Genomic DNA, 70638 nt, shown 5'->3' with positions numbered 1-70638 from the left:
CCACTGACTGCACACAAGGGTCTGGATGTGTCCAAGAGAAAGGGACTGCATGAAAATGGCAGCAGGACACTGGGGTACAGGCTCTGTGGCCCTCTCCTCTGCAAAGATCCCCACAGAGACTACAGTGACACAAGTCACCGTGACAAGGACCACATGGCCATAAACTGGGATATCTCACTCTTCCCATCCCCAGACTAAGAGGTCTGATTCTCCCAGTGAGCAGGTGCTCAGGAGAGGGGGAGATAGGGAAGTGAGTGGGGACTGTCATCCATTTGAATAGTTTATCTGTCAGGTAGCAAGTGGTAGAATGGAGATGAAGCGGTAAACGTAACTAGTCTGGAGAATCAGCCCTGGGTGTCAGCATGAGCGCTGCACCAGTGTCTACTAAGTTCTGGTAATGAGACCAGCTTTGCCTGGTATTTGGATGAGGGGGAGGAGGAGTTGCAAGAGTAAAGATCAATGAGGAGAAAGTTTAAGATATGTTACACAAAGCCCTTCCAGACAAGGAAGGCAAGTTCACATGTCGGGAGATCTGCAGGGCCTCCTTGGGAGATAGGGGCTGTTAAAGTTGATGGGGTCCCTGCGTGGATCCAAAACTCCCCATGAAGCCTGGGGACCCACATACACATCCTGAGGATCTCTTTTTATCTCAAACATTAAACACTCATGCTAATTGCATACATGTACAGTGGTCTTTGAGGGACTTCTTTAAGATCCTAACAGTTTCAGGGCTGGGGTGTGTTTCTTTCACTGGATCTGGTCTTAGGGTAAAAGTGTGTTTCCTTGGCTTTGGTTCAGGGTCAGACTGTGTTTCTGAGGTTCTGTTTTCAGGGCCAAATTATTTCTTAAACTGAACTGGTCTTTGGGCTAGGGTGGGTTTTTGTTTTGTTTTGTTTTGCTTTGCTTTGCTTTGTTGGGTGACTCTGGCTTCAGGGCCAGGGTGGATTTCTTCGGATGGCCCTATTACCCTACACTAGGTCTCCTTTTATTGTTTCTTCATCTGTCTAATTTCGTGACAGCTCTTGGAATTTTACCACCTCACTTCTTTCTCTGAGAGTTCATAATTAGGTCAGCAAAAAAAGGCAGGCACACTCCTCAGGGACTAGGGACACTGCATGTCTCCTATGGTTCCCATCCCTCCTCTATTCACCCCTGCAGCCTTCTCACTAAAGACCTGTCTTATAGAGAACCATTGGTCTAAGACAATCAACCATCACAGGGAAGCCAGACTCCTTTGAACTGGCTCTAGCCACTTTAAAATGGTTGAGATTCCATCACTTCCAGGGGACACTTCACTGCCTACTGCAGGTGAGAGGGGCCCAGATTCCACACCTCTTTAAAGGCCTACAGAACTCCAATAGACTCAAACACCTTCTCTCCCAGAAGCATGCTACATCACACACAACTGGATTTCCAGGAAGCCTGAAATGGCCCTGACCCTCCACAGTGACTGTCTCGGCTTCACTTCACTGAGTTGCTGAGCTACACAGAAGCAAGTATTTTCCTTGCGCAACATGTATAAAGAGCTAAGTTCTGCTCTAAGGAGGAGCTCAGTGCTAAAACATACGTAATTTTCTTTCCTGGTTATCTATGTTACCTATCAAGAAATAGTACTCTAATTGTAAATAGAGATAAGCAGTTATGAAATAGAAAAGGAGTCAGGCCATTAGCAGACACTTTCTGGGAAGCTCTTTTGCCTATACTTCCCAGCTGAGTGCTTCCTGTCACACCCAGGCTTCTAGGGTTACTGAGGGTATAAATTGCTTTGTGCATTCAGCCCAGCCAGAGCCAACATGAAGACACCCACAGTCTTGGTTTTGGTGGTTTTGATTGCCACTGTGATGGACACGGCCTATCCTCTGTCTTCTTCAGGAAGTAAGTGTGCCAAGGGGATACAATCTAAGAGCAGGAGAGGACTCAAAGGTCACTACAGGATGAGACTCAGCTGCCACAGGGCAAAGTCTTCTGCCATCTGCTTAGAGCAAACTCCTTATGGCCTATAGGAGTGACCACTCTTTATTTCTTATCTTTCTGTCAGAGAGAGAGAGAGAGAGTTACCTCTGACAGAAGCTGGGTTAGAGATCAGAAAACCTTACCTAGTTTGGAGATGTGCCTTGGATGTGGGGGTCACAGCAGCCATTGCTCAGAGATGAAGCTGGGGTATGGTGAGATGGGAGAGGTCTGGCTGTCATTAGATGTACAGAAGGGGCTGGGGTGGTGGAAGGTTCTTTCTGCTGAGACCGTATAGGCTTTGGGGAGGGAGCATACTCACCCACAGCCAGGAAACACTGAGGCCTCAGAGAGAGACTGGAGCTGGTGAAACTGAGGGAAGAGCCCTGGGGTGCAAAGGAGAATACAGAATTAGCTGCTTTCCTGCAGGTGACCAGGCTTTAGACCTCTAGCATCAATTCTCAACCTTGTCTTTCTGACTGCTTCAGGCTCCATAAACATCACTGTGTATTTCAGGATTGCAGAAACCTGGAGCTTGTCCCAAGGTGCCCCCAAACACTGTTGGAGTGTGTGTTGAGAGGTGCTCTGGAGATGATTCCTGCCCTGGGAAAATGAAGTGCTGCAGCAATGGGTGTGGTCATGTCTGCAAAGCTCCTGTTTCCTAAGTAAGTACAGTCCAGGGTCTCGCTTTCCTATTGTTGGGACACCGTGACCAAGACAACTTAGAGAAGAAACTTTCAAACTCCTTCTCCTGTCTCCAGTGACACATCTCCTCCAACAAGGACACACCTCCTATTTTTCCACATAAGCTCTAACAACTAAGCACCAAAAATTCAAATATATACGCTTTTGTGGGCCTTAAACATTCAAACCACGGAATCCTTTCAAGATATATCCAAGGGAGTAGTGAGTTTCCAGGGGACTTTGGTGGGGCAGTCTCATGCTGCTTTTTTCACTGACTGCACACAAACATCTGGATGTGAACAAGAGAAAGAAACTGGAAGTAAATGGCAGCAGGACCCTGGGGTACAGGCTCTGTGGCCCTCTCCTCTGCAAAGATCCCCACAGAGACTACAGTGACACAAGTCACCGTGACAAGGACCACATGGCCATAAACTGGGATATCTCACTCTTACCCTCCCCAGCCCAGGAGTACTGACTCTCCCACAGGCAGGCTTTCCTGGGAGGTACAGAGATAATGAAGTAAATGGAAATATTCGTCCATTTGAATGCCTTATGCAATAGGTAGGCCTGTGAGGGACGAGAGTAAGATGTAAATATAACTAGAGAATCAGCCCTGGGTGTCAGCATGAGCGCTGCACCAGACTCCACTAAGTCCTGATAATGGTGACCAGCTTTGCCTGGCGTCAGGATTGGGGGAGGAAGATTGCAAGAGTGAGATCAACAAGGAGAGAGCTTAAGTCAGTTGACACGGAGCCCACCAGACAAGGAAGGCAAGTTGAGAAGGTGGAAGATGAGCAGACCTTCCTTGGGAGATGGGGAAATATTGCCCTGGAGAGCTGGGGTGTCTGGGGGTGAAGGCGGGGACAGGACAAGAAGACCACATCCAAACAGTAATGAGCTGCCCAGCATAGCGTGAGAGCTAAACAGCTGGACAGATGAAAATCATGATCAAATTTGTATCGTAGACGGCTGGCAGCCCTGAGGAGGATGGATTCGATGCTTATAAGCCTGACTGAAGATCAGCCCCGAAAGATTCTGAATCCAGGGAGCCCGCCTGCTACTCCCTCATCCTAGAACTGCATCCTTAGAAGATAGAAGCCTACAATGTGGTCACTGATTCCTAGTGGTTGTGTTCAAAATAAACACTCCTTAGCATTCTCCTGCTGACGAGTTTTTTCCCATTGACTATTCCAATGAGCAGAGCCATCCCAGTAGCCTCCAGAGAGTCCCATGAACCCCTAGGTCCCAGGATAGAGGACAAGTAGTTCCTAAATAACCCCTCTTCCCCTGCTGTGTCTGTACCTACAAACATGACAGAGGACATAAGGATATTTTCTGGGTGCATTCTGTGACCTTAAGTCTGCTCAAGCAAACAAAATAAGTGAGTATGTACCACCGAGCAGGCCTGCTGGGGCTGCATTTACTGGGTCATCATTCAGGAGGAGCAGGAAGGGCTCAGGGAATTCCTCATTGTAAGGCAGTACAACCTCCTGCTGGACTGGATCGTCTACTCCAGGAACACAGCCATGGCCTCTGGATTGTGGGTTCTGCTTAGCATGAGTTCATAGGCTCAGGGAGTAGGTTCAGGGATTAATAGCAAATGCTGCTCTTTCAGAGGACCTGAGGTCAGTTCCCAACATCCATTACATTATAAGTGGCTGATAACTCCCTATAACTCCTGTTTCAGGTATACTGACAACTCTAATGTCCTCAGACACCCACCTTCATGTGCCCATGCACCCCACTCTCACCCCAATGACAGAGTTACACCTCCAGAGGGAAAGGTATCCTGACTTGTCAGGAAGTTAGTCTATACCTGCAAGCATTATAGTTCTGAAGGGGAAAGGTATCCTGACTTACTTGAAAGTCAGGATTGGCCTGCAGCTCTGAAGGAAGTTTTCCTGGATACCTACAGCTCTAGAGGAAAAGGTATCCTGTGAAGGGAAGGCATGCTGGGTACCTGCACTGTGAGGAGAAAGGTATCCTGACTTGTCAGGAAGTCAGGCTATACCTGAAGCTGGGATCCAGTGGGGGATGGTCTCCCTGCAGGATGTGGCAAGCCTGCTCATGTCTCCAGTGACACATCTCTTCCAGCAAAGACACACCTATTCTTGCACATACGCTCCAACAACTATGCAACAAAAATACAAATATATACACTTTTGTGGGCCTTTCAAACCACCAAATCCTTTCAAGATATATCCAAGGGAGTAGTGAATTTCCAGGTGACTTTGGTGGGACAGTCTCATGCTGCTTTGTCCACTGACTGCAACAAGAATCCGGATGTGACCAAGAGAAAGAAACTGGAATTAAATGGCAGTTTAATTCTTCTCTGAGAGAGAAAGAGAGAGAGAGAGAGAGAGAGAGAGAGAGAGAGAGAGAGAGAGAGAGAGAGAGGGAGAGACACACAGAGAGAGAGAGCCATCACAGAGCAGCTCTGCTCTGCACCCATAATGCAGCTTCCCAGCAGAGGTATCCATTTCTTCTCAGCTCAGGCCCAAGATGGTACTTCTTCTGCTTCACTCTGCTAATGGAAAACCTCTGCAGAAACGTACAATCTGCCCTGGCTCTGGTGAAAAGTTGTTACTTCTGCCCTGATCCCCTAAGGGAGCTTCCCGGAAAAATGTCAGTTGCTTCTTCTGCTCTGCTCCGCTAAGGGAGCTTCCCAGCAGAGATTCTGCTCCACACTGGAGAAAGATCTTCACCCAAAACTCTTTCAGTAGATTTATCTGGGAAGGAGGAATCCAGGAGAGTGACTGCCTCTGCAAAATAGAGGACAGCTGCCAACTGCACAGGCAGAGGGGGTATATAGACCTTCTTAGGGCCAGAGATTTTCGGGGGGGGGGGGGATTGGTCAGATTTTGGTTCCCTTGAGCTTGGACAAGTTTAGATTGTCTAGATTTTCTACTCAGGGCTTGGTAGGTTTTCTGCTCAGAGACTGGTAGGTTTCATGTTCAGTTAATCAAGTGCAGATTTGGCTCTGGTTTCAGGGTAAAAGTGTCTTTCTTTCATTGGCCTGTTTTAGCCTTTTGGCTCTACTTTTGAGAGGGCCAGGATATCATACCATACCAAGATCCTAATAACTCACTTAAATATTAGGCCTCAGTTCCTGCCCCTTGAAACTGAACAGGCAGTTTCTGAGGAAGCCATGGACTATGGACAGTCAATCACCAATGCCCCTGATGGTGAGGTCACCAGGAAAACTGCACTTACCAGATCTAAGCCAGCCTCTCAGTATCTCGAGGCAATGACCAAATAAGGATAGATCCTGGGATTTGTCCAAGCCTGCCCAAAATTGCAAAGACTATAACTTTAGTTTCACCCTGCTAACCCTAGCCAATCAGAAATGTACCAGTCTGATTGGCACTCATGTAAGCCAATCCTAGATAGAATGACCTCACTACTTTAGCATTCCTTTAGCTGTGTATAAAAGGAGCCTGGAGCTTCTCTTGAGATCATTGCCATTTTACCTTTGTGTCGGGTGTGTGGCCCCTGCATGCTGGATCTCTCTTTTTTATGGTTTATTTAACTTTATTTTATGTGCATTGGTGTGAAGGTGTCAGATCTTCTGGGACTGGATCATCAGACAGTTGTAAGCTGCCATGTGGGTGCTGGGAATTGACCCCGGGTCCTCTGGAAGAGTAGTCAGTGCTCTTAACCGCTGAGCCATCTCTCCAGCCCTCACCAGATCTCTTTTTATCTCGAACATTAAACACTCTTGCTAATTGCATACAAGTCCTGTGGTCTTTGAGGGCCTTCTTTAAGACCCTAACAGTTTCAGGGTGTGGATGTGTTTCTTTCCCTTGCTCTCTCTGGACTGTGTTTCTTTGGCTCTGGATCAGGGTCAGACTGTGTTTCTGTGGTTCTGGTTTTAGGGCCAAATTGTTTCTTTCAGTGGCTCTGGTATCAGGGCCAGGGTGAGTTTTTTGCTTTGTTTTGTTTTGCTGGCTGACCCTGGTTTCAGGGCCAGGGTAGATTTCTTCGGATGGCCCTATTACCCTACACTAGGTCTCCTTTTATAGCTCCTTCATCTGTCTAATATTTGTTCACCACCTGGATCTGCCATCCTTCTGATCTCCAGTCCCTTCAGCCAGGCTAATCCTGCTCTTTACTTCTGCAGCCAAACAAGAAAAGAAAAGAAATAGAAAATAGAAAACAACTGCTGGATCTTATGAATTTATGGTTAACCCATAAATTATAACATTATAAACAAACACACATGATCTGCCTTTGTTTCTAACATAGGATGCACACAGCAGAACGGGAAAAGTTACAGGCACCAAGACTGTTTTCCTCAATCCGAAGGAAGGATGGAAACTCATGGAGCAAAGCTTGTAGCCAAACAAAGCCCCCCCGGTTCCTGAGAAGTAACCTGCAAAGACAACTCCAAAGCCAGCCACCTGATGGCTATGGCACCTGCACAGCTGGCGGCATTTTTCCACTCCAGCTCTTTCTTGGGAGTCTATAATTGGGGCAACACACGAGACCGGCACTCTCTTCAGCAGCTAGGGATGCGGCCTGTTCTCCTGTGGCTCCCATCCCTCCTCTGCTCACCAGTGCAGCTTTCTTTCTGAAGTCCTGTCTTACAGAAAAGCATGGGTCTTAGAAGACCGACCATCACAGCCTGTCTGCTATGTACTAGCTAATCTTTGCATATTCATCTCTTCCAGGGGAAACCTCATTGCCTACTTCGGCAGGATAGAGGGGAATCAATTCCACAATTGTTTAGGGATCTCATCTGTAGAGCTCCAAACGGCACAAGCTCCGTCTCTCCCAGAAGCAGGCTACATACAGTCTTACAGAACTGGGTGTCTGGGAACCCCCCCCCCCTCCATGGCCCTGACATTTCATGGTGGCCTCTCCGCTTCAGCTCTCACTCTGAGCTGTCCTTTGCTCACCGATTTATAAAGGGCTAATCTGTGCTGTAAGGAGGAACTCGGTATTCAAACAGACTTAGATTCCCCCCTGGCTATCTAGCCTACCTATCAGGAAACAATAATCTAGTTGTATTTGAAGAGAAGCCAGTTACAAAATAGAAGGAGCCAGGATATCCGCAGGCACTTTCTGGAGAGTTCTTTTTTTTTCTGTACTTGTTGATTGCTTGCCTCCTGTCACATGAGTGCTTCTCAAGTTGCTGAGACTATAAATTGGTGTGTGTGTGTTCAACACAGTCAGAGCCAACATGAAGACATCCGCAGTCTTGGTTCTGCTGGCTTTGATTGCCTGTACTCTGGCTTCTACCGCAAGTAAGGTGCTAAGGAATGACAGGCTGAGAGTAGAGAGGGCTCAAAGGTCACCAGGGCCTGAGACTCCGGCTGCCACAAGGGAAAGCCATGTGCTTACTGTGTGGATCAAAACTCACTTCTTTTGACCTATATGAGTGATCATACCACATAACTTATATGAGAGATAGGGAAAGAAGGAGAGAGAGAGAGTGAAGGAGAGAGAGTTAGAGTTGATCTGACAGAAACTGGGTTAAAGATCAGAAAACCTTACCTAGTTTGGAGATGTGCCTTGAATGTGGGGGTCACAGCAGCCATTGCTCAGAGATGAAGCTGGGGTGTGGTGGGATGGGAGAGGTCTGGCTGTCATTAGAGGGTTTACCGCATCTTCTCAGATGTACAGAAGGGGCTGGGATGGTAGAAGGTTCTTTCTGCTGAGACTGTATGGGCTTTGGGGAGGGAGCACACTCTCCCATAGCCAGGAAACACTGAGGCCTCAGAGAGAGACTGGAGCTGGTGAAGCTGAGGGAAGAGCCCTGGGGTGCAAAGGAGAATACAGAATTAGCTGCTTTCCTGCAGGTGACCAGGCTTTAGACCTCTAGCATCAATTCTCAACCTTGTCTTTCCGACTGCTTCAGATTCCATAAACATGACTGTGTATTTCAGGATTAGAAAAACCTGGAGCGTGTCCCACGTTGCCCCCATTTAGTGGTGGAATTTGTGTTGAGAACTGCTCTGGAGATGATTCCTGCCCTAGGGATCAGAAGTGCTGCAGCAATTCGTGTGGTCATGTCTGCAAAGCTCCTGTTTACTAGGTGAGTACAGTCCAGGGTCTCGCTTTCCTATTGCTGTGACACCATGACCAAGAGAACGTAGAGAAGAAAGAGTTTATTGGGACGACAGTTTCAGACAGGGAGTCCATGACCTTCACGGTGGGGAGCATGGCAGCTGGCAGACAGGCATGGTGCTGGAGCAGTAGTGGAAAGCTGACATCTTGACACACAGTCATGAAGCTGAGAGCAAGATAACTGCAACAGTGTGGGCCTTTGACACCCCCAATCCTCTCTCCAGGCCACACCTCCTATACCTTCCACAAATGTATAATTGTGGACCAACTGTTCAAATATATATAAGCCCATGGAAGCCATTACCATTCAAACTACCATATCCAGTCAAGGTATGTCCAAAGGAGTGACTGAGTGTCCAGGGGACTTTGGTGGGATAGTTTTATGTTGCTTTGTCCATTGACTGCACACAAGAGTCTGGATGTGTCCAAGAGAAAGAAACTGGAAGTCAACAGCAGCAGGACCCTGGGGTACAGGCTCTGTGGCCCTTTCCTCTGCAAAGATCCCCACAGAGACTACAGTGACACAAGTCACCGTGACAAGGACCACATGGCCATAAACTGGGATATCTCACTCTTCCCATCCCCAGACTAAGAGGTCTGATTCTCCCAGAGAGCAGGTGCTCAGGGGAGGGGGAGATAGGGAAGTGAGTGGGAACCGTCATCCATTTGAATACTTTATCTGTCAGGTAGCAAGTGGTAGAATGGAGATGAAGCGGTAAATGTAACTAGTCTGGAGAATCAGCCCTGGGTGTCAGCATGAGCGCTGCACCAGTGTCTACTAAGTTCTGATAATGGAGACCCGCTTTAACTGAGGAGAGGCAGGAGAGATGCAAGAGTGGAGATCCAGCATGAGAAAGCTTAAGGGAGGATACACAGAGCCCACTAGACACGGATGGCAAGTTCAGATGGTGGGAGACAAGCCGGCCCTCTTGGAAGATGGAAAAATGATAGCCACGGAGAGCTGTGTTGTCTGGGGGTGGAGGTGAAGGCGAGGACAGGACAACAAGGCCACATCCAAACAGTAATGAGCTGCCCAGCATAGCGTGAGGACTGAGCGGCTGGGATCTTCCTAAACAGATGAAAATCATGATCAAATTTGTATTGTAGATGGATGGCAGACGGTGGAAAGAGGAATTCGATTCTGTACTCATAAGCACCTCTGGAAGATTTTTTTCTGAATCCACAGAACCCATGCCTGCTACTTTCTTGCCCTAGAATTGCACCCTTAAAAGATGAAAACTTATAATGTTGTGACTGCTTCCTATTCTGTGTGTCCAAAATAAATGATCCTTAGCATTGTCTTGTTGGAGATTTCTTTCCATTTGTGCATCCTACTGACTCTTCTGATTAGCAGAGCCATCCCTGTCGCCTCCAGAGTCCCATGCTCACTGAGCCCACAGGATCCCAGCAGATCAGTACAAATTAATCCTAAAAATCCCTCTTCCCATGCTGTGTCTGTGCCTGCAAACATGGCAGAGGACAGAAGAGTATTTCCTGGGTGCAATCTATGACCTTAAGTCTGGTCAAGCAAACAAAATGAAGTGAGCATGCCCCACCAAGCAGGCCTGCTGGGGCTGCATTTACTGAGTCATGATTCAGGAGGAGCAGGAAGGACTCAGGAATTCCCTATTCTAAGGCAGTACAACCTCCTGCTGGACTGGATCTCCTACTACAGGAGCATGACCATTACCTCTGGAGTGTGGGTTCTGCTGTTCATGAGTAAAGAGGTAGGGGACATCAATAACATCCTGACATCAATAACAGGGACAACTTCCTAAAACTCCAGCTCAAGGAGGATCTGACACCTCTGACCCCCTCAGACAGCTGTACTCATGTACATACATATTCATGCAGCCTCGTCCCACATAATACACATAATTTAAATTAGCTTTTAAATCATTAAGAAGCAGGGGCTGGAGAGATGGCTCAGTGGTTAAGAGCATTGCCTGCTCTTCCAAAGGTCCTGAGTTCAATTCCCAGCAACCACATGGTGGCTCACAACCATCTGTAATGAGGTCTGGTGCCCTCTTCTGGCCTGCAGGCATACATGCAGACAGAATACTGTATACATAATAAGTAAATAAATATTTTTTAAAAATCATTAAGAAGCATGGATTAGAAGAACCCATTCCTGTCCTGTCTACATTAGGTGTTAGAACTTAAGTGAAATACCTCCAGGAGTCTTGGCCCTTCCCTATGTTTCTAACCCAGTACTGGTGCAGGGAAGGGCTTCTGCCCCTCCCCTGGCCTTAGCTGGATGCCTGCAAGCCATGTTCAGGTTTGATTGCCTGCTTCCATGAGCATTGCTGGGGTTTGTGGAGGATGGGTACAATGGACTAGCGATGAAAAAGTAGACCTTTCTTTTTCAGGGGAGAATCTCACCAGGAAACATTTAGCCTCTGTTATCTTGTCTAGGTCCCCTGATATTGTCCCCCAAAGTTTGGTGTCCCGTGTCTGTCTCTATCACAACACTGCTCCTGCACCTCACAGGGCTTCTCTTATAACTCGAAGCCCTGTGCCTCCTTCTGTGTAGTTCCCTCTAGAATGCTTGCGTTGTCTTCTCTCTGGTCACTGGCTCTGTTTCCTCTAAAAGCCTCTCTCTTTCATGTCAGTTCTGATTCTCAAGTGTCTTGTTTTTCACCCTCACAGAGTTCCCTTGTGGCTAGTCATATGCTGATCCCCAGCTCCTTACTCGTGCCTTCCTAGTGACATCATCTGGGGTTGGGGGGACTGCCCACCCTACAGAGTAGGACGTCTTGTCAAAGAGAAGGATATTATCATCTGGGCTCATCTAGTCCCAATTTGTCAAGCACATTTTGTCCAGTAAATGACTCTGTCTCAGGAAACTTCTCTTAACCTCTTCCAGTTGGGGTTCAATCCGATAAACAAATAGGTTAAACATTAATAAGAATGGCATCGTTGTGTGTGCTTGGGGGTTGCCTTGCCAGCTGCAAACCTAGGCAGACTGCCAACGTGATAGCTCAGAATCCCTTGGCAAGAATGCCCTCACCAGGGGAGCCTTGGCTCTGCCCTTCAAGCATCTCCAACTCGGTCTCCCCATCCCAGCTTGTCTAAGCTGATTTCTCTTAAGCTTATTGCTTTTGGATTAAAAGACTGTTGCGCGATACGGCCCCAGTCACATCTAGATAAACATTCAAATGCTCGGCTGTAACATAACTGAGTTGGCGCACAAAATTAATCACCACGGTGCCCCTGACTGACTGCATCTCTTCTTTAATAACTGTCTCCCCTGGGTGCTCTATCAGCTAAATCTCAGCGTTAGGGAATAGGGAGATGGGAAATGGAAAGAGACACACTCTCCTTAGACACGGTAGATCAGCCTCCATCCATCATAAGTCTCTCCTGTGTGACTATGTTTTGTCATTCTGACCCATACAGGACTGGTTTTGTTGGACTCTTCCCTCCAACAATAATCTTCCTGTGACAAGGTAGAGTAGGAGAGTGCAGAATATGACCCTCCAGTGTGGCGTCTCTCTATGGTCCCATCCCTTTCTGTACCAAGCGGAACACCTACCCCTCGCCAACACAATATACCAGAGTTTCTCTTCAAGGGTCTTGTAGTCTTTCTGTTCACTGCAAAAAGCTTCCAGAGATACCCGAAGAAGCTAAATGTCGCCTTGTGGGGTGGGGCTGGGGGGGGGCAGTGTTTCCTTGCTAACTAGTGACTTTCTAAACGATTGTTTATTTGTGTGTATGCGTGTTTGTATAAGCACATGCCACAATGTACGTGCGGACGTCAGAAGGCAACTTACGGAAGCTGGTTCTCTCCTTCCAGCATGTGGGTCCCAGGGATGGAACTGAGGTCATCAGCCTTGGCCTTTGCCTGCTGGGTCATCTCACTAGCCCTGACTGCTGACTTTCTAAAGCCCAGGAGGGCCTAACAACACGGTCTCTATTATTACTATTACCTAGTAGCTGAAGCAGTAATAGTAGTAGTACACATTTACCCGGAGTTTGTTTGTTACTTTGAGCGTCTTTTATGGCTATGAGAGATTATAAACAAGAAAGCTTTTGTTTTATAATCCAGAAATTCCTTACTTTTCTATATTGCAAGTTTTGCTTGAAAATAGACCAAATCTTTCTTCTGTCCTCTCTTTCTGCCTTAGTCCATTCGGGCTTCTGAGGCAGACTGCTACAGACCGAGCAGCTTACAAGGGGTTTTCATCTGCATGCCACAAACGTCTTAGACTGTCCTGGGCTAGTGCATTACTTCCTGCTTAGGTTTGAGTGTGCTTTGACCGTGTCAAACCACCAAACCCTTGAGGAATTAAAAGCAAAACAGAGCAACAAAATAACCAACCATTTATCTAGCTCAAAATTCTGTAGGTTGGTTGGGCGGCCTAGTTTGGCCCATCTCAGTGGCATCTGCAGGCACATGGCTTTTCTGAAGGGAAATGGAAGATCAAAGTGGACCTCATTTGCATGACTTGGGACTGATGGGTTGGACTGACCGTCAGAATGCCTGGGTCACAAGTGCTTTGTCACCTAGTAGTCCACATCAAGCTCCTTGGATGTCGGTGGCAGGATTCCAGGATCCTAAAAAAGAAAGTACAGACCTCCCCATGCCTCACTTGCTCTGAACATCTCACTGCTTATTAGACAAAAATAAATCGTCTTCAAATCATACTTAAAAGAACAGCTAAGCAAATAATTCAGATGCTATGAAAGGCGGAGTAAGAGTCCGGTAAAGAAGTGAGTTCATAGAGACACAAGGGCTCTCTGTGGGGTCTTGTTTTCCCCATCTAGCACAGGAGGACCCTTTTCTACATTTGTTTAACAGAGAGTCACAGTGTGGAAACGGGGTGGGCCTGCGACTACTGGTGTTTTGGAAATGACCGCATTTCATCTACTGCCTATTCACATTTCTTCAAATCTAAACATCTTTAAAAAGCAGGATAAATGGAGCCAAGCAGTGGTGGCACACACACCTTTAATCCCAGCACACGGGGGGGGGGGGGGCGGGGGGCAGAGTCTAGCAGATCTCTGTGAGTTCGAGGCCAACCTGGTTTACAGAGCGAGTTCCAGGACAGGCTCCAAAGCTACAGAGAAACCCTGTCTGAGAAAACAAAACAAAACAAAAAATTTAGGATAAATCTTGGGGTAGATGTCAGGTCACAGTTTAGTTAGCAAGGTTTCATTCTTCTTAATTGCATAGGAAATGGTGGTGCTTCCAAAAATGGATTGTTTCTTAGATTCAGTGAAATCCAGTAAACCTGACTGGCTAGTTGACTGTAGGGCAGGTCATTCCAGATTGTTCTCACCTGGCATCAGTCCAACTTTTGGGTGAGCTCTCCTTTGGTTCACAGGGAAGGGACCTGGCATCCAAAGTCTCTCAAAAAGCTTAGAACTTTCTTTCTTTCTTTCTTTCTTTCTTTCTGTCTGTCTGTCTTCCTTCTTTCCTTCCTTCCTTTCTTTTTTCTTCCTTTTCTTTTTTTTTTTTGAGACAGGGTCTTACTGCATAGTCCTAGCTGTTCTAGAACTCACTATATAGACCAGGCTGGGATTAAAGGCCTGTGCCACCATGCCTGGCTCCTAGAACCTTTTATAAGAGGTGTTTGGCATTTGTCTAAGGTTGTGAAGGCTGTAGAGAAAAACAACACGGTCCTCACTAGGGCTTTCAAGCTGACTACCAGCCTTGAGGAGGGAAAGAGCGGTTCCCTGGCAGCCTGAGAGTTAGCCTCCTTTATGGAACCCCTCCTATGGGGGATGAATTCACTGTTGACGTGTTTTTAACAGGCTTGCCTCAGTCGTCGATTGAACATTAAGTGTTGAGTTGAGAGATGGGGCTTGCTGGGCCCTGCAATCCCAGCATTTGGGAGGCTGAAAGATCACAAGTCTGGTTATGTAGTAAAATTTTATCTCAAAAAAATAAAACGTAGTAAACAAGTCATTAGTGTGTAAGTGAACCAAACAAGAGTACTGCTTGTTTTACTGCCTTTTCTTTCCTTGCTATTTCCTTTTCCATTTCTAGCTCTCGTGTCTGTATGTATAGTTGTTGGGAATTTAACTGAACACTCGTATGCAGGTCTGTGTAACCCCAATGTCCTTTTGCCCCAGCGGACTTGGGAAAGAACAGTAGCGTTCTCTTTGTTCATACTTCCTCTTGCTGTTAGTATTTATCACCTTCCACTGGAGTCCATTCCTGTCCTTATACTTACATGCATGCTTTGAACATCTCTAACGATGTACCAAGGATTAGGTAACCAGACAAGGTCAGCTCATGTCATGCCAACGTAGCTCCCCATGGGCAATCTGCTCACTGAAGCCATTAGTGTCTTGAGCCTATCCCTTTCTTTCCAGATACTCTCAAACATGCAAGACTCTTCAAGGACCACATTGCACTCATTCTTATCAAGCCTCACTCTATAGAAAAGGCATAAGAGAAACCATATTACTGTCTCCAAGAGAGTTCAGAAGGGAGTGATGTAGGTGGGCTTTCTGTCTATGTGTTACTTTCATTGGTTAATAAAGAGACTGCCTTGGCCTTTTGATGGGGCCAAAAATTAGGTGGGCGGAGTAGACAGAGTATAGAATGCTGGGAAGAAGGGAACTGAGGCAGACGCCATGATTCTCCGACTCAAGAGGGACGTAGGCTAGAATCTTTCCCAGTAAGCCACCACCTCATGGTACTACACAGATTATTAGAAATGGGTTAAGCAAGATGTGAGAATTAGCCAATAAGAGGCTGAAACTAATGGACCAGGTAGTGTTTAAATGAATACAATTTGTGTGTTGTTATTTCGGGTGTAAAGCTAGCCATGTAGGAGCCAGGCAGAACACAGCCCTCCACTTCTCACTACAAGGGAGGCATTGGGCTAGAAAACATAATGGATTACTTCCTCAACCTCTCTTTTGTCTGTCTCTAATCCAGCAGTCAGGCAGCTCTGCCACATACTCTCTGAATGAGTCCAGAGCAACAGAGAATACACTCCTCTGGAAGGAAGAAGGAAGTCCCAAAAACCAGAAACGGACCAACTGCCACTTCGCTGTGGCTGCTCTCAACTGCTTCCTTGAGTCATTTAGACAACACTGCATTGACCCCGGGAGGACACTGTCAGTACAAAAACAATCTTAAACTAATTCATTCAGAGTTTGAGCAACTATAAACTAAACAAATCAACGGAAAAAAGAAAAACAACAAATGTCCTCAACCAAAGCAGGCTCCTAGAACACCAGCCAATAATACCATACAGCAGTATTTAGAAGACAGGGAAGGGCCAGATAGAAACAAGGCGACTAAACTACAATTGAAATGGTTAATCGGTTACAGAGTCTCCGGCAAGTGCTGAAGTTAAACCACACACCAGTAAACTGCAGCTTCCAATAGGCTTAGTATAGGCGCTTGGTCCTAATTAAGGGCTTCATCAAATTGTACCTAGTGGCCCAGGTCTCCCAACTTACCCTGAAGATTAGTGTAATGGCCCCTTCTGAGGAAACAGAACCTGAGTTCTTGAGTCGTTTGGCTCAAGGGCAAAGGTAGGAATGGTGGTGCGGTCCATTGCGCCATCTGCTGGCTGTTCCTGTGCAGAACGCGGGACTACCTGTAAAACTCACCTTTCCTAAATACATACCACCCTTATTTCAAACGCAGAGAAATTGGGCTCAGAGACATAGCACATGTGTCCTAAATCAAAAAGTTTATGAATGGCCTAGCCGATGTCCTTGCTTCCCAAACCAAAACTCTTTCCTGCAAACCATGCTATCTCCCCAAACACAGCAGCCATGAGAAGTCAGTGTCTTCCTCTTTCTACACTTTCCTCTAAGCTGTACAGAACAAAGCAAAAGACCCAGCTTCTCCCAGCAGTGACCACAAATGGGAGGGGCCGTGGCTGCCCCTACGGACTCGTTCACAGCAAAGCTCCGCACTTGGGCCCGTTTCTTCCGCTCACATTAACCTTTTCCAGCTCTGAGCAAAGACAGAGAAATTCTTCTCAGTGTGTCCTCTTCCTGGACGGTTGGACGTTCTCCCTCCACTTCCCTAGCCAGGGCCCCAAAGCTACTATACCCATGAGCCTCCTGACATGGGCAGTGGGGACAGCTATTCCTGGGCTGTCGTCATTCTTCTAGTGTGCGGGCAAACATGGCCTCTGGCCCCACACACTTGGCAGGTGAGGAGGTTTCCTTTTAAATCTCGCTTTGGAATTTTGGCTGGAAAGTTCTGCCCATTCTTTCTTAGCTCTTTGCTTTCATGTAAGTGGTTTATGCCCTCGGGGGTCTAGTTCTATACTTTTTGGGTCAATAATACCTATTTGCGGGCTGGAGCAAGGAGCCCTCTCCCCAGAGCAGAAACTGAACATTTGGGGAACCCGGAATTCAGTTCCCAGCACCCACCTAGAGCAGTTCACAATCATGTGTTAACTCCAGGTCCAGGGGATCTGCTGCCCCCCCCCCCCACTGGTCTCCGGGAGAGCCTGTATTCACAAGCACAGACCTAGACACAGACACATGCGCAATTAAAAGTTTTGAAAAACAATAAATCTCTTTTTATAGGCTACTCATTTCATAGGGAATCTCATAACAAATGGGTGAACCTCCATGTGAACCATTTATCGTGAAATTGGCACGATACTGTTTTGGAAAATGGTAGGGAAACCACACGGGAAAATGAAAGTGAGCGTTGCCTCTATCAGCAGACACCCTTCATCAAGAGGGAGCATAACTCATACTGGAGAGAACCCACCATGTTTAGTGTGCTGTGGAGCTCAAATGAAATCCCAGCAAGCCAGCAGTCTTCTCTTTTTGCTACAGGGTTCCATAGCATCTGGTCCAAAGATTCCCGTGCCTCTATCTTGGTCCCCAGTGTGGACTTTAGCTAGGCCAATGGAGTACCACCCTCATAATATATGTCTCATGGGCGGGTTGAATCTTGCAGGGGTGGGTTAGAATTATCTAGAATGGGTTCTTATAAATGTGGATGCCTAAACTCGCCCTTCCTGGATTATACCATGTGATCACTCCCTCCTACACAGCACCAGAATGCCATCTACTGTTCGATGTGGTGAGAAGGTGCTCACCAGTAGCTGATTAGACCACACCTAATCTTAGAACATTTGCTTCAGAAATAATAAGCCAACTAAACCTTAAAAAAAAACCGAGATCCATTCAGATTGAGGTATTTTGCGATAGCAATAGAAAACAGACTAAGACAAGGCTCACTGACAGTCCTCCATGCAAACCCACAGCACCAGCCCGGAACACAATGATGAGTTTTAATACCTCTTAAAACTGCCTCATAGAACCTTTTATAATGTAAGAACTGTTGGGAAACCCACACAGTACACTATCCCAATGACCCCAGGTGATTTTACTGTCTACAGAGGTTTGAGAAAACAGTGTGAAGCTGCCTGTCCTATTCAGTGTTTATAAGGGATACACGGCCTCATGTAATAAACTACTTTCCCTGAAAGACAGGAGTCGTCATAGGAAGACTCAGCAAGATTGTTTGTTTGAGACAGGCTCTTACTCTGTAGCCCAGGCTGGCCCAGAACTCACTAAGCAGCCCAAGCTAGTCTCAAAATTGAAACAATCCTTCTTCCTCCACTTCCCTGGTGCTGGGACGACTGGCATGAGTCACCACACTTGCCCACCATCGCGTTCTAAGATTATACTCCTACTAGGCATTTTCTGATGTTTTTTTTCTTTTGGGAGGTAGGGGAGGGTGAGGCAAGATTTCATGCAGCCCAAGCTAGCCTCAAACTTATTAACTTTACTATGTAGCTGAGGATGACCTTGAACTTTTGATCCTCCAGCTTCCACCTCCCTTGTGACCTGTCATACGCCACACCTACCCATATGAGCTATTTAAAACAATACATCTAAATTCAGGCGTTAGGGAAGGATTCCGATTACTGTAACCCACCGACAACTGCCTCCTTCTTATACCTTTTATTTTTCCCACAAGAATAAGTTAATCATAATATAGTAACTGTATACTATAATATATAATTATATTGTGACATATGTAAAAGTTTTATCTAGGACAAAGACATTATAATGTCGAGTACAATTCTGCAAAGTTACAGACGGTGAAGCAAACTATGTCCCATGCAAACATTATAGAACTTCTAGTTGTCAGTTGGCCAACATTGTGGTTCCCCTTTCATGTGGTTACTAAAAATGCAACAGAAATCTAGCTGAATCTGGGTGAATCCCCTTGCCCTTCCCAAAGGAAAGAGCTAACTCAGAGTCACCATTCTCAAATATGAGACTCTCTAGGGGTGGCTAACATTTTAATTTCTCAATGAATACGTATTTATCCATACTCACCAGAGGTAAGTCAGAATCTACAGAAAAACAAGATCTTAAACCAACTCTAATGCCACCAGCAGCGAGAGGCATCCTTAACTTGCTGGGCCATGTGATTCTTATGTTCTTTCCGGTTGAACAGAATAATCATATGTGGTTGCAAGTTATGATTTTCTTAGTTTTTTTTACTAGTATGTATTGAACCATTTTCTCATAGCTGCAGCATGCATTGGCATTATTTACAAACAATTTATTTTTAAACGTAGGTGCATGCACATGCACACATCCGCAGACACACACACACAAACACACACAAACTTACTTATATTAGTGTGTTTTATTTTTCCACCACAGATGAATTTTTCTGACATTTTCTCTTTATTTACACTGGGAACTCAGTGAATGTTTCCATGAAGAGTCAGAGAGCTAAGATGTTAAGTTGTGTAAGCCATAGATTTCATTTGCTACCCTGGAGGATTTATAAATGAACCACATTGCTCCAGTAGCTCCACCTTCTTCCTTGCTAGCCAGAAGCACTTCCTCTTTCCCTGGTACAAAAGCTTGTTCACATCCTGCATCTTCTTTCGCTTTGACTCTTGGTCAAACTTTTGTGCTTCCCAAGTTTTAAAAACCCTTTCTTTCTCAATAAGGCCTACCGAAGTCTAATTCAACCAAGGCTAATCTGAAATTTTCTGTTGAGCCCTGGCCCTTTATTCCAGACTATGGTATCCCCCCCACACACACACAGTTAGCAGCTGCCACTGACCAGGGGAACCACAGGACAGCTAGAAGTATGGAAGAATAAGAACAAAAAACCCAGGGCTGGAGAGATGGCTCAGTGGTTAAGAGTGGTTAAAACCTCTTCTAGAGGTCATGAGTTCAATTCCCAACAATCACATGGTGGCTCACAACCATCTGTAATGAGATCTGGTGCCCTCTTCTGGTGTATAGGCATACATGCAGGCAGAACACAATATGTAATAAATAAATAAATAGAAGGAGGAGGAGGAGGAGGAGGAGGAGGAGGAGGAGGAGGAGGAGGAGGAGGAGGAGGAGGAGGAGGAGGAGGAGGAGGAAAGAAAAAAGCAAAAGTCTCTCCCTGGACATGCACTGTGAATGTTACCAAACTAGGCTCACTTTGTCCCCACTACACAAACCACTGAAATGAAGGGATCTACAAAAGAGAAATGATGAGCTGGCCAAGGATGGCGACAGGTGAGAGATCTCATGTCCTTGAAGATAAGAGTTTTGAAATGGTTGAGGAGAGATGGGAGAGGGATGCTGAGTGCTTAGGATGTAATCGGAGCTTCCAGCGGGTGTCATTAACCTCCACCATGACCCCACATCAGGTGACTCTGTCCCTTTAAAATAGCAGCTGGCCCCATAGGAGCTGGGATGCAAGGAAAGCCATGGTCCACCACTACCCCACCTCCTCCTTAGTCATATTCCTGTCACCCAGAAGGAGGAGATGAACCTGAAGTTGAAAGGCAGGGATGATGCATGTTTGACATGCTCTGGCTTCTACTTCCATGTCTCTTTAACTATGTAAAGGACTCCCCATGTCCAACAAGGAAACGGGAAAATCACAGACACAGTAGAAGCGCAGTATCTGAGCACTGCGGAGCCGCAGCAGACAGCTCGTCTCTTCTGCCTCAAACTTTCTCTCTTCTCCGTGTTCTGGAAAGCTCCAGAATAGTAGATGACAAGTTTTCTTTCTTTCTTTCTTTCTTTCTTTCTTTCTTTCTTTTTTTTTTTTTTTTGGTTTTTTGAGACACAGTTTCTCTGGGTAGCCTTGCCTGTCCTTGAACTCACTCTGTAGACCAGACTGGCCTTGAAATCAAAGATCCTCCAGTCTGCCCACCTCCCCCCAAGTGCTGGGATTAAAGGCGTGTGCCACCACCCTGACTTTTTCTGGGTGGGGGCCTCCACTGACTATCTAGGGGGATAATGAAAGGCTCAGTCCTGACATTTGACCCTCTGAGTATAAGGAACAGGATCAGGCAAATACTAAAGCAAGGGAAGCCGTTTCTTCAAGAGGACACATGTGTGGCCCAAGGGCCACTCCTTGGCCCCCTGGCCCTGTTTCTCACGTGCAGCCCTTGGCACCCACTGTCAGGAAGAGAATCAGGCACTTCTACTGTTGAGATGGCACAGGGACAGTGGCCTCACCTCCCTCAGTTTACAGCTGTAGTGACACAGAGCAGCTTTAGCCTTTGTAAAGAATTGACAGGGACAAGAAAAAGCAATGTTCAATGCCAACAGTCATCAAAGAAATGCAAACCAAAACCGAGAGACATCACCTCATCTACCCCAGTTAGAATGACTAGCATACAAAACCTCAAACAGCAAAGACTAGTAAGACTGTGGAGACAGGGGAACTCCCAGGGGGGAAATCTTGGCAGGAATGTAAATTAGTACAGCTGTTACAGAAAACAGCACGCGGGTTCCTCAAAAACATGAAACGAGACAGCCATCTGATTCAGCGATCCCCACTGCTGGGTATACACGTGAAGGAGATGAATTCATCATATTAAAGACATGCCTACATTCCCTGTTACAGCATTTCCACAATGGCCAAGATGTGGAATCCACCAAGGTGTCCACGGATGGATGGACAGATAAATGAAGTGGCGTATATATTGGTGGGTGGTAGAATAGAATTTAATCATGAAAAGAATGAGGTACTATCATTTGCAACAACATGGAGAAAGCCAAAAGACACTGTGTTAAGTGAAGTAAGCCAAGCTTAGAAAGACAAACACTGTGTGTCCTCACTCATTTATAGCAAGGAAAATGTAAACGGAAGCAGAGGGGTTTTTGTTGTTTTGTTTGGGCAGCTCAGTCCCAAATAAACACACAAAATCTTATATTAATTACAAAACGTTGGACCTATTGCTCAGGTTTATTATTAACTAGCTCTTTTAACGTACGTTAGCCCATTTCTATTACTCTACCTTTTGCCACGTGGCCCGTGGCTTTGCCTGTCCTCTAGCACATCTTGTTCCTCTGGTGCTGGCTCGCACTGTCTCAGCTCTACCTTCTTTCTCCCTGGATCTCCATTGGCTTTCCTGCCCAGCCTCATTCTGTCTGGCTATAGGCCAAATCGGCTCTTTTATCAACCAAGGAGAAGAATGCATATTCATAGCAGACAGAAGAACAGTCTCATAGCAGGAAAACGTTGATACCATGGACATGGAGATTAGAACAATGATTATCAGAGGCCACATAGGAAACATTACACAAGAGAAGGAGTTTTGAAAATGGTTACCAGAAGACAGAGGAGGAAATGAGCCCTTGGTTCCCTAGCACACTAGCTCATTCTGCAGTCTACATTAATTTCTTATCTAACTCAGGTAACTATAAAAGATCGAAGGCCCTCCAAACAGAGAGTGATCAATTTTTGAGGTGTCATGAATGGCGGTTACCCTGATTTGCTCACTACATGTTGTATATGTAAACTGAACTCTCACACAATACTCATAGGTATTAATACACGATACATGTTAACCTATAACTTTAATTTTGATGCAAAAGTTAGAGAACTATAAGTCAAAATACTAGATCTGTCTATGATTTCATATCTTTGAAATAATCCTCATTCATAGTTTGGCAGACATTATACACATTTCTTCTACAGTACACCAGCAATTATGTGCCTTTATATACATCCCATTTCATATTCTATTCTAATATATGATACATACTGTCTATGAGGAGGCTCTTAGCCTAATTGCCACCATGCTTCCAGAGACATGTCTCTGAGGTTTATCTATGTTCATGGAAGCTTTTCTGTCTTGAGGAATCTATGCAGGCCGCTGCCAAGGGACCTGGGACTAGAATCATATATCAAGAAGGAGCACAGTCCTGTCTGCTGTCCAGCCTGAGAATCAGGTAGAAGCATTAATCCCTGCTCTTGTTATACAAGACAGATATGTTCACTGTGGAAAATTCAGAAAAGGTATTATCCACAGTCTTTTCACGTAGAAAGCCACATTGCATCCTAAAGGAAAGCTTACACACACACACACACACACACACACACACACACACACACACACCCTATCCTGTGTATCCATGGCTGGACACACCTACCTGCAACAACCAACATCATAGCAGTAAGGCCTTTCTAGACACTAGAGAAAGAAGGCAGCTACGGCCTCTGAGAATTTGGAAACATACCATTTCTCTATGATCCGAAGACCCATGAAGATACAGATGGATAGTACCTTGCTTAGAAGTCTTTATACATTTAAAAGACTGGGAATGTTCTTAGTAGAAAAAAAGTTTAAATAGCATTAGTTATCAGCTTATTCTCAACAACAGCGGGGGGGGGGGGGGTGTCGTAGGAAAGTTAGCCCAAACCTTGCTCCCTGACTGATGTGAAACGCTATGGCCTTTCATTCATTCCCCTACCATCCCACCATTCATACTGCCACCTGGTGGATACACTGTATCTCTGCACCCCTCGCTTTTTCTTGAAAGCCTAGGATTGATTGCTGCCCCTGTAAATCTTGAAGGTGCGTCAGAATTGCCTGGGAATTGAGACTGAATGTGCAATCCAAGAACAACTTGCAAACACTGTTATCTCAGGCTTACAGGTCAAGCATAGATCCGTGGAGGGCGGGGACAGAAGGCAAGGGAATCCTACTGATGAAGGGGCATCAACTTGATCCACCCAAAGTAGTCAGAGTATAATACCCAGCTTGCATCTTCCACGGTGCTATCCTGATAGAGTATGAGGGCCTTGAAGGGGTCACTGTGCAGAAAGGGCATGCATAAGGTTCTCAACTGAGGGGAGTCTCATTAAACCCTAGACCAGTTCACCCCAAGCTCAGGGTTCCTGCTTCAGTAGATCTGATGTGGAATCCAAGAATCTTCATTTCTTCCAATGGATCTGTGCAACAGACAGATACTGGTGGCCCATGAGTCTGCTCTTACTGCCAGCTAACTGCAAAGCATTTGTCAGCCCTGCCCTGCCCTCTGAACTTCGCTGCCTCATTCTTTGCTGAAATCCTAGAGGGTCACAGATATTCCCTCTCTTGTGTGGCAAAACAGTTATAATGACATAACCCCCATCCCCACCCTCCCATCCACCCCTGCCTCCCTAGCCTGAAAGCGCTATGGTTTTTGACAAATGGCCATCCAAAGTCCCACGTGATAAAGGCATGGCCCTTAGCCTCTAGCATATTCAGAGATGGGGGAGCCTTTTGGAGGAAGTTAGGGCACTGAAGGCATGAGCTTGAAGCAGATATAGGGACCACTCAGGGCTGCTCCCTTTCTTTCCACCTGCTGCCTGCCCTGAGGTAGACAGTGTCCTCTCCACATGGTCCAATCGTGATGCACGGTTTTGCTCCAGGTGCCATAAGCAATGGAGCTGTCTGACTATGCACGGACACTTGCAAAACCACGAGCCAGAATAAACCTTGTCTCTTTGTAAGTTTACCTTACATACGTGCCATCACAATCACAGAAAATGATCTAACAGGCAGGCACAAAGTTACAACAGAACTACAGCACAGGATGGGGCTATTTAAACACAGTAAGAATGTGGTGTTCCTCAATGGCTGCCCTGCCATGGTTACTCAGAAATGAGATCTCTAAACCACCTGTGCCCCTAGGAGTGCAGTGTGGGGCACTGTTAGCATCTCATGTAGTTCAACCAAGTGAGCAATTCTAGGAATATTGGACATTGAAACAAAGAGGACTCCAGTTTCTATTCCTAGGTAGAGCCCTGTGCTCTACTGTACTGAGATTTGGATCTAATGCCAGGTGAATGGATGGGGAGCTATTCAAGTTCCACAGAGGTAAAGTGTGGATATGCAGGTTCACAGAGGGGAGGTGTGGAGGGGAGAGCTTACAGACAGAAAGACAGGTAATTAAGAAGCTGCATCGGGGCTAGGGAAACGACTCAGTGGGAAAGTTCCTGCTGCACAAATGTGATGGCGTGAGTTCAAATCCCTCATCTGCACTGAAAGGCAGGTGTGACCATCCTTGTGCCTATAAATATGGAGCACTCTATGAGGTGGAGACAGGAGGATCATGGGGTTCGTTGGCTGCCAGCATAGCTCTACTTCAGTGAGAGACCCTGTCTCAAGGGCGTAGGGCAGAGCGTGACAGAGTGGGACATTTGATGTCCTCTTTGGCCTGTTTACACAAGCACACAGGTGCGTGTACCTGCACACACACGCACATACCGATGTACATATAGCCCGCAAACATGGCGATGAGGAGGAGGAGGGAGAGGAGGGGGCAACCGCTGTGTAAAACCAGACTAGGTAAGGCCATGTGTGAAAAGGAACTAGCCCTTGAGAATTTTAATAACAGGGGTGATAATAACATATTTAACATTAATAGCATAATAACATTAACAAATAGGGATAGAGCTGGGAGATACACACACGCACAGTGTGTGTGTGTAAAATACAGCACGTACAAGTGCCCAGTGTGTGCCAATTCCCTTCCTCCCCACCCCATTTCTCTCCGTCACTCAGAGTGGTTTCCATTCTTTGGTGGTTTTAATTATGAGACAGCGGCTATTTTCCTCCACTTGGCATGCTGGTATGAAAGTAAGGCATTACTCAATGTGAAGAAAGATCTTTCTTCAGAAACATCAGATACTTATCAGGGTTAGGCCTCACATGCCTGTCTTGACCTAGGTAGCAGATGCCAGCCTGGTTCAGTGGGAGGGAATGTGTCATCCTCTCTCTGTCTCGGACCATCCGTGCCGTATCAAAGGAGACTTCACACAGCAACACGATGCTGGAGTTAAAGACCGTGTTCTCAGTTGCACAGGTGTCTGCTAGGCTGGAGCTGGGGTCAAGTGCAGACAGTCTGGTCTGGTCCGGCCCAGCAGACCCTTATACTGTCTAGATCTGGTTCAGATGAGAAGGTGTAGGCGGGAGAAAACATGTCTCTCATTCTCCCAGGGTGCGGACCTTACACTGTGGTCCCTGCCAGGTCTCACGCTCTAGTTTCAAAGTCTAAGGGGGCAGGAGAGCTGGTATTTGGAACAGTTCGGTTCTCACTAATCATTACTTGGCAACAATCCCTTTGTCTTGCAAGCATTCTCATCAAGAACGAAGGAACTTTGGGTGGTGGGTGGTGACAGTCCCCTCTAGTCAATGTTGTGTTTTTTATTGCCTGTGACATTTTTTAAATCTTGTCCCAGGGAATGACTCTTTATCAGAAACTGATCACATGCTATACTTCTTGACCTTCATATAGGAAGCATGAACCCATGTGTGATCACAGAGTTAATAGCAATGTTAGATTAAGCCCTGGAGTCTCTTCACGGCTTAATTATAATGTCCAGTGGAATAAGACACGAACAGGTTCTGGCTCATTTTTATTCATTCACTTTGTAGTCTTTCCTCAGTCCTTCACACAGCATTGCACAGGTTGCCCAAAGCGGCCTGCTGCAGAGACAAGGAAGACAAAACAACAATTCCTCCTGTAGATGTTCATAGTACTGACAGCCGACAATTCAAAGGATGTGGTGCCAAGAGTACGAATACATACATACTACACAAACACATGTGTGTGTGTGCGTGTGTGTTTCTCATATGCCCAATAAAAAATGGCCTCTGACTGTGGCAGCAGGGAAAGCAGCCCAGAAACGCCATCAGCAACCTGAGGAGTTCCCTGCCCATTCAGAGACTTTCACCCAAACAGAGCCAGACCTCTGGCTCTACAGGAAAGAACTTGAGGATGAGGCAGAAGAGGGCAAGGTTAGTGAGCTTAAGTACTTAGACAGGGAAAGGATGGTACAGGACAAAGACGTGAGCGTGGGCGTCTCAAGGCAAGAGTCACACTCAGCTGTCTTGGCAATACCTATTTATATGCTTTGTGATGTCTAGACTACATTAGTCAAAGAATGTCATTTATAAAAAGGTTGAAAGATTAAGTAATCTTTTTAATCAAGTAAATTTTTAAAAGGTATTTCATGTGTGTGCCTGGTAGTCACAGAGGCCAGAAGGGGACATTAGATTCCTTGGGAACTGGGATTACAGACAGTTGTGATCCACTATGTGGGTGCTGGGGAACCAAGGTCCTCTTAACCATCTCTCCAGCTCCCAACATTGAAATAAATCTATGTGCAAATGAAATTATAAGATGGCCTGTGGGGTGTGTTGTTTAGATTCAGAGATGAAAAGGAAGGGCCACAAGCACTCTAGCCCTAAATAAGCAGGATTTGTTCTTTTAAACTTTCTTGACAACAGGAGATGCAAACTCGCTCCCAGGGTGAGCAGCTCCTTTCCCTTCCTATGACCCTTCCGTCTTTCTCCATTTTCTTGCCTACTTCATCCCACTTCACAGACGAGACCGCCAAGGCTGGAAAGATGACTGACTGGAGCCACACTGATCAAATTCTCACCTTCAGTGTCCTGGGGATGACTCTCCCTCACCGGGTTCGGGGCAGAAGAAGGGGGTTAGAGGAGAGTGAAGACAGTTGAAGTGACGACGAAGCAGACCTGGCTCCGACACATCCTCACTCAAATTCTCCCACTGGGCAATCAACACTGACTGACAAACCACCTTACCACCTGTTGGAACATTAAGTACAGGAATGTCAGCAAGAACGTTGGTGTAAAGCTGGGTGACGGTGGCCACACCTTTAATCCCAGCACTTAGGAGGCAGAATCAGACAGAGTTCTGTGAGTTCGAGGCCAGCCTGGTCTACAGAGTGAGTTCCAAGACAGCCAGGGCTATACAGAGAAATCTTGTCTCAAAAAAAATTTTTTTTTTGAAAAAAAAAAGAATGGCAGTGGTGGGGCTTAGCCTGGACTAACTCAAAGGTTCAGCAAAGGCAGATGAATAGTCACACCCTTGGCTCACGTCTGGAGTGTGTCTCCACTCAATCACCAGTCTTGTTGGCTTCTTGGTCTCCACAAGAGAAAATTAAATTCCCGAGGCACTATAGATTTACAAAGTTTAAGTATCTATTTAGTTGGCAGCCTAAAACGAGTCAGCACAAGTTAAATATAGCAAGGGCATTTGTGCACCAAGAGCCGAGATGGTGGGGAACCCAGCCTCTTTTTGCAGGTGGAGAACCCAGTCACTCATGCAAAATGCAAATGGAGTCACCCCTGGTAGTCCTGGGCAAGCAAGGTGACTTTTGGTTTCTACTTAATATTTCTATAAATAAAATACTCTCTGTCTCAGCTGGGTTTTCTGTTGCTGTGACGAAACACCATGACCATAAAAATCTCTCAGAGGAAAGGGTTTATTTCAGCTTACAGCTCTCAGGTTATACCCCATTGGTGAAGCAAACCAGGGCAGGGACCTGGAGGCAGGAGCTGATGCAGAGGCCGTGGAGGGGTGCTTACTGGCTTCTTCCTCATGGCTTGCTCACCCTGCTTTCTTAAAGTGCCAGGACCACCAGCCCAGGGATGCCATCCCCCACAATGGGTTGGGCCCTCCTCTGTGACTCACTAATTCTAAAAATGTCCCACAGACCTGTCTACAGGCCAATCTTGTGGGAGTGGCTTCTCAGTTGAGGCCCCCTCTTCCAAAATGACTCAAGCCTGTGTCAAGTTGACACTATCTATCTTTGTTCTCAGTCAGCAGGGTTTCTAGAAACCTTTCCTCACAGCTTTCCTCACAGGCTGTTTGCTGGTTTCTAGCTCCCTCCCTTAAAGAGGAAGCTGCCTTCAGAGTAAGTCCTAGCCAGCCCTGGTGGCACACGCTTTTAATCCCAGCACTCGGGAGGCAGAGACAGGCGGATCTCTGTGAGTTCAAGGGTCGAGGCCAGCCCAGTCTACAGAGCGAGTTCTAGGACAGCCAGAACTGTTACACAGAGAAACCCTGTCTCGAAAAAACAAAACAAAAAAATAAGTCCTATACCGGTTGCCTCTATAGTCCCTGCACTGAATGCTAGCTGAGTCGTTTTCACCAACACGAATTCTTCTCCACACTCACACTCTCAGTGGCAACAAGGTGGCATTCCAGTGGGGGTTACTGAGCTCTGGTGCTGTTGGCTTAGAGTGCGGACCTTTATGGAATATCCGGTTCAGCGAATTCGAGATCCCAGGATGGGTCAAAGTTGGCCCACCTTCCACTTCTTGTGCCCCCACCTCTACCATTCACCATTCTTATTCTTCTCTCTAACTTTATCATTTGGCTAGAAAAATAAACAAATAAAATAACCACCCACCCCCAATAATCACTAAGGACAATAAACACCTGACAAGGAGCATTGAACACAAACCCACCCTAGCTGTCACGACCCTCCCAGGAGAGACGTGCAAGGCAGAGACAGTAGCAATTACGTATTAGGCGTTAACAGAGCTCAACAAGAACTATGCCAAGTCCAAAGACCAGGTTCCTCTCCCAGGGTTGGGCCTAGGAGAGTTCTGGAGGTGACATTTGACCTAGGGTGATTGATTGATAGATAAGGACTTGACTTTTGACAGACAAGAATGCCCACATTCAGAGAAGAAACGGAAAGGAATTCCATGTCCCAGGCACAGTCGAGCTGGGCAGGTTAAGAGTTACTGTACTGACCCATGTGCACGGAACAGAGCTCAGGAGTGCCTGGATGGCAGAGACAATGGGACCCAAGAGAAGAGATGAGGGAACAGGATGAAACACATCATTCAAACTTGGAAGTCCCCACATGATTTGAGGATCCCTCAGGATCCAATAAGCACATGCTTAGGTCACCAGGAGAAAAAAAAATCAAAATGAGGCTATATAAAAAGAAATGAGAATGATTTCAATATACCATTGACATTTGTGCAATTTGTTTTAGGCCTCGGGATTATAAAAAAAAATATGGAATCACATGAAAAGGAGCTGTGTAATCGTTTCAGGGTTGAAGAGCTCTAAAATCTCTCCTGGCTGTTATGGATCGAGCATGAAATGTCCCCATCATGGGCTCCGGTGTTTGAATCAATTGATCCCTAACTGGTGCTGCCTGGGGAGGATTCAGAAGTTAGAGAAGCTAGAACTTGACTGGGGGACCCGGGGTACTGGGGATGGGGCTTAAGTGATTTCTGTGTGTGTGTGTGTGTGTATGTGTGTGTGTGTGTGTCTGTCTGTCTGTGTCTGTGTGTGTTTCTGCATCTGTCTGCCCTCTCTCTCCTCATCTGCAAAGCTGTGAGAAGTCCCAGTTGCACACTCTACCATGCCTTCTCCACAACAATACCCTCAAACAGCGGACAGTGTAGGGGAGCAAAACCTTCCTCCTTCCAGCTGCCTTAGCCAGGTATTCTATCACAGAGACGAGACGTCAGTGATGTGCCAGGCGTTAGACCTAGTGCAGAAACTATGTGCCAGCAGATCTTCCTTTGGGCTAGACAGAGTGGGGTTAAAACACTTTCTGCATGGCCCATAACTCTGCCTTTTAACCCCCTTGGGAGAGCTAGCTCGTGTGGAGTCAGCTGTTTATCCAAAGGACCTCCGACTTGTGACAAATGAAAGGAAGGGATTCTTCCAGAGCCCAGAAATAGGAACAGGGGCCCTTTTGAAACATCAAGTGTTCTCTCCCTTCCTCTTCCCCGTCCCGTGTGTGTGCATGTGCGTGCATGAGTGTGCATGTATGTGTGGTCCTAGGAACTAAACTCAGGGCCTCATGCCCTCTACCACTAAGTTATATTCCCAGCCCAAGTACTTGACTCTCTAAAGAAATTAGCCATCTTCCCAGGAACCTACCAAGGGACAACAAACTGACCCTGCTACCCATCATTCCTCACCCTCACCCCTGGCTAAGTTCACACTTAGGCTGGGTGTCACTATCGCTCCATTCCAAGTCCCGCGGCAGGCTAAGAGGCATCCTGGGGTGGGGGGTTAACATGGATATTGCCAGTTAGGGTTCCCCAAAACCAAGACTCCAAGCAGCAGAGACAATCACATCAAGGCAGAGGAAAACTGGCGGCTTACTGTCTCATCAACAGGTGACTGTACCCCACTAGCTCTCCCACTGCCTCTTCCTGTCCTCAGTTTACTCCCTGTCCTAGAGCAGCGAGGGGAGAGGGGGAAAAGCAGATGAGGTCTTTCCTATGACAGCCAGCTTCTGGACTGTAATTCCCTAAGGACACCTTCCTTATCCCAGCATGCTCCGTGCCCAGACTTGGCCTCTAATGCTTTGTTGAAAACGAATGAGAGCCCCTCAGGCCTCCCAACTTTCCAACTTCAAGAGTTCTGTTTGTGGGACAGAGGAGAGTGTTCTTGGCACAGAGCCTGGCATGGGTAACGTGGCACCACCCAGGGCACACGTGGTTTGTTTCCAGCAATGCTAGTTTCCGGGAGGGGATTTGGCTTCCATGGTGTGCAGACCCGCCCCTGACTTTGCATTCTAGCTCCCGTGGGTGGAAAGGTTTAAATTCTAGCAGTTCTCAGCTCTGCTGCATGTTGGCTGAAATCCTCCACCGGCAGCATGAAGCTGGGGGCCTTCCTTCTCTTGGTGTCCCTCGTCACCTTCAGCCTGGAGGTTCAGGAGCTTCAGGCTGCAGTGAGACCATTGCATCTCTTAGGTAAGTTCGAGCAAAAGGTAGCATTGCTCTGTCTTAAATGAAGGTGGCAGAAGTAGGCCATCCAGAACCACTGCGCATGCGCGCAGGAAGTGGGGCGGAGAGGGAGGAAAGCAAGCTCTCTTTAGGATCCTCCTTGATGGTCACCTCTTAGTTCCCTAGAACAGACTCCCTTTTCTGCCTCTTTCTTTTCTCCCTCCATTAGCTGGTCACCTATGTGAACTCTCTGCTCCTGCTTGCTCAGCAGCGGTTCTCCACCTTCCCACTTCTCCCTCTTCACCAGCTTCTTCCTGTCTACAGAAGGCATTTTTCTAATTATGACAATCTCCTTTACCAACGATATTCTCAAAAAGGGTTTTGTTGTCATAGGTTTTTGTTGGTTTTTGTTTGTTTGTTTGTTTGTTTGAGACAGTCTCAGACCGTAGCCCAAGCTGACCTCAAACTTACAGCAATCTTCCTGCCTGGTCCTGCTATGCTGGATACAGGCATGATCCACCTCACCTCCTTTGACCTCTCAAAGGAGTAGTCTTAATTCTCTGCCCATTCTTCCCTTAGCCCTTTGGTAACCACAGCCTCAAATTCTGCCCCATTAAACTCCTGACGCCTTACTCTCGGGTCCTCCGGATGAGTCTCCTGACTCTTCTCAGAAGTAAAGTCTCATCTTGGTAGCCCTGACACTGCATCCCCCCCCCACCCGACCCTACACCCTCCCCCCAACACCATGCAGCCTGGTTTATCTTTTACTGAAATGTATCGCTCAGAAATGTCTTCAGATCCAGCTTAGGCCTCTCTTCTTTACTCTTTTCCCTACTCCATCAACTTCCTGTTTTTGAAACATTGCATCTTTTCCTGCCCTTGCTCTCCCATCTCCTCACTGTGTTCAGCCCTGATTACTCCAAGGCTCTGCCATTGCAATAGCTTCCCCCCAAAAGCTCTCCCCATCCCTCTCTTCCTTCTTCCATGTGCTGACTAGTTGAATCCTGGTTCTGTCTATATTTTCGCAGCAGATAATCTTCTCAAGTGACACCTCATTCTCTTGGCCTGTCAAATGGAACCCCAAATCCTGCTTGCCCTCTGCAGTGCTTGCTTCTCCTGCTTTACTTCCAGCCGCTCCCAAACCTGCCCAGAGAGGCAAATTAGGTATGTCTAAGGGACACCACCTGAAGAGTCATTCCGTGGAAGCGCTTCAGTAGAGTCTGCGCTCTAAGGAACACACGCAGAAGCCATGCCCTGTGACATTTTCCCCTTGGGAATTTTTGCATCTTTCCTCAGCACTCCGTCCGCTTTCTCCCTTTACTCTTCCTTGAGAATATTCCTGCACTTCAAGGCTTGCTTTTTCTGATGAACAAGAAATAATGTCGTTTCTCCTCTGAGCCCTTTGAGTCCTCCAGTTTCCCTTTGCAGGACACTTGCAACACACTGCTTTGTTTTCAAGACCTTAAATGGCGGTCTTACTTGCACTGGAAGGCGCCAAGGGGCCTTATGTATAGAAAAAGTTTATATAGAGAAAAAGCTCAACACAAATACTTAATGATTGACCACACTACTGTGAATAGGGTCAAGGGGTCTTCAACTTTCTCATCTCAGAGGAGCATCAGCACTGGAAACACTGGGGAGCATGCTGTAAAGCAGAGCTAGGGAGACTAACCTCACAGTCAAAATCTCCCCTGCTCTACTCCATGTCCTATGGTGTGGGGATGTGTTGTCATTTACGCCACCGTCTTCCTTCCTTTCCACAAATACGACCGACCCCTCTATCCACATCTCTAAAGTGGGCTTGCTTTAATGAAGTTATGTGTGTGCCTTGTTTTTAACAGAATTAAACGGTAACAGCTTACAAATTATACTCTGCCTTGAGCGAAAAGAAACTAGTGAAATCTACTCCTTAAGCGAGGACTGTCATCCCCAGAACTTGAGCCTAAAGCACAGTGGCTTTCACCATCTGTCTGTCTGTTGTGAGAGGGTAAATTCACTGTGTAGTCCAGGCTGGCCCTATTTGTCTGTTGTGAGAGGGTAAATTCACTGTGTAGTCCAGGCTGGCCCTATTTGTCTGTTGTGAGAGGGTAAATTCACTGTGTAGTCCAGGCTGGCCATTAGCTGAGGAGCTGCCTGCCTCGGCTGGGATTTCCGGTTTATCCCACCTGCCTGGCTTTCAGATGATCTCTTCTGATTTAGGTGCCTGCACTGAGCTCTGCAGAGGTGACTGGGACTGTGCACAAGGGGATCAGTGTGTCAGCACTGGGTGCGGTCATGTCTGTGTTACAAGTTAAGACCAGGTAAAACCATCTTACCCTTACTGTTACCACACGTCTCGCCTAGACCAGGCAGGTTAGACATTTGACCCCATGGGACTTCCAGGAGTTGGTAGGATAGACTCCCATGTGTCTCCCTAGAGTTTCTCCCCTTTTCCCTCCATGAAGAAGATGCACCTACCACAGGATGGCGCTTTCCAAACCTTTAGAATAATTTCCCCACCCAGTCTATCCAGGAGAAAAATCAGACAAGATTTGAGCAAGAAGATAAAATCACCCATTATTCATCACCCCAAAAATGATGTCTGTTTATGACTGTGATACATATTTAACTGTGCTCAAATATAAAAAATATATTTAAAAACAAGAATCTTGTAGCTTTTTGATTCCTTAGCTTTTCAATTTAAAAATAATTAACCAACAATTTTAATATCAGTACTTATCCTCAGTCCCATCCCACCATCTTTGCCTTCTCTGTGGCCCTTTGTATATGCTCTTCTGCCAACAATCTTTGTAAATATAAGCTTACGACATTTATTTTATAATATTAATATGACTGTATGACTATTAAAATGTGCACACCCTTATTAATTCCTTTGGGATACAACCTGATATATATATAATCAATGACCAAAGAATAATCATAGTAAGCCTTTGATGCACATTGCCATATTGACCTAAGCAGATGCTTTTTCTGTAAAATATTTAATGGGATTCATAATACTGTATAAGTTTCCCTTTTTAATTTTCAGTACCTACTAACTGAAAAGAAGAATTTAAAAAAACCTGCTATATGGTATGTCTAAGGGACAGGACTTGAAAAGACAGTCTAGAGTCGTGGGAGTGCTTCTGTAGGTTAAATTGTATTAGCATATTTAGCATATACTCTCAACACCAAACTGTTCGGATCAACAGTCTGGTAAAGCTCCTGCTGCCAAGACTGGCGATCTGAGTTTGATCCCTAGAATCCACATGGTGGAAGGAGAGACCTGGCCTCAAAATCTGCCCTCTAGGGAGCTGGAGAGATGGTTCAGTGGTTAAGAGCATTGCCTGCTCTTCCAAAGGTCCTGAGTTCAATTCCCAGAAACCATATGGTGGCTCACAACCATCTGTAATGGGGTCTGGTGCCCTCTTCTGGCCTACAGGCACACAGACAGAATATTGTATACATAATAAGTAAATAAATAGATATTTTAAAAAAAAATCTGTCCTCTGTCCCCTTAGGCCACGACACGCATGTAACTGCACATACACAAACATCCACACAAATAAATCAAAACAAACAAACCTAAACTGTTCGTGCTCAGAACACTGTATTTGTCCCACCCATCTGTAGCGCTTGCTGGCTTCTATACAGTGCTATGGGTTTCCAGAATCAGGAACTGCTGTTTCTCTTTGCATTCTAGGTAGCTACTTACCCCTCAAACAGCAGGTCTCAAGAACATTCGAAACAGGTTTCTCTGTGTAGCTTTGGAGCCTGTCCTGGGACTCACTCTGTAAGCCAGGCTGACCTCAAACTCACAGAGATCTGCCTGTCTCTGCCTCCTGAATGCTTGGATTAAAGGCATATGCCACCTCTGCCTGACAACAAGTATTCTTTTTATATCTATTTCTCCAACAAAGAATTTTCTCGAGGGTCATCTTCTCTAATAATTGCACCTCTCTTTCTACAGTTTCTACCTTGAAAAAAATTTGCCTGTTTGGAACTCCATGCCCAAGAAAGCTCTTAAAAATGGAGGCCATGAATGAAGATTACAAGGAACACAGTGGGGGAGGGACAAGGAGGTGTTTCTCTTAATAAATCATTATTGTAAACGTCTCCACATTGCTTGCATTATTTGGAGGTTGTCGTGCTTTGACTATGACATGTCTCCCACAGACTCATATGTTGAGGGCAGTTGGTCCATAGTTGATGGCACTGTTCAGGAAGCAGGGCATTACTGAAGGAGATATATCACTGGGGTATTTTGTCCCGGGCCTGCCTTGCTTCTTGTCACTTCCTGCTTGCTTTAGGTGAGCAGCCTCAACCAAACACACTTGTTGGCAAGATAATTCTGCTTTACTACAGAGCAAAGTAGGAGAGCCAGCCACAGACAGCCTTAAACCTCTGAAATAGGGAACCAAAAATAAATTTTCCTTCCTTTAATCTGTCCCTCTCGAGTATCTAATCCTAACAGCAGAAAAGCTACTAATTAATGCCAATGTGTTGAGTTCTGATAACATCTATCCTTGTGGATGGCAGTTTGGGTTCACCAAGAAAATGAACATCCCTATTCTGTGGTCATCACCAACCGAAGGAAAACTATATGCAGAGTTCCCAGAGAGGCCTTTGAAGACTGCTTGCATTGACTTGAGCTACATGATAGCAGCCCCTACACACCAACCTCCTACCCTAAAACTGTGAAAGTTCACAGCTTAGAAGTATACTACTCTATGATACCAAGGTCATTCAGTCTTGAATAACACTTTATGTGGGTCACCCATGTCGTTAAACCCGGACTGTTCACACAGTCTCTTCATACCTCTATTGTGGTAAGAACCAGGCCCTACATCCTAGCTCAGTGCAATGTTTGAACAGGTCTTGAGGATTGCTTTAGATACTCTTGGTGTCAAGCAAGGAGAACCGCTCCTATAACTATCAGTTTATCTCACTAGGGGTAAGGAAGACCAAGAATTCTGGTAGGATGTAAGTAAGAGTACAAGGATGTCACAGTGCTCTCCAGCTTCAGCCAGAATCTTGAAACTCTAGGAATGTCAGCAGGACCAGGAGCGAACTTTCTGAGAGGATAAGGAGGGGGAGGGGGGGGGAAATTTTCAAGCCTTATTTCTGCCACCTTTTACAAGATACCAGGCTGATGGAACGATAACCTCATCATCACAGTTGCAACCAGTAGTGCAATAAAGACTTTCCGGAACTAGAGCTCTCAGCGAAGTCCTGCCCCCAAGCGGTGCCCCGGAAGTATTTCCCAGCTGGCTCACGTAGGAAAAATGGCGGCGGTGCAGGTCGCCTCGTCGCTTCCTTGTGGGCAGCCGCGAGGGGCCCCGCAGGAGCTGTCGCCCGAGCAGGACGATGGGTTCCGCCGCTTGTCAGCCAGGCTCCGCGCGCTGCAGCCGGATGACAGCACCGTGTCCCGCATGGAGATCCACCTGCTCTTCGACCAGCTCATCTCCGAGAACTACAGTGAGGGCGGCAGCGTAGCCCCCGAGGTAAGCGGCGCGCCTCCCCCTTCCTGGACAACGGCAGGTTCTTTCCTCCGGACCTTCCGGGTGTCACCGGTCCTCAGAGTGCCTTAGTTCCAGGCTGGCTTTCTCACTTCGTCTGTGCCGTATTCTCTGCCCTCCATCTGAAAGGCTGCAAGCTAGCATCTTTCAAAGGCTGCTGCTCTGACGCCCTAGGCTGCCATCCCTGGCGAACGATTCCAGGGATGTCGAGGATAATTTTTGTTGGTTTCGTTGATGAACACACTGAAGCTCACAGAGAGCCAGTGTCACGGTTTTGGCTAATTGGAGCCTACGTTTGCCCTGGTGCCGGTGTTTTCTATTTTGTTTCCGCACTAGCGCCTCCTCCTTTGCCTCACTTCTACTGTCAGAGTAATCTTACTGATACACATCGGACCTTGTGTATCATTAATTCCCTAATCCTTGAGCCAGTCCTACCATGGCCCTCAAACACCTCCAACTTGAGAGCTCTCAACGGTGACTTTATTCGGCTCTTCTCCCACAGTCCCAGTCCGTTCTACTCTACCCACCTGAAATACACACAAGGCGGACATGCTGTTCCTTTCCATTATCCTGGGGCCTGTCGGATTAAAATCCAGCAGAATCTGTCTCAAACATGTTCCTCAATTTAGTCTCCTTTTTATTCTTATTGTCTCTGCTTTAGGTAAACTAATTCCTGCCCAAACTGTTCCCCTGGTTTCTCACCGGTCTTCTCCAGACTAGCCCCTTTCCAGACTGTTCTTTGCCAGAATCTACTATTTAGTTAAAAAAAAAAAAGCAAACAAAAAAACCCATAAAAGTGTAAAACTGGTCAGAGATTTTCATTGTACATTGGCAAATGACAGAAACAACTTGCTTAATAAAAGTCAGTACGTGAAGCTCAAGGAAGGAGGAGATTTTAAAAATAACTGAACATTTATATAGAAAGGGGGAAAATCCAGACAAGCTCAGCATGGCTAAGGGAGCGGAGTGGAATGAAGAGTGAAGTTAGGGGGACTTTTATTTGTACACTTTGATATTTAGGGGGACTTTTATTTGTACACTTTGATATTTTGTGCAGCAGCGACAAGGTGTGCTTTTCCCCTTTTCTCCTCTTGGACCCCAGGTGCAGTCATCTGGAACGTGTTGCTGTTCAAGACCTGAGGGCTTTTCGGTCTCCAAGGCTCCCCACCCTCCATCCCCATCTTTTGGCTTTTTGATTGCTTGTCTGCCTGGCAAAGTTCTGCTCATTCTTCAGATCATTCCAGATTCTGCTTAAAATTCACCTTCAGGAGCCCTCTTTACCGGGTTTCTGTGGAATTCTTTCTGTTCTTAATTTACTTTATTTGTGTTTCTTTCTATTTCCCTCACTAGACTGTCAGTTCTCCGTGGTTCGGGGAAATGTTTGGTTAGCCTTTTAGCCCGGCTCAGAGCCTTTTTCCTTAGCAAGCGTCATTAGGTAGTGTCATTTGTGGTTAGCGCCTTCTTTTTGTTGTTGTAATCTTTCTAATTCTATGTAAGTCACGTAAGTGTATTTCTGATTTGCCCCGTAGCATTGAATGTCTGACTCGCTTGGTACCTTTAGCTGTAGCACGTGTGCTTTTCCATGCTGGAACCCTTCTTTTGTTATTTAATTGTACTATATGGTAAAAGTTCCTTTCCTTCTTTTTAGTACTTCCTAATTTTTGTTATTTCATTCCCCCAAACCTTACTTTCTGCCTCAACTTTCACTGGGATATTTTCCCTCACTGGGTGTGGAACATTCATTATACTTTTCCCATTTGACTGTGTTTGGGGTGCTCACTCGGCTAACCGGTGCTGTATTTGGGGTGTTCACTCAGCTAACCGGTGCTGTATTTGGGGTGTTCACTCAGCTAACCGGTGCTGTATTTGGGATGCTCACTCGGCTAACCGGTGCATTTATCTTTTTTTTTTTTTTTAGGACGTCAGTGCTGTTCTTGTGCGGGCTTGTCAGTTGGTGCCTCTTAGTCAGAATCACCTTGTCAGCAAAGTGTCCCAGCTGATCCACCATTTACTTTACAGACTGCAGGTAAGCATGTGTGTCACTTCAGGGCTCAGACTGTGAATGCAGATATGGTAGGCTCAGCTCTTTGTTCTGTTTGAGACAGGATCTTAGCTCTGGTTGGCTGAGAAAGACCTTGCCCTTCTGATCTTTTTGTTCATGTTTATTTAAAGTGTTGGGATTACAGATGCTCGCTACCATGCCCAGGTCGGTTCTCTGATGTTTTGAAAAGCTTCAAATAAACATAATGCCTTGAACTGGGAGTTCAACTCATTGGTAGAGCCTTGCCTTGAGGGCCTGGCACACATGAGGCCATGGGTTCAATCCCAGCATCAGTACCACCGAAAAAAACCAATGCTTAATAAGAGTATATCATTAAGACCAAGTAGAATTCTGGCTGAATATATTTTCTGAGAGATTCTAGACTTTTGCTTATGAGAATATTCTTTTTATGTTTGGTTCAATAAACCAACATCATTCATACCAACTTAGATTTTTTTTTTCCCATGGAAAATAGAATTGATTGAGTTATATCCCAGAACATAGTCAAATGATTCCCTATGTCTTTCCCACCAATATTACTCACTTTTCCTGAAACTCTTATTTTTGAAATCTATATAAAACCCCACAAGTATCTTGGGAACAGGGAGCCCCAGTATAAAAAGACCACAGTTATTTCTGCCAAGATCTGTTCTGCAGTTCTCCATCTGTAAAACTTGTAAGTGAATCCATGAGTAGATGAGTGTACGAATATCAGTTAGCATTGTCTCAACCAGAATCCTTCAGACTGCGAGAGAGGAGGGCATCCAAATAAAAGCAGAACCCTGCTGCTGGGCAAGGGGATGGATGCTGGCAGGTAACCAGCTGCGTGTGTTAGATGCTGGCGTGTAACCAGCTGCTTGTGTTAGATGCTGGCGTGCAACCAGCTGTGTGTGTGTTAGATGCTGGCGTGTGACCAGCTGCATATATTCCAGGTTTAGACTGTCACAGACAGATGTGGGATGGCTTCTGAATTTTCACTATTGTCATATGCTTCATCTCTGTGTCACTGGCAATTGGAGAACTTCCCAACACCTGTGGCATCAAGAGCCCATAACCAACTTTCTAACATTTGATGACACTAAATATGGACTTGAATGTCCATAAATTGGGTTTTGGTCAGCCCACTTTTTCTTGAGAAAATTATAAACTCTAGGGGACAGGGGTTTGTCATATCTTCTTGGTGTGTTCCTCACATCATGACAATACATAGTTAGCAGATGTGTTTGTTTGCTACGTATTAGTTGAATAGTTACTATATGCTAAGTCAGTTTAATTGAATTAAGACATTTCAGTGTATTGAATTTTGTATCTGTGTTTATAGTTGTCAGTTTCTAATTAGTTCCAGGAAAAGTTACAAGGACCTCCAGGTTCTACTTTGGAGATATCAAAGGGACAGAAGTGATCAAGACCCTATAGCAGGGAGACGGTCTCCTCCTATCTTGATCAAACTTAGAGCCAGTGCTTTGGTACAAAAAAGATGAACGTGTGCTCTCTTCCATTAGATCATCTCTGTTTTTTCCTTTCTTGTTAGGTGGTTGTAGACGAGCAGAACTTGGATTTCCTATTGACCTATACAATTTCAGCTATTCAGCAGTGCAGCTCTTGGACACACATGGAAATTCTTCAAGCCCTGGCTGCTCTGGTTTACTGCAATGGTTCAAAATGTCAAAAGGTAGTGTCTTAGGTTGTGTTTTGTTACCGTGATAAACAGCACAACCAAAAGCAACTAAAGGAAGAAAGTGTTTATTTCATTTTACAACTTATAGCCAATTATCCAAAGAAGCTGGGGCAGGAACTGTAACCGAAACCACCGGGAGATGCTGCTTACTAGCTTGCTTCCTCTGGCTTGCTCAGCTGTCTTTTTTATACAGTGCAGGCCCAACTGCCTCGGGATGGCACCACCCACAGTGGGCTGGAGCCCACTACATCAGTTAGCAGTTAAAGGAACTCCCCACAAACACTTCTCCAGGCCACCTGATGGAGACAGTTCCTCAGTTGAGGTCCCCTCTTCCCAGGTGACTCTAGGTTTGCATCAGGTATTTTAAACTGTTACATCTTTCTTTTGAAAGGCTAGTAACACAGACTTGAGAGCCAAGATACCTGTTTTCAAATATCCATCCTGCCACAATTGCATGTATAGCCTTCCTAAGATATTGCTCTGAGGATGAAACGGTGCTTGGCTATAACTGTTGGCCATTATTATCATCGTCACCCTTCGTCCACGTATCCAAGACTAAAGAGCCCCAGCAATTACCTAGTCATGATTTTTTCTTAAAAAAAAGATTTTTAAAGATTTATTTTATTATTATGCATTATTGTCTGCATTGCCAGAAGAGGGCACCAGATCTCATTACAGGTGGTTGTGAGCCACCATGTGGTTGCTGGAAATTGAACTCAGGACCTCTGGAAGAACAGCCAGTGCTCTTAACCTCTGAGCCATCTCTCCAGCCCCCTAGTCATGATTCTTACTGCTGATTCCTGGCATATGTTTAGGTAGCCATTGAAGGATTTACCTAATGGCTAATTTTTTTTATATTTAACTGTTCTTTAGTTAGGAAAATATTGTCTAACAGGTACAGTCTTCCTAGAAGCTGTTCTTATACCCACACTGTTGATATTTTGTTTCAGTATCTCCCAGACCTGCTAGGCAAGAGTGGCCTCTTGATGAAGTTGAGTGACTCAGCTCACTCTGATCCTGAGGTCAGGAGAGCTGCAGTGCATTGTATGGCAAACTTGTGTCTCAGGTATGTGGATCCAACCTGGTTTCCCAACAGTAGAAGGAAGAACTCTCCTGGGTCTTTTGTAGATTGTAGAAAAATAACCTAGGTTAAGCTATGCCTGGTGATGCATGACTTTGATCCCAGTACTCAGGAGGCTGAGGCAAGAGGATCCTTAGCTTGAGGCTATCGTACATAGCAAGTTCCAGACCAGCTTGGGCAATAGGTCAGACTGTCTCAATAAACAAAACGAGAGAACCTAATTTACATTTTCCATGCTTTTTAGCAGGGTTATCTGGTATTGTCTGTTTTTAATTAAAGAAAACCTATCCAGAAATAAAGGGAGAAATGCATGCTAGAAGTGATAGGTGTGTGAATATGTTAGTCAGTTTTATTTTCTGTTGGTGTAAATTTTAGTCATATTCTTTTAGAAAGAATATTTATGTAAATTTAGGCTCTTGTGAGAGTTTCTGTTAAGCCCATATTCTTTAAGAAGATGGAGCTGGCAGGCGGTGGTTGGCACACACCTTTAATCCCAGCACTCGGGAGGCAGAGGCAGGAGAATATCTGTGAGTTCGAGGCCAGCCTGGTCTGCAAGAGCTAGTTCTAGATCAAGCTCCAAAGCTACAGAGAAACTCTGTGTCAGAAAAAAGAAAAAAAAAAAAAAGATGAACTGATACCATACCGTGCAGTAACAGACAGGCAGCACAAACTTGGCCTTGTCTCTACATAGTTCTGTCTGTCCCGTGCCTGGGAAAGCAGACTCGGTCTTGTTCTCACTCTGCAGGATCTGTCTGTGGTATTTCCCTCCTGTGACTGAATGGCAGAACCAAAAGAAGATTATTTCTTCTCCACACCTCCTCCACTACGCTGCTGTGACATAGTTCTCTTCCACCTTCATGTGTGTTCAAGCCTGTGTTAGTCCAGCAGTACTAATCAGCCAAAGTGCCATTTCTAGAGTACAGTAGCATTCAGTGATGTGTGCTAGACTTAGCAGTCTGCGTTGCTGTTGTTAATTCTTATCTATCTATAAGAACCATTTCAAAGGAGACCGCTTGAATTGTTCTCTCTGCTTGTGTTTTAGTGTTCCAGGACAGCCTTACCTGGAGGAGTCCTACCAGAATGTCTGCTTCCAAGCTTTCTTGACCATTTTACAGTCTCCAAAATCGTCTGATATGGATGATATAACATTTTGCATGGTAGGTGGAGCTGCTGTTAACATCCAAACGGAGACTAGAGGATTTGACTGCTCTATTAGATTCATCTGGAAAGATAGAGCTACACAGATGTGTAAATGGTGTCTGTAAGTCATCAGCACTGAGGCCACACCTTTGAATTTAAATGATAAGGAACCATTTTGCTTGCTTTGGTTTGCTCTGAGTGTTGTTTTGACAACTTAAAAGGCCATATTCTTTCTCCTCCTTAATCTAAAAACAGTACAATGATTATGAATGATTTTAGAGTAAAAAGGAAGAAAGGGCTCAATAATATCATTTTAATGACAAATATGATGATATGTGAACATATTTTAATTCAGAAGCATATATTTTAAACATTATAGATCTAACATAGTGAAAGTTATTTTTGGTACCTGACTGAGGTATGACTGCTGGAAATAATTCATCCTGTGGGCCACCAGCTTTTTGAAAGAGCATGTTTATTATTTGATGCCTTGTTTTACAACCTTCCCATTTTTTAAGTTTTAATGACTCTTAGACAACTTCCCTGTGCATATTTATATGCGTCATGGTTTCTGGTGGCTACCGATAGAATAATTTGAGCATATTACTTAACTTCCTGGTGCCTCCATGTTCTGCCCATATTGTGGGGCTTTTATGTGGTGCACAAGATAAAGCATTTAAAATGTGTGACAGAATCATGTCAGTGTTGTTGACTTTCACATTTAGCCTGTGTTAGCGTATGTAATTGTCACAGCCGTAATTCATGAAAGTCGACTTCTCCCACTATTTCAACAAGTCTGCGGTTCACTGCTTCCCCTGTGGGGGATTTCTGAAGGATGGAGTTCTAGAAGTGAGGGCACTTGATCAGAACTGCCCTCCCACCCGTGCCTTGGCCTTTAGGAGCCACTCAGGGTGTTCATTACAGAGCTTTTCACATCTTCTCTCTGCTCCTTTAAAAAAAAAAAAAAAAAACTTTTTTTTTTTTTTTATCATTTGTTTGGTTTTTGTGATAAGGTTTCTCTGTGTAACAGTTCTGGCTGTCCTGGAAGTCATTCTGTAGACCAGGCTGGCCTCAAACTCACAGAGATCTGCCTGCCTCTGTCTCCTGAGTGCTGGGATTAAGAGCACGCACCACCACTGCCCAGCTAAAAACTTTTATGTGCACTTTATGTATGTGTATGTGAGCATGTGGGCATGCCTCAGCACTTGTGTGGAGCTCAGAGGACATGTTGGAGAAGTTGGTTCTCTCCTTCCACCAGGTGGGTCCTGGGAACTGAACTCAGGTCGTCAGCTTTGGCGGCAGGCGACCGTACCTGCTGAGCTGTCTCACAGGCCCTCTGCACCCCTTCTGCAGTCTCACCCACCCGCTTTCTTGCTCAGTTATGCTTGCTGACTTAGAAGTGTACACAGTAAGAGGGCTCTTCTAGACGGATGCCCAGGGCGCTCATCAACCCTGGTCTCTGGTCCCGTCTCTGCTGTGTGTGCTGCTTAAAATGTTCCTTCGTCTCTTCTGTTCTAACAGTTAGAGTTGGTCCCTGAGGAACCAGGTCTTACTCTGTCTTCTAACTTGCATCTCTGCTGCCCTCCCCTCAGTTGTTACAGAACGCACTGAAAGGCATACAGTCCCTTCTTAATGGCGGGAAGATGAGAATGACGGAAACTGAGCACCTGGGTGCGCTCCTCGCGGTGCTGAAGGTGAGGCGAGTCTTTAGCTTCACATCCCAAGTGTGGGCTCTCCTGTCCTTGCACCTCTCTGGCCAGCCCTCTATGACTTAGAAGATCTCAAGTGGATTATAAGAGCAAAGTAAATTGTTCATATTCAAGTGTACTCAGTTCAAATTAAGAGCAGAGGACAACCACAATCAATATATCAAAGTTTTAAGAATTACTTTGGAATCTCAGAAAAGAATCAGTAGTGAGGTATAATCTGTAAATGATATAATCTGTAAATGATCTTGAACCCACCTTTCCCTTTTTGTACTTAAGGAGCAGTAGGCTGCCATTGCTAGCTCCTGAGCCTGCACACAATGGGAAAATCGGGTCATCCTCTGAGACCCAGAGCCTTTCAGTTCATCCAGGAAGAATCAGAGACACGGTGTTCACCTCAGGTCAAAGCCATCTGTGACCAATATTTTAATTACTTTCTCTTAATCCTTAAATAGAGAGGAACAAATATGGAAATAGATGAATAAATAAAAACAGTAAATTAGGCGCTGGAGAGATGGCTTGTTGGTTAAGAGTGCTGGTTCCTTTTACAGAGTACCCGGCACATACTTGGTGGCTCACAACCATTCACAGCTCCAGTTCCATGGGATCCAATCCCCTCTTCTGACCTCCACAGGCACCTGGTACACACATGGCACACATACAGGCAGGCAAAACTCTCATGCACATAAATAAACCTTAAAAAAATAATAAATTAGTTTAAACAATTTGTGACCAATAAAATAACAGGATAAAAGTGATTTGATAAATAAAAATTACAGATGCACTAAAACTAAACCTAATCTGGTGTGACCAGTGCAGCAGATCCAGCTGCATTCTTGCCCATCCCAGTACTTACTTGCCATGCCCAGTCTCTGAAATCAGATGAAATCATGAGCATTGGAGAGACATGGACATAGATGAGGTTAAATACTTCTCTGAGCACTAACCTTAAGTTATCTCCTTTGTCTCATTTATATATATATATATATATATATATATATATATATATATATATGTTTGTTTTTTGAGACAAATTTTCTCTGTAGCTTTGGAGCCTGTCCTGGAACTAACTCCTGTAGATCAGACTGGCCTTGAGCTCACAGAGATCTACCTGCCTCTGCCTCCTGAGTGCTGGGATTAAAGGCATGTACCACCACCACCACCTGATCATTTTTATTCTGTAATAGTTTTTTTTTTTAATGTATACAATGTTCCGCCCACATGTATGACTGCATGCCAGAGGAGGACACCAGATCTCATTATAGATGGTTGTGAGCTACCATGTGATTGCTGGGAATTGGACTCAGGACTCTGAAGAGCAAGCAGTGCTCTTAACCTCTGAGCCATCTCTCCAGCCCTCTGTAATAGTTCTTAAACATTGGTTTGTGCTTCAGTGAGAACGAGCTGATTCCGTTTCTGATCTATATGGCATTTGTTTCTCCTCACCTTTCCTTGTCAGAAAGCCATGTTTCACGGACTCCCTGGATTAAACATAGAGATGCCCACAGTGCTATACCCAACTCCACTTCCTCAGTATGATGGACGATCACCCGTTCAACCACAGCAACCAGAACCCAGTGCTGCTCGACTATCTGCGGTACATTTCTGTCCATTGAGATTTCAGCTGTGGATTGTTCGCGTGCTTACTGTGTGCGTGTGTGTGCCACTAGGAATTTGTTTTCAAGTTATTGTAGTTAATACAGAAATATAAAATTGATCAGATTGCTGAGAATGTCAGTTAGAGTACCTTGTACTTCTGAGAGGTCTAGGCATTGTGACCGCTACAAACAAGCATTTGCTTTACATCAGTGCTGTGAAGACTCCTTTCTAGACCCTCAAAGCCAAGAAGGATCAGTATACTTCTTTTTGTAAAGGGCTGGCTATCACAGGTAACGTGGTGCAAAGCAACCAGGAATTCTCTGTGGAAGCAGATGGGCTACATTTCAGTGAAGCTTAATAGAAACAGGTTTCAGGGTGGGCTGCAGTTAGCCTTGGGTCATAACGTCACAGTCATTCTTTAGAGCCATTAAAGCCCATGATGCTCCTGTCACATTCCCCAGCCTTTCTAGACAGCTGTCTTTTCCCGAGACTCTGGAGCATTCATAGGGTGACCAAGATTTGTTTCTAGAAACGTGACAGCAGACAAAGAGTGCTTAAATTGGAAATTCCCTTATTTATTCAACATTTATACATGGGCTACACTAAGATGTAGCTAGAAGTTTCTGTCTCTCCTGATCCTGTAGCCATTCTGTCCCAAAGAAACACACAGAAGCTTATATTAATTATGAACTGTTTGGCCTATAAGCTCAGGCTTATTATTAATTAGCTCTTGCAACTTAAATTAACCCATAATTCTTATTTATGTTTAGCTTTGTGGCTTGGTATCTTTTCTCAGTAAGGCATTCTAATCTTGCTTCTTCTGCGTCTGGCTGATGACTGACTTTCTATCTTTCCTCTTCCCAGAATTCTCCTAGTCTGGTTTCCCCACTTATACTTCCTGCCTGGCTAATGGCCATCAGTGTTTTATTAAACCAATACAGGTGACAAATCTTTACAGTGTTCAAGAGTATTCTCCCACAGCATTAAGGCATTGGGGGAAGCATGAAAAGTTCAGGGACTAGGGCCTGGAGAGATGGCTCACTAGGTAAAGTACCAGTTGCACAAACATAAGGACTTGAGTTCATATCCTTGTCACCTATATTTAAAAAAACAAAACAGCAAAACAAAACTGGTGTATACATGAGGTTTGCTTAAGATGTGATAGCTAAATGGAGACTCCAGAATGAATAACAAGGTGGAGGGATAGGAATCAGAGCTGCATAGATACGGAGTAAGTGTGTGTATGGCTCCTGTTGTTTGCAGGTATGTGGAGGATCTTACACAGTGTTACAGAATCTGTGGTTTATGTGTAAGTGATGTAGGAGTCATAGAAAAATGGCATGGTCAGATTTGTGGCTGCGAAGAACCACAGATTTTTGCAGAGAAAGTGTAGGTCAGGACCACTTTAAGCAATAGATGAGGGTGCTTCTGCCTAGAGGGTGATGGGCTATGCTCATGTTCCACAGGCTTTCGAGCTCTGGCAGAAGCTCTGGAGAAGGCCAGCTTCTCTACAGCTATGCCTGGTGCTTCCAGGTGAGGGAGTGATACTCAGAAGTGGTTCCAGAGTCACTTGGAAAAGCCTAGGCTATGTGGTTGCTGTGTCCAGGAACCTTATTCCTTGTTTCTAGTTCAGGACTATGTCATGCATTGTGCCTGGCACATCCTGCCACTCTGCTTGTGTTCTTTTTTCTCCTTTCTTCAAACTGCTTGTTAGGGACATCTCCAGTCACTTTCAAATGAGAGAGTACCTATGATGTCAGTTAAAAAGTAGTTTTGGAATGACTCATAATATATATGTATATGTGTATGTGTGAATATATATAAGTATGTACGTTGTGTATGTGTATGTATACATACGTGTGTGTGTGTATGTGTATGTGTGTGTGTATATATATATATATATATATATATATATATATATATATATATTGTCTTTGCTCCTAAAATTAGAACAAAAAGAAAAAGCACAAAGTAAAACCAAAGAAAGCCCAACAAGGAGAGAAGGAGGAGGAGGAGGAAGAATCCAGTGGTAAAGTCGAAGCAGCCCCAGGCCTCAGCAGGGGCAGGGTGAACACATGTGGCGAGAATAACTGGCGCTTCTCCCCCCGGGGCGCCGAGAGTTTGCCTGTGGATGGAGACAGAGCTGCAGGAAGAGAACAGGTCTGGCCCTTCGCCTCCTCCAGCTGGAAACGAGCCAGCAGTAGTGAGTCAGACTACTCCGATTCGGAAGGAGGCATGCAGGGGGAAATGAGGTAGTAGTATTTTGTTATAATGTTCTACCTGGTATTTGTAGTTGCGTGTGACTTAAGAACCTGCCTGCCATGTAGCGTTGACCTTAAAGGTCAACTTCACTTTGACCCATGGCCGCCTGCTGGATCTACTTTCATGATTCTTTGCCCCCTCTGGCCTTTTCGTCTTGTTAGCCACTAGTCCTCTTCAAAGTGAGCTCACAAGTCATCGTTGCTGGGAAGCTTTTTCTGCACCTCCACTCTGTTACATGACCCTGCAGTTCACCTTTGCCCTGGTGTCATGTGAAGTATGTTACAGTTCTTTCTTGAACCATCTGTCACTTCCACTAAAAAGCGTGTGAAGGGCAGGGGCTTTGTGTATGTGTCCCCACCTCAAGTGCTGTGGCCCCATAAGGTCATTCGGTGTATCCATTGGGTAGATGAGTGGACACTCTGCGCTGTTTCTTGTCTCACTCTGGTTCAGCCTTAATATTAATAGCTTGTAGCAAAATTACCTAATGTGTTTTGATCATACTTTGAAAAGGATGGTAACATCCTAGGGATACTCAGGATGCTTAATTTCTCAAATCATTTGGACTGGTGGGAATAAATAGCCTTTCCTTTGCATTTTTAAACTTGTTAAACTTTCTTCTCTCTATGAAAGGTCGTACCAAGCCAAGGTTCGCCAAAGAGCGTTAGCTTGTTTTCTTTCTACGATCAAATCCATAGAAAAAAAAGTTCTCTATGGCTACTGGTCAGCCTTTGTTCCTGACACGCCCGAGCTTGGAAGCCCACAGTCTGTGTCCTTAATGACACTCACATTAAAGGACCCATCTCCAAAGGTAAGACACAGTTCTATGTCTTTCCCCTTTGCCCTATTGGTCTGTGAATACTGCTCTCATTTCACCGTCCTGGCTCCTGACTTGAGAACCTTGCTAGCAGGAAATGGCTGGGGACAGGCTTCTGTGGACCGCATATTAAGATTATGTCTTAGCCCAGGGTTTTGCTTGAAGTCAGAGCACACTGAGCTATCACTTCTTGTGTCTCCCGTGAGCCCCACTGAAGCTGTGGCTCAGGAGTGACTTGACTCAATAGAATGTAGTATATCTGGTTGCAGAGGCTTAACCCGGTGGTGTGTAGTGTGTCCGTGGTTGTAGAGGCTTAACCCAGTGGTGTGTAGTGTGTCCGTGGTTGTAGAGGCTTAACCCAGTGGTGTGTAGTGTGTCCGTGGTTGTAGAGGCTTAACCCAGTGGCATGTAGTGTGTCCGTGGTTGTAGAGACCATCTAAAGCTTAGAAAAGTGCCTGTATTGTTTGTGAAAACCCAAGATAGTACTATACATAAAATAAGGTCCTAACAATTTCCCCATATCTTTTAAGAAAATGAAAGATTTACATATTTTAATGAGAAAAAAAATCAATTTCAGAAAAGAGACAACAATAGTTTGGCAGTCTGGATAGGATCAGCAACTACCCAGTGGCCAATGGAGTATCTGCCTCTGTTTAGATAGATACATTCACTCTTCTCTGGAAACTAGCTCTCAAGCAAGGAAGGAAAAGAGTCTGCCTGCTCTCAGCCGTGCAGCAATGAATATTAAAAAGTCACACTGAGGAGCACCACGCTTTCCTTAGGTAACCCACCAGTGTGGATACTTTAATTAGCCCTATTACATATTTTACCTATTTTTAAGGTTTTTTTCTAAAAGGAGAATATAATCCACCGTATATTAGAATGCTCTGTAATCATTTGAGTTGTTAATTACATATAAGATGGGGCTGGAGCTTGGCTCAGTGGTTAAGAGCACTGACTGCACTTCCAGAGGACCCAGGGTCGATTTCCAGCACCCAGTTGTCAGCTCACAGTCACCTGTAACTGACTCTTCCTTAAATAAACAGCAATCCATGACTAAAATGTATTTTTTCCCCTTTCTGTCCATAAGATCATAGTTAGGGTCTGTGAGATGGCCCAGTGCTTAAAGTGCTTGCTGTTCAAGCATGAAGACATGAGTTCAGGTCCCCAACACCTGTAAAGAACTGGGTGGTGGAGACAGGTGGATCCCTAGGACTTGCTGATCAGCCAGCCCCACCAAACCTGTAAGCTCCAGGTTCAATGAGAGGCCTTGTCTCAAAAATTAAAGTGGAGAGCAACTGAGGAAGACACATGTGCATGCAGATGTGCACACCATAAACATACACAGCTTACATCCGTTATCAGATACACCCAGGTGTTTCTAAACATTGAATTACTGTTGTTAATATACACAAACACACACTCAGGTGCTTCAGAGTAGAATGTAAGTGGGTACTCTTGAGCTGTTGAGTTCTCTTTTCATCAGCCTGATACTTAGATATGTAGGTCTCTGATCTAATCATTCCCACACTTAGGGCTCCAGATCCGTGTGCTGTGGTAGTAGTAGAACTTAGAGTTCTGCCTCACTGTTGTCCCATGGCGACCTTACATGTGGTCAAGTGGCTACCTTGTAGCTGCCCTCAGTACCTGATGCCGCCTCCCCTTTCTGTTATCTAATAAGATGGCTCTGAGGACTTGGAGAATTGAGCCTATAGAAAGAAGGGAGCCTGGGTCCCGACTTCTAACTGACCGGTGTGAATCATCTTGACATTCCAGACGCGTGCCTGTGCCTTGCAAGTTTTGTCTGCCATCTTGGAAGGCTCGAAACAGTTTCTTTCTATTGCTGAGGACACCACTGACCACAAAATGGCTTTCACTCCTTTCTCCGTAACAATTGCGTCCAGCATTAGAGAGTTGCACAGATGTCTTCTGTTAGCTTTGGTGGCAGAGTCATCGTCTCAGACCCTTACCCAGATAATTAAGGTAAGTCCCAAGTTACCTTCAGCTTGAGAGAGGCTTCAGTTTGTATGTCTTACATCACCTGAAAGTATAAGTAATAATTATATTAAAGACACCTGTTTGAAAGTCTGTACTTAATCTTACTGTAGACATTAAAAAGACTGGTTTTCTTTTAGTAAATAGACCTTTAAAACTGGCTCTGTGGGTAAAGGCTCTTGCCAGCAAGCCAAGTTTGATCTCCAGAATTCATGTGGTAGGAGGAGAGAACAGATTCCCACAGTCACCTTCTGACCTCCATATACACATACATACTCACAAAAATAAAGATAGAAAATATTATTGTGTGTGTGTGAATGTATGTTTCTGTTCTGTTACAGTGCCTTGCAAATCTAGTATCAAATGCCCCCTACAACCGCCTGAAACTCAGCTTGCTGACCAAAGTCTGGAACCACATAAAACCTTACATCCGCCACAAAGGTTAGTAGTGCTAACTGCTTCTTTTTGTCAAATGTAGACTATCAGTGTTTAAAAGAAAGAGAAGTAAGTATTGAGAGCACCTCTTCAGCTCTAAGATGTTTGCTTAGTCTCAGTTTGTCAAAGGTATAAACAACTAGATGTCTGTTTGAGGGAAGGGAAGGAGCTGGAGAACCAACTGAGTTGAGTGCTGCTTCGACGTCTTAGGACAGTGAGCAAACTGCATCTTAGAGAGATCGTGATGGATGGATGGATGGATGGATGGATGGATGGATGGATGGATGGATGGATGGGTAGATGGAGGGGAGGGTGGATGGGTGGGTGGATGGATGGATGGATGGATGGATGGGTAGATGGATGGAGGGTAGATGGATGGAAGAAAGGGTGGATAGGTAGATGGATAGACAGAATGGACGGGTGGATAGATGGATAGGTGGGTGATATCATATATTGAGGAGAAAACAAAACCCTAACTTCTGTAATGCCATCTGTGTGGTTTACATAAGGTCTTTTGAAGTTGGTTCACATCTCCTTGACTGCAAAGATACTGCTTGTATGTCTTGGCTTTTCCCACACATGTGTATGGGTTGATAGCACCTGCCTTTAGAATGTTCCCACACATGTGTATGGGCTGTCAGCAGCTGTCTTTAGAATGTTCCCACACATATGTATGGGCTGTCAGCACCTGCCTTTAAATTGTTCCCACACATGTGTATGGGTTGATAGCACCTGCCTTTAGAATGTTCCCACACATGTGTATGGGCTGTCAGCACCTGTCTTTAAATTGTTCCCACACATGTGTATGGGCTCTCAGCACCTGCCTTTAGAATGTTCCCACACATGTGTATGGGCTGTCAGCACCTGTCTTTAGAATGTTCCCACACATGTGTATGGGCTCTCAGCACCTGCCTTTAGAATGTTCCCACACATGTGTATGGGCTGTCAGCACCTGTCTTTAGAATGTTCCCACACATGTGTATGGGTTGATAGCACCTGTCTTTAGAATGTTCCCACACATGTGTATGGGCTGTTAGCACCTGCCTTTAGAATGTTCCCACATATGTGTATGGGCTGTCAGCACCTGTCTTTAGAATGTTCCCACACATGTGTATGGGTTGATAGCACCTGCCTTTAGAATGTTCCCACACATGTGTATAAGCTGTCAGCACCTGTCTTTAAATTGTTCCCACACATGTGTATGGGTTGATAGCACCTGCCTTTAGAATGTTCCCACACATGTGTATGGGCTCTCAGCACCTGTCTTTAGAATGTTCCCACACATGTGTATAAGCTGTCAGCACCTGTCTTTAAATTGTTCCCACACATGTGTATGGGTTGATAGCACCTGCCTTTAGAATGTTCCCACACATGTGTATGGGCTGTCAGCACCTGTCTTTAAATTGTTCCCACACATGTGTATGGGCTCTCAGCACCTGCCTTTAGAATGTTCCCACACATGTGTATGGGCTGTCAGCACCTGTCTTTAGAATGTTCCCACACATGTGTATGGGCTCTCAGCACCTGCCTTTAGAATGTTCCCACACATGTGTATGGGCTGTCAGCACCTGTCTTTAGAATGTTCCCACACATGTGTATGGGTTGATAGCACCTGTCTTTAGAATGTTCCCACACATGTGTATGGGCTGTTAGCACCTGCCTTTAGAATGTTCCCACATATGTGTATGGGCTGTCAGCACCTGTCTTTAGAATGTTCCCACACATGTGTATGGGTTGATAGCACCTGCCTTTAGAATGTTCCCACACATGTGTATAAGCTGTCAGCACCTGTCTTTAAATTGTTCCCACACATGTGTATGGGTTGATAGCACCTGCCTTTAGAATGTTCCCACACATGTGTATGGGCTCTCAGCACCTGTCTTTAGAATGTTCCCACACATGTGTATAAGCTGTCAGCACCTGTCTTTAAATTGTTCCCACACATGTGTATGGGTTGATAGCACCTGCCTTTAGAATGTTCCCACACATGTGTATGGGCTGTCAGCACCTGTCTTTAGAATGTTCCCACACATGTGTATGGGTTGATAGCACCTGCCTTTAGAATGTTCCCACACATATGTACGGGCTGTCAGCACCTGCCTTTAGAATGTTCCCACATATGTGTATGGGCTCTCAGCACCTGCCTTTAGAATGTTCCTCTTTGTTTGCAAGATTTCAGATCAGGCTCCCTCTTACATCTAAGTTTTCACTCAGAGTTGTAGAGCTTTTTCTGGAATGTGCAATATTTTCTGGAACACTATGGGAGAGATACTGGCCCTGGAGTCAGTCTGAGGATCTACAGCTCCCTCTTCTTCCATCCTCACAGCTATGGCCCATCCAGAACCCCATTTCCTCATAACAGGAAGACTTCACCTATTCTGTAAGGTTGGCATGAGAGGCCAAGTTCAGCCCACAGGTCTGTAAATCAGGACACAGTCCTGCCTTGAGGCCTCTCATCACAGTGATGGCAAAAGGTACAAGTTAGAGCCCAAGGCTCCTAGTGCAGGCAGCTGCTTGTCTAACGGTGCCTGTTTCTCTTTAGTTGCATCTTCAGCCCCAGGAGATGGACATATCTCAACAGTCCCTTTCAAATATTTGACTTTGTACTTGAGTGTTTTCATTGTTTAAAATGATCAAATTCTAAATATGAATCTAACAAAATTTATAGCAGGTTCATATGAACACTAGAAAGTGATGGATGAGATGGAAGAGTCCTTGTTCGTGGATAGGGTTCAGTGTCGGTTCTCCCAAACTTGATCCCAGTGAAAAGCACAGCAGGTCATTTTGTATAGCATTGGCAAATAGGTTCTCACATTTATCAGGCAAAAGACCTAGAATAGGAAACAGTACTGATAGAGAAGTTAGGCTAGAGGTCAAACTCAGTGGAACACTTGCCTAGAGGGTGCAAGACCCCAGGTGTGTCAGCACCTCAAAACCTACTATAAAACTACAGTAAAGACAGTGTCGAATATAGGTCAGAAGAGAATAGAAAACCTGGAAACATACCCACATCCATCACCATTAGCTGATACAGCAAAATAACCAAAATAACTCTTCAGTAAATGGTGCTGGGGCTGCTAGACAACCAGATGTAGAAAACTGAACTCGAATGCAGACCTTCTAGCTTTTCCCCTCGTGTGTTATGTATGTGTGGTGTGAGTGTATGTGTATATGAACTTTTGTGGGGGGGGGCACACATGTGAAGGCCCTAGATTGGCATCGGCATGTTCTTCAGTCTGTCCACTTCATTGAGAACGTTTCTCAGTTGCACCAGATCTCTGGATAGACACTTTGTTCCTGGGTTCCCATCCCTGGTCTTCTGAGCACTGGAATTACGTGTGGGCCGCCACACCCACTCAGCATGGATATGGGTTCTCCAGTCCTCATGCTTAGGGCAATTGCTTCAATCACTGAGATACTCCAACCCTGTTTTTTGTTTTTAATAGCTTTTTTCTTTTAAATCCTGTGATCATTCATGTTCATGGATTAATAATTTTTGTTACTATATGTACCACTATAGTGTTTCTATTTGTTTTGTTTTTGAAATGAGGTCTCCCTATGTAGCTCAGGTTGGCCTCAAATGTCCTCCTCCCCTACCCTCCAGAGTGCTAGCGTTGTAAAGACAAACTGGTTTTATTTTTGTGATTGTGGGTAAGTATGTGCATATGTATTCGGATACCTAGGAGGCCAGAAGAGAGCACTAAATCCCCAGGAACTGGAGTTACAGGCAGTTGCGAGCTGCACCGTGTGGATGCTGGGAGCCAACCTCTAGTTCTCTGCAAGAGCAGCAAGTGCTTTTACCAACTGAACCATCTCTCCCACCCCCAAGTGCTAGGAATTCAGATATACAGCTCCATGCCTGGGTTCTGTGGTCTTTTTAAATCAAGAAACCTCACCACCTATTTTGATTTTTTCCTAGTATTCATATTTGGATACTCCTAGTCAGTTGTCTTGTAGAATAATGTTCTTGATTTGTCATGTTGTTTTTTTATGATATTGTCCCATATTCTCTATGAACTGAAATTAGGGGTTTAATTATACCTAATTAAAGAAGAACCTAGCAATTCTTAATTGCTAGCAGGGATAACTACAGCACTTACGACATTTATGTCAGTGATTTGTGATGCTCTGTCTTTCTTTGGGCAGATGTTAATGTTCGCGTGTCGAGTCTCACACTCTTAGGGGCTATAGTGTCTACTCATGCGCCTTTGCCGGAAGTCCAACTGCTCCTGCAGCAGCCCTGCTCCTCTGGGCTCAGCAACAGCAGTTCAGCAACTCCCCACCTCAGCACTCCTGACTGCTGGAAGAAAGTCCCTGCAGGACCCTCTCTGGAGGAAGCGTCAGTCAGCTCGCCAAAGGCATCTGCAGAGCCCTGCTGGCTCATCCGACTTTGCATCTCCACTGTGGTTCTGCCCAGGGAGGATTCCTGCTCAGGTAGCGATGCTGGCTCTTCCCTGGGAAGCACCTATGAACCCTCCCCCATGCGGCTGGAAGCTCTGCAGGTAGGACACGCCGTGTCTTCCTGTCTGTTAGAAAGGGACCATTCCTTCTCAGGAGAGTGACTGAGGTGCACGTGCATGAAGTGGCCGCCCCTTTAGGTGTGGCTTTTGCTCTGTTGTTTTGCTTAGCGCAGTCCTTGTAAATTGTTGGGTATATTTCTGTTCTTTTGTTCCAGACTACTGTAGTCACTTCAAGTATTGTATGACAGGTGAATATCATTAAGTTTGACTTCTACAGCTAAAGTTAGTTCTCTATAAATTCTTTGTTGTCATCTTGTATCTATTTATTGAAACAAAATTATTGCTCTTTGGAAGGAAGAAAATACTCCTTTCAAAGTCTGTTGGTCTGTGTATTTAATTTGAATGCTTGGGAAGCAGAGGCAGGCAGATTTCTAAGAGTTCAAGGCCAATCGGGTTTACATAGCAAGTTCCAAACCACACAGGTTTACATAGTAAGAACTCATCACAAAGTAAATAAATAACAAATAAAAATTTTGAAAAGAAAAAAAAAAGAAAATACCCCTGTACTCAGATGTAGTCTAAAACACAGAGTTGTGTATAGCCAGGGCTCTCTAGAGCAGAGTTTCTCAACCTGTAGGTTGTGACCCTTTTGGGGGCCACATATCAGATATTTACATTACAATTCATAACAGTAGCAAAATTGCAATTATGAAGTAGCAACAAAATACTTTTATGGTTGGAGGTCACCTTAGCATGAGGAACTGTACTAAAGGGCTGCAGCATTAGGAAGGTTGAGAACCAGTGCTTAAAAGGAACAGAACTGATAGAATGAACATGTATATCCATTTATATATATATATATATATATATATATATGGGATTTATTAGAATGGCTTACAGACTGTGGTCCAGCTAGCCCAAAAATGGCTGTCTACCAACAGAAGATCCAAGAACCCAGTGGTTGTTCAGTCCATAAGGATGGATGTCTGAACGGGTCTTCAGCATAAACCAGAATCCCAAAAATGTAGGCTCTAATTCTAGTGGAGGAACGGACCTGCTAGTAAAAGTGAGAGCAAGCGGGCAAACAGCAAAAGCTTCCTTCTTCCATGTCCTTTATATAGACTGCGAGCAGAAGGTGTGGCCCTGATGTGGGATTCTCCTCTGTATGCTATGAATACCTTTGGTTAATAAAGAAACTGGCTTGGCCTGATAGAGCAGAGTAGAGCTAGGTGGGGAAAACTAAACTGAATGCTGGGAAAGAAGACAGAGTCAGGAGAAGCCATGTAGCCCCACTGGAGATAGACACCAGTACTTTACCCAGTAAGCCACAGCCTTGTGGCGATACACAGATTAATGGAGATGGGTTAATTTAAGATATGAGTTAGCCAGAAATATACTTAAGTTATTAGCCAAACAGTTTTGCAAATAATATGGTTTCTGTGTGATTATTTCGGGAATTTGAGCAGCTGGGAACAAACAGCCTCCTACAACATGGCCCAGATTAAAGGTGGTTTTTCCGCAAAAGATCCAGATTAAAAGTGGGTCTCCCCACTTCAAATGATTTAATTAAGAAAAAAAAAATCCCTCAGAGGCATGCTCAGCCACTTGGGTTTTAGTGACCGCCAAGAGCAGCCATCACAGCTCAAGTTCTGCTGGTTGTCTGAGGACACTGAGGACCCTTTACCCTCAGCCTTGTCCTTTCAGCTCTAAATTCCATAAAAATCCACATCAAAGGATTGCCCTGAGGCTTGAGTGAGACATTGCAAACGGATGCCGGCCACAGCACAGTCTTCAGTGACAGAGTTAAGGTCCATGTTAGGTGTGAGTGGCTGCCAAAATGTTGAAGCACTTCTGGATTCTGCAGCCTTACCTGCTTTCAGATGAGCTAATTGCCTGTTCTCTGTGTAGGTTTTGGCTCACCTGGCAAAGGGCTATTTTTCAATGGCTCAGCTGTACCTGATGGAGCTTGGCGAGGTGATCTGTAAGTGCATGGGTGAAGCAAACCCGTCCATTCAGCTCCATGGTGTGAAGGTAATTACATCACAAGGGACACATCTTCTTCTGTGGTTTCTCGGGTTTCAGACAAGGAGAGGATGTATTCCTATCCTGGTTCTTATGTTCAGGGGCAGCTAACACCGTCGGTGTCGGTTTTGACTCCTTCAAAGAATACCTGTGCCATAGTTGCTGAGAAGAGAAAAGCCAGTTAGAAATTACCTTTTCTAAGTTCTGTTCACACTTTTAGCCCCAGCATGAGGGAGGCAGAGGCAGGTGGATCTCTAAGTTTGAGGCCAGCCAGGGCTACATAATGAGACCCTGTCTCAAAAAACCAAACAAACAAAAAAGAGAGAAAAGGAAAAAGAAACACTTTTTCCTGTTGATTTGAGGTTTCTCCAAACTGAAGGCATGGTATTCATGACCTCCATAGTGACAGCTCATTTCTTGTGTCTTGACAGCTTCTAGAAGAACTGGGTACAGGCTTGATACAGCAGTACAAGCCCGATTCCAGCACAGCTCCTGAGCAGAGAGTGCCCATCAGTATGGTAAGCACACCTCCGTTCCCAGTGTTCTCTCCGCATGCTCTAGTGCACTTTTTAGTTTGAGGCTCAGTAATGAAGTGGAACAGATGATATCATTTCTTCCAGTGCCAAAAACCATGGTGCTTGCCGCCCAAGGATGCAAACCCGACAACCCAAGTGTGATCCCTAGAACCCACATAAAGAACCAATTCTGCAAGGTTTTCCTCTCATATCCACATGTGCACCTTGACAGATGTGTCCACAAACGTCATACATGTGCACACTGCTAATAATAATAAAAAATAAAATCTAGAACAAACCGTGGTGTTCCTGTTGTGGAATAGTGTTGTAGGAGGAGGGCCCGCTTGTTCGTCCTGGCCGCCCGGTTAGCTTAGCCCCGAAATAACCACACAGAAACTGTATTAATTAAAACACTGCTTGGCCCATTTGCTCTAGCCTCTTATTGGCTAACTCTCACATCTTGATTTAACCCACTTCTATTAATCTGTATATCGCCATGTGGCAGTGGCTTACCAGAGATTATAACCAGCATCCATCTCAGGTGGAGGATCCATGGCTTCTCTCTCTCTCTGCCCTTCTTCCTCCCAGCATTCAGTTCTGTCCTCTACCTAAGTTCTGCCCTATTAGGCCAAGGCAGTTTCTTTATTCATTAACCAATGAAAGCAACATATAAACAGAAGGACCTCCTACACCAGAATAGCACAACAGAACTTTTTGATTTTTTTTATTAAAATTGCTTATTATTACTGGATATACCAGTGCCACGTGTGGAGGTTAGAAGATAATTTGTGAAGCTGGTTCTCTCTTTTTACCTTTATGTGGGTTTCAGAGATTAAACACAGGTCACCAGGCTTGTACAGCAAGTGTCTTTATACCTGCTGGGCCATCTCACCAGACCCAGGACTTCTTATTCCTACTGAACTGTAACCTGCTACCTGTTGATGAAGCCTCGTAGACACCCACTACTCTCAACTCCTGTGAGAATAACTTGTACAGGCTCCAAGAATTAAAGATACTATGTGTGTGATGTTTATATTTCCATGCTTGGCTTATTTCACTTAATATAATTATCTTCATGTTGCAGTCACTGACAGAATTGCATTCTTTTTTGAAACACAATCTCTTGTGATTGTGTGTGTGTGTGTGTGTATGTATGTATGTGTGTATGTGTGTGTGTGTATATATATATATATATTATACCACGTTTTCTTTATCTTACCAGTTGATGGACACTTAGGTTGTTTCCATATCTTGGCTATTGTGAAGTGTACTTCAGTATACATGTGCACGCTAACGTTTCTTTAAAAGGAACCCAATGTGTAATCTAGCATAACATGAAATTACCAGAATAGGGTGTAGTTCAGTATGTAGCACGGTTATTTATACAACCAACCAGTAATGATAAATGTGGTGTTTGCTTGCAGAAAGCTTAATTTGGTTATTCTGCCTGCTCAAGAGACAAACTAGGATTGTGGGGAAAGGCAGGGAGTGTGACTGAGAAGGCAGGGAACCAGGCCTGTGTTCATGAGCTTAGGTTGCTACTGTGAACAGGAATAATAATCCTTAATTCACAAACTGATTCTTTTTTTTTTTTTTTTTTTGATTTTTCGAGACAGGGTTTCTCCGTAGCTTTTGGTTCCTGTCCTGGAACTAGCTCTTGTAGACCAGGCTGGCCTCGAACTCACAGAGATCCGCCTGCCTCTGCCTCCCTAGTGCTGGGATTAAAGGCGTGCGCCACCACTGCCCAGCAAACCGATTCTTTTTAAAGAGGCTTAAAATGGGAAGATGCTCATGCCCAGTGAATAGAATTTCTTTAATCTGCTCACTTCTCGTTGTACGGTTCCTACTAAAAGTTGAACAAAAGGGAAGTGGAGAGAGCGAGCACTCATTGGTAAAGGGCTTGTTCAATCCCCAGAACCCATGTCAAAAAAGTTGCTGGGTATGGTGGCAGGTCCTCATCCCGGTGCTAGGAAGGAGGGCCAGGAGAATCCCTGGGGCTCACTGGCTAGACAGTGTCACCTAACTGGGACACTGCAAGCCAATAAGAACTATCTCAAAGGAGATGACCAGTGTTCCCAAAGATGACAGCCAGGGTATGACAGTATGTGTATATAGAGAGTTTAAAAAGGAAAATCTATGATCAGGTTGCGTCTGCCGCCCCTACACTGCCACTTCTCTGAATGAGAAATATAATCCCGCCAAAATGTTCTCTACTTGGTGCCAAAACCCAAATGAACTCAGCGTTGGTGAAGCTTTCTCCCCGTGACCTCCTCATCCTGCCTTCTCTTTGCTGTTTGCATGTCCATCATCTTTGCCATGAATTAAATACCCAAACTCCTTTCCAAGACAGCAACTCGAGCTTTCATGGAACCACGTGCAAGGAGATGGAGTGAGTTTGGACATCAGATAGAACTTGGATGGGAATCCAGATTTCTCCACTTGCTAGACAAGTTGCTGTGAACATGCCTTTTTTTTCTCTTTTTAATAATTTTTTTGGATTTATTTTATGTATATGAGTACTGTATCTACATGTATGCCTGCAGGCCAGAAGAGGGCATCAGATCCCATTACAGATGGTTGTGAGCCACCATATGGTTGCTGGGAATTGAACTCAAGACCTCTGGAAGAGCAGCCAGTGATATTAACCTTCTTTCCCGTCTCCATGGGCAAGCCTCTTAACTGCTCACAACTTTATTATTGCCTCCCCTAGAGAGAAGACAGACTTTCTGTATTACCTGGCGTTAGTCAAGCACAAAAGTAGCCCTAAGCACGTAGCATCTTTAGACATTGAACATTTGTTCTCTGCGGTCTCTGCTGGTCAGGAATTGGAATGGCTGGGCCATGTCAACTTGACACCCCCTGAGGGCTTAGGGATGAGTCTTCAAAGTGCCTACAGCAGAGCCTGCTTCTCAAGTTGAGAGCTAGCCTGTCCTGGTGCCAGGACCTCAGCACAGTGTCACGTCTTACTGTAGACTTCAAGGTAAATATCTTTGCCCGTGTGGTTGAAGAGGTGCTAAAGCTTACACAGATCAAGTCACCAGGCAGTGCTACAGACAGGAAGGGATAGGAAACAGCTCCAGCTCTCCCCCTGATCCTGTTGACTGGTGTGCACAGCCTTCTGTGCCCAAACAGGGTCACATTGAAAGAGCCCAGCAAGGTGGCGGCACATCCGGATTCTCAGTGACCTTGATGCTGACTAGCGTATTACAATGTATTTTGTGCCTGTTTTCTTGGTAGAAATTGTGGTAGTGGTATAGACTTCACTTAATTGTGCTGAGGATTAAAATGGGTTGATGTATGACAGTCACTTAGAATAATGCCTGGCCTATGATAAAACCTCTGCGAAACAGCACCTTCTGCTGTTTTTTTTCCACCATCATCATCACTGCCATCATCACCACCATCACCACTGTTGTTGTCACCTTGATTACACTGTGTGCCCTACTGGGTCTGCCTAGTTATTTCAGAAGTTGTTTCCATCACTGTGGAAGACGCCCAGTGAAAACACCTGTGAAAAGCTACTACAGAAAACATTTCCTCTCCAAGGCTACACCTGATGGGCATGGCTTCAACGGGTTCTCCTGTGGGTGCTGTGCTGTGGTTCTAACTGTGCCTCTGTTCTAGGTGGTGATGTTCTGGACTATGATGTTGAATGGTCCTTTGCCCCACGCCCTGCAGAGTTCAGAGCACCCAACTCTGCAAGCGAGCGCCTGTGACGCCCTGTCCTCCATCTTGCCAGAGGCCTTCAGCAGTCTGCCGGTAACCTAACCTCATGTCCTCACTCTTGGACCATATCCTGGGCAGCAGGGCTCCAGTGTGATTCTGTTTTGAAATCTTTCAACCTCTTCTCTAGAAAAGGAACTGTTTTCTGTTGAGTTTGCCATGAGAGCATTGCCGTCCACTCCCCCAGGAAAGCCTTGCTTCTGCCCTAGAAGGCAGGTATGCTTGTGAGCAACACAGCCTCTGACGAGACTTCCGAAGGAAGCACTTGGTGTCCTGAGTTAAAAGTCTTGGCTCCGCATCCTTGCCGTCCCACCCCCAGCTCTTTGACTCCCTTGAATTTCTCTAAAGCTTTGTATAATGCACTTCACGGGGGAGTCACGTGAGAAGCAGCAGTGTGTGAAAATACTTAGGTTAAGGTCTCCACATGGGGTATTCGCTTAGCCTGTCACCTCCCAATCCCACTGCTTTAGGTGTGGATTTCATGTCTGATTTGGGGTACACAAGCCTGTAATTCTATTCCTGTTCTTTATCCCTCAGTGGCTTACATAGTTGTTACCCATACATGTAATATGATGAGATGCTGTGTGTATCTTGCCCAAAATCATGCCTCAGATAGCTGCCCCGGTGTCCAGGCACCTGCCCTGTGGTCAGCTGAGGGTCACAGCGCTCAGTTGCTTGTGGCAGACTTTGGCTTGCAGTGATTCCGTCTGACTTCTTTTGTGAACCTTCTCTGCAGAATGACAAGCAGATTTTGTGTATTACAATGTTGCTCGGCCTGAACGACAGCAAGAACCATTTAGTGAAAGCTGCGACCTCCAGGGCCCTTGGCGTCTATGTGCTTTTCCCCTGCCTCAGACAGGTGAGAGTGAGCCTGGCCTACCGCTGTTTCCTTAGAGCCTTTACCACCAGCGGATTTGTGGGCATATAGCTTCCTCATTGAGCGGTGAAGGAAGCCCGCTGTGTAATCAGATTCCTTAATTGCTATTACAACGTGCAGTGCCCGTGCTTTGTTTGTTAATTATTTGACACACTGCATAGGACTGTAGTGTACAGCAAATGTTTAATTAATGAGAGATTAACTAAAGATAAAAAAGAGGACATTACCCACATGGGAGTAATGATTGAGAAAGCTAATACCCATTTTTCTAAGAGGGCAGTGAAGTTTTCCTTTATTCCTTCTGTGACGTTCATCCATGGGAAGGGTGTGTAGTGCAGACAATGTGTTTGGGCAATGCCTTCACTATCAGAACATTGTTGCCGGGAGTGGAGACAACCCAAGCACAGAACGCACAGGTAACTCACAGGTTCATGTCGATTCCATAGATAAATTTGGTTTCTAAATCAAACTATTAAAAAGGCTCATAGCTTTCTGTGAAAAGTTCAGCGGCAGCAGCATGAACTCCTTGAGTAATACAGCCTGGTTTGTTGTACAGGACGTCATATTTGTTGCAGACACAGCAAATGCTATATTGATGTCACTTCAAGATAAGTCATTAAACGTGCGTGCCAAAGCAGCCTGGTCCCTGGGCAACCTGACAGACACTCTCCTCATCAACATGTAAGTGACTCAGCCTGCTTTCCAAGGGCGGCACAGTTTCAGAGCTCTGGAAGGGTCTTTCCAAGGGCGGCACAGTTTCAGAGCTCTGGGAGGGTCTTTCCAAGGGCGGCACTGTTTCAGAGCTCTGGGAGGGTCTTTCCAAGGGCGACACTGTTTCAGAGCTCTGGGAGGGTCTTTCCAAGGGCGGCACTGTTTCAGAGCTCTGGAAGGGTCTTCCTCCTTACTGTGAAAGAATTAGCAAGAGTTCCCCCATATCATACCAACAGCTTTACTACTTTAATATTCCTTTAAGCAATAAATCTAGTTGGTTCTTACTGTATATTCAGATACATATGATTCTATAACAGTGTATATATTCAAAAATACCATGTCCTAACATAAGCGTATACCCACATTATAAAAAATATCACAGTAGAAATCTGAAACCTTAGTAACAGATACCCTGCTCTTTGGGCACAAAGGTCTTTTGTTTGTTTGTTTATTAAATATTTTTACATATAATATATAATCATATTTCCCTTAATACAAATACAATTTCTCCTAGATTTCCCTACCTCCCTTTCCACCCAACTTCATGCTTGTTTTCTCTCTCTCTCTCTCTCTCTCTCTCTCTCTCTCTCAACAAAGATCAAAAAAAAAAAAAACCGCAGAGAAACCCTGTCTCAAAAAACCAAAAAAAAAAAAAAAAAAATCAATAAGACAGAAATTACCCACCAAAACCCCATGGAGTCTGCTTTGTGTTACCAGCTGCTCATGAGCGTGGAGCCTGCCCAGAGGTGTAGCTGATACCCAGTGGCATTTTACTGGAGAAATCTGTTTGTATTTTTTTTAAGGAATAGAGTCACAGGTCAAAAGAACCTGAAGAGCACAAGGGGCATGTAGTGTAAAATCTGCCTCCTTCCTGCAGCACCGTCGCTTCCTCTGTCACCTGGTTCTGCATAAGAAGCATGTGTAGCGTACAGACATTCTCTGCGCTGGATGTCTAATAAACACACGGGACACAGAGTCCACCACAGGACGCATCCTGATGCATCCTCTTCTTGAATGGTTGTTTTACTTAGGCTTGTGGGCGTCTATATGCAGTGAACATTTCTGGGCATAAAATGTCCATCTTGAGATGTCCCCTGTGGTTACATTCTTAAATGGAGAACTGCCGTTGAAACCTAGGTGTGATGGCATGTACCTATAATCCCAGCACTCAGGAGGCTGAGGCAGGGGGATCACAGATTTGAAGTCAACCTAAGTTTCATACCAAATTCCAGGCCAGCCTAAGCTCTATAATGAGTCCCTGTCTCAAAAACAAAGAAACAAACAAAGAGATGTGTGAGTTCTCAGTGTAATCTGAAAAGGTCTGTCAGGCTGTTTTCCTGACATTTTTACCCTCATACACTTGGTGACTGTATCTTTGTGTGCACACATTTAAGTGGTAATTTTTTTTCTTACCCCGCCATGTGCCTTGGGTGGGACAGGGACACGCCAGATCCAAGTTTTCAGGATGAGTTCTCTGGGCTCCTGCTCTTGAAAATGTTGCAGTCTGCGATACAAGCCTCCACGGACAAAAACAAGGTACACACAAGACGTTAAGGGTGCACACTTGCAACTGTGCTGCTCCAGCAGGGTGGTCTGATGGTCCTAAACCATCTGTGTCCACAGGCACTCAGGGGAGTGCTGTCCACGCCATACTCGTACAGTTTATTCTACTGCCTTCTGTCCCACAGAAAGTACCAGCACTCTCTCATTGTCTACTGCATGATATGTTCATGCTTATCTGTTATTTAAAAAGAAAGAAAGAGAAAAAATCCTTAAATGGAATTGATAAGTAAGAAAGATAAAGCTTGCATGTGCCTATTACATGGTCCATTTAAAAAGCATGGGCTCGGACATGGGTAAGTTGAACGTGCACAGTTCCGAGGACTCACACCCTCACAGGGTTGATGTCTCGTTTATTCTCTTGCTGTAAGACATGGAGGGTCTTTCTTAAAGTAGAATTTATATTGTCTGAAACATCTTCAGCAAAATAACTCTGAGGCCTTTTATGTTTTGTTTTAGGTCAAAAGCAACGCAGTCCGGGCCCTTGGGAATTTGCTTCATTTTCTACAACCGTCTCACATAGAGAGACCCAGGTTTGCTGAAATCATCGAGGAGTCTATCCAGGCTCTGATTTCTACCGTTGTAAACGAGGCTGCCATGAAAGTCCGATGGAATGCTTGCTACGCGATGGGAAATGTTTTTAAAAATCCTGCTCTGCCACTTGGTAAGATGTTTTCCCTCTCTCAGCCTGTCCAGAGGTCTGTGCTGTTGTTAACAACGATGGTTTTAGTCACAGGACTAGAAAACAACAGGGATCAAGTTTAATGGAATGATGGAATACGCCATTGGGTGTGTGGGTTTGATGAGGTGTTTTATTGCCATTTTAAAGTATATTTACAAAGGTCTTTTTTATAATCTGAGAAAATACTTCTTCATATGTTAAACAAACTAAAGCAGGATATTAACTTGTTTCTACAATGTCCTCTCATTAAGTACTTAGGAGAAAAGATGGTAAGGAAATTGTCCAAATCTACAGTTCACCGCTGGCACCAAGAGCACAGGTTCAAATCTCACAAGTTCTGGGTTCAGAACTAGAAGCTCAGGGCTTCTTTCCCCTTCATACTGTCCCGAATACCATGAGCCTTGCTTGACAAATCATCTTGGGCTAATGGTTTCTTCTGTGCACAGACCCTAGCCACTGGGGATGCCAGCACTGGCCCTACGTCTCTGCCTCTGACAGGACTGGAGAGCCAAGGGTGTGTCCCTGGAGAAGGGACAACCACGAGGACCAGCAGAGTAGGCACCCTGTGAGGGGCTGTCCAGGCAGAGCAGAGCCTGGGAGAGGGTAGAGAAGTTGCCTGGGGGCTACAGAGCTATGAGGACGCATGTAAGAATGGAGCAGGAACAGCGGGACACTGAGATCTGAGGCCCTTGTGGGTGGCACTGGCATTCACGGAATAGAGAGAATCTGTTTCTCTTGGGGGGTGGGCAGCAAAGAAGGGGACAGACTGAGAGAACTGCCATCTGTCTTGAGTGAGACAGTCAAGCCAGAGTGTCTAGTAGTCAAGCCAGAGTGTCTAGCAGCACCTCTGAGGGAGTGAAAGCATGCTATTGGGGGAGGAGGGCTGGGGGACACAGAAATGGGGAAAAGACCATGCAAGCTTCATATTCTTGACATTAGAAGTGCTCTTATGTCTTAACAATAAATGCACAGTGTGCTGCAGCGAGTCAGTGCCTGGTGCTATCTGGGGAGGGAATACTCCTTTTCCTAGCAGGAAGAGGACTGTTTCATACAGTGTGCAGCCCTGCACTGCCAGGAGCAGTTTGGGTGCAGTTCCATCCATGCGTTTCCCACCAAGCTTTGCCCCTTTGGACGGATAAAATCCTATTTGGGTAGCAGAGGCTTTGATCATGCTTCAGGCTTGTCTAGGGAAAACAGGAAACCAGAGATCAGTATTTGATCCCTTCCCTGGGATCCCACAGGTTGACTTTCGCTGCCCTGCTCCTATGAGGAGCCTTGGTCTCTGTTCTTTTGCTGTGAAGAGACATGATGCCCACCACAACTCTTATAAAGAAAAACATTTAGTCGGGGGCTGGCTTAGTTCCAGAGGTTTAGTCCCTTATCCTCATGGCAGGAACATGGTGGCTCTCGTGGAGTTGGAGCAGTAACAGAGCTACATCCTGATCCACAAGCAGAGAGAGAGGCTGGGCCTGACGTGGGCTCTGGGAATCTCAAAGCCCATCCCAAGTGACACACTTTATCCGACAAGGCCACGCCTCCTAATCCTCTCAAACAGGGCTACTCCCTGATGACTAAGGATATATGAGCCAGTGGGGCCATTCTTCCTCAGATCATATGGGGCCATGATGAGAGTGAACACAAAGTGCATGCTTCCCCACCCCTCTCCTGCTCACCCTGTCTAACTCTAACCCTTTACTAGTTTCAGTGACTGTGAATTCTTCCTAGGGTCAGCCCCATGGACCTCCCAGGCCTACAAGGCCCTGACATCAGTTGTGATGTCATGCAAGAACTTCAAAGTGCGCATCAGATCTGCCGCAGCCCTTTCCATCCCAGGCAAGAGAGCGCAGTACGGGTCCCTAGAACAGTTTGCTCAGATCTGGAATGCATTGGTCACTGCCTTGCAGAAGAGTGAGGACACCACAGACTTTCTGGAATTCAAGTACTGTGCCAGCCTACGGACCCACATCTGCCAGGCGCTACTTCACCTCTTGAGTCTAGCCAGTGCCTCCGACCTCCCCTGCATTCTAGAAACTCTTGAGCTGAATGGGGATATGATCCAGTCCTACATCCTGCAGTTCTTAAAGTCAGGAGCGGAGGGAGATGATCCTGGTGCAGTCCACACCCCACAGGAGAGAGACCAGATGGTCAGAGTGGCCCTGACGCACATACGCAGTGTGCAGACACCGGCTGGAGACACAGCCAAGAGGGTCATTGTGGCCTTCTTAGAAGACATCCTGGCTGTTCACTGTGACTCCTCAGGAGGACAAGCGGCACTCCTTGGGTCATCAGACCAGTGACTTTTCCACCCTCAGTTCACAGGTCACAAATGGGAATCAGAGACTGAGCTTGTGCATTTGATACATGGAGTGTTATTCTAGGGCAGGAACATCCGCTCCGCATTTATTTAGAATGGATTAGTGGCTATTTAACTTTTTTCAAAGGGCTCAGCCACTTTGGAGAGTGGTTCAATTACAACCAAGATATGAGGAGTCAGGGTACATGTAGTGTGGACCCAAACAACTGAGGTCACTGTGGAATAATTCTGTCCACTGTGAATATATATTACTCTCATTGGTTAATAAAGAACTGACTGGCCGGTAGCCAGGAAGGAAGTATAGGTGGTACAACCAAACTAAGAATGCTGGGAGGAAAAAGAGCGGAGCCAGAGGAGACACCAGCCAGCCACCTAGGAGGCCAGAAATGTAGAAAATGAGGTAACAAGCCACATGGCAATAGATTAATAGAAATGGGTTAGTTTAAATTGTAAGAATTAGTTAATAGTAAGCCTGAGCTATCGGCCGAGCATTTATAATTAATATAAGCTTCAGTGTGTTTATTTGGGAGCTGCTGATGGGATAGAAACTTCTGTCTACAAATGGCGCCCAAATGTTAGGCAAGAATTTCCACATGAATGGGCAGTGGTGGTGCACACCTTTAATCTCAGCACTTGGCAGAGGTAGGCGGATCTCTGTGAGTTTGAAGCCAGCCTAGTCTACAGAGTGAGTTCAGGACAGGCTCCAAAGCTACACAGAAACCTTGTCTCAAAAAAGCAAAAACAAACAAACAAACAAAAAATTCCACATAAAACCTGAGAAAGCATTGAAAAAGGTTTCTAAAACAGAGCCAAGGCCAGGCGGTGGTGGCACATGCCTTTAATCCCAGCACTCGGGAGGCAGAGGCAGGCGGATCTCTGTGAGTTCGAGGCCATTTTTACGTGGAATGGAATGTAAAAATGGAAAATACACAGAGTCTGGATCCTATATGTTACTGTGTTGTCTTTAAATTTTTTGGCTGCTAGGAGACATTGGATTATGAAAACTACTGGATTAAACCAATCTATATATTTTTTAAATGTCTTGACTTTTAAAAAGAAGTCAAAAAACATGATACTTTGGAGAGGACGTTTTACTTTTATTTCCACAGGAAATGAGAGGCTGTGGGATCATTCTAACTTGGTATGGATCAGGCTTGATTGGGGAAGACCCCCCTGAAATTCTGATTACAGACATAAATAAACCTAGAAGAACTACAGGACACGTGATGCATATTTTACCTGCTCAAACCTAAAATTTCATCTTTGGCGGACTTATATACAATGCACAGTCTACTTGTATTAATGCAGATGGATAAGTTACCTTTTAAAGTTTACATATTTTTAAACCAAAGGGACCAGACATCAATAAAAACAGATAGCCCAGTGATCCAGCATCCAGAACAGCTTCAAGACTGCTGCCTGAAACGATCCATCCTCACAGAATACTCTAGAGAAGACTTAACAACTATCCTGATTTTCTCAAGCTTCCCCCAAAGATTACCAGGGCCCCAAAACAACAGGAAGTAGTTTAGAGAACAACACCCACGTTCCCAAAAGATGGGTTATGGATATTATCATTTAAGGGGGGTTGGCTACAATCGTTATTGGTAATGGTTAGCAAAAAAGGTGAACAAAGGAAATTAGATTCAAAGATCTCTTTCTGAAAATAAAAAGGGGGGGATATAGAAGTTTTAAGACTAAAAGGTAGATTATTGAATCTACTTTTAATAGAAAAGAAACTACTAGTCTTAAATATTTTACATTGGTATGCATTTTTGTATATTGATACAAGTTTAATGTTAATTTTGTTATACTGTATGTATGTTTGTTTGTTTGTTTTTTTTGGTTTTTCGAGACAGGGTTTCTTTGTGGTTTTGGAGCCTGTCCTGGAACTAGCTCTTGTAGACCAGGCTGGTCTCGAACTCACAGAGATCCACCTGCCTCTGCCTCCCGAGTGCTGGGATTAAAGGCGTGCGCCACCACCGCCCGGCTCTGTATGTATATTTTTACTCTTGTTTGCGGTGTTATGTCTATGCAGCTCACTTAAAAATATATTGTATAATTAAATATAAATTAATAGTCATCTATAATAGTCAAACTTACAGTCATG

At 45.2% G+C, this 70638-nt stretch overlaps 3 protein-coding genes and 1 long non-coding RNA gene across 5 annotated transcripts; all 4 read left to right on the top strand.

Annotated features, from left to right (window-relative positions):
- The first annotated feature begins 1753 nt into the window (after window positions 1–1753).
- LOC142831870 (WAP four-disulfide core domain protein 18-like) lies at window positions 1754–3789 on the top strand. 2 transcript variants are annotated; one of them, XM_075942286.1, is made up of 3 exons: window positions 1754–1875; window positions 2467–2615; window positions 3600–3789. In XM_075942286.1, the coding sequence occupies exons 1-2, from the start codon at window positions 1794–1796 to the stop codon at window positions 2613–2615; spliced, it is 231 nt and encodes a 76-aa protein (XP_075798401.1). In that variant the 5' UTR covers window positions 1754–1793; the 3' UTR covers window positions 3600–3789. The 2 variants fall into 2 exon arrangements, with proteins under 2 accessions (XP_075798401.1, XP_075798402.1); XM_075942287.1 differs by having other exon boundaries at window positions 3570–3789.
- Window positions 3790–7789: 4000 nt separating this feature from the next.
- On the top strand, window positions 7790–10002 carry LOC142831869 (uncharacterized). The gene is made up of 2 exons (XR_012907083.1): window positions 7790–7880; window positions 9811–10002. It is a non-coding gene; the product is annotated as an uncharacterized LOC142831869 (long non-coding RNA).
- A 21286-nt stretch (window positions 10003–31288) lies between these two features.
- Window positions 31289–35510, top strand: LOC142831868 (protein Wfdc21-like). The gene is made up of 3 exons (XM_075942284.1): window positions 31289–31442; window positions 33615–33715; window positions 35365–35510. Exons 1-2 carry the CDS (start codon window positions 31346–31348, stop codon window positions 33707–33709), a joined length of 192 nt encoding a protein of 63 aa, XP_075798399.1. The 5' UTR covers window positions 31289–31345; the 3' UTR covers window positions 33710–33715; window positions 35365–35510.
- Window positions 35511–36655: 1145 nt separating this feature from the next.
- On the top strand, window positions 36656–70191 carry Heatr6 (HEAT repeat containing 6). Its single transcript, XM_075991317.1, has 20 exons — window positions 36656–36898; window positions 38832–38939; window positions 40486–40626; window positions 41583–41698; window positions 42756–42870; window positions 44446–44547; window positions 46019–46156; window positions 48109–48410; window positions 49051–49228; window positions 51011–51217; window positions 51571–51670; window positions 55811–56166; window positions 58033–58155; window positions 58578–58664; window positions 62286–62420; window positions 63121–63243; window positions 63818–63942; window positions 65412–65508; window positions 65992–66196; window positions 67940–70191. The coding sequence occupies exons 1-20, from the start codon at window positions 36680–36682 to the stop codon at window positions 68509–68511; spliced, it is 3549 nt and encodes a 1182-aa protein (XP_075847432.1). The 5' UTR covers window positions 36656–36679; the 3' UTR covers window positions 68512–70191.
- The last annotated feature ends 447 nt before the right edge of the window (window positions 70192–70638 follow it).

This window comes from Microtus pennsylvanicus, chromosome 11, assembly GCF_037038515.1.
Source record: "Microtus pennsylvanicus isolate mMicPen1 chromosome 11, mMicPen1.hap1, whole genome shotgun sequence".
NCBI lineage: Eukaryota > Metazoa > Chordata > Mammalia > Rodentia > Cricetidae > Microtus > Microtus pennsylvanicus.
This window is presented reverse-complemented; position numbering and strand designations above follow the sequence as displayed.

Coding starts and splice junctions, on each gene's coding strand:
- LOC142831870 (XM_075942286.1), top strand. CDS start 1,794: ATGAAGACACCCACAGTCTTGGTTTTGGTGGTTTTGATTGCCACTGTG. Junction 1,876..2,466: donor TCCTCTGTCTTCTTCAGGAA/GTAAGTGTGCCA, acceptor TGTGTATTTCAG/GATTGCAGAAACCTGGAGCT.
- LOC142831868 (XM_075942284.1), top strand. CDS start 31,346: ATGAAGCTGGGGGCCTTCCTTCTCTTGGTGTCCCTCGTCACCTTCAGC. Junction 31,443..33,614: donor GAGACCATTGCATCTCTTAG/GTAAGTTCGAGC, acceptor CTTCTGATTTAG/GTGCCTGCACTGAGCTCTGC.
- Heatr6 (XM_075991317.1), top strand. CDS start 36,680: ATGGCGGCGGTGCAGGTCGCCTCGTCGCTTCCTTGTGGGCAGCCGCGA. Junction 56,167..58,032: donor TGCGGCTGGAAGCTCTGCAG/GTAGGACACGCC, acceptor TTCTCTGTGTAG/GTTTTGGCTCACCTGGCAAA. Junction 58,156..58,577: donor TTCAGCTCCATGGTGTGAAG/GTAATTACATCA, acceptor GTGTCTTGACAG/CTTCTAGAAGAACTGGGTAC.